The 72,089-nt window shown below is 31.1% G+C and overlaps 2 long non-coding RNA genes across 2 annotated transcripts; both read left to right on the top strand.

Annotated features, from left to right (window-relative positions):
* Nucleotides 1–38,230: 38,230 nt before the first annotated feature.
* On the top strand, nt 38,231–57,611 carry LOC134683960 (uncharacterized). The gene is made up of 3 exons (XR_010101125.1): nt 38,231–39,161; nt 56,119–56,168; nt 57,600–57,611. It is a non-coding gene; the product is annotated as an uncharacterized LOC134683960 (long non-coding RNA).
* A 4,095-nt stretch (nt 57,612–61,706) lies between these two features.
* LOC134683959 (uncharacterized) lies at nt 61,707–67,810 on the top strand. Its single transcript, XR_010101124.1, has 4 exons — nt 61,707–61,722; nt 64,572–64,601; nt 66,429–66,607; nt 67,625–67,810. It is a non-coding gene; the product is annotated as an uncharacterized LOC134683959 (long non-coding RNA).
* Nucleotides 67,811–72,089: the final 4,279 nt, after the last annotated feature.

Genomic DNA, 72,089 nt, shown 5'->3' with positions numbered 1-72,089 from the left:
ATCCCGCTTCGTGTCATACGGCAAATTAGGTGATACGTTCGTGATTCGTACGTGATTCGTGATCTCACCGGTTACCTCTATTACACCATAAACGTTACCCGTTTGCACCATACACCTTACACATTACACCATAATGCAATTTAATTTCAAAGAAAGCGTGTAACGGCAAAATTATTTATTTATTTAAAAAAACGAATGTTGATCACATTTTTCTATGTTTTATCTTTATGTTATTTTGTATTAAGAGAACTTTTAACCGGTGGCTTATCTTTCGTAGTTCTGGGACCCGTTTGTTTGTGTAATTATCTTGCAATTATTGCTGCTTCGTTTTCTTACTGAGGATGTTCGTTACTTATGTTGTTGTTGGGTTTTTTTTGTGTCATATATTCAGAATCTTCTAAAGTTCTGACTTTTCATAAAGGAAAGGGTCATGTATGAACTTGTGAATGTTCGCAACCCAATTCCATAATGAAATTGGATCTGTGTACTTCTGAATTAATCGTTGAATTGATTGGAATAGGGAGAAAGATGAGATAAAAGCTTTATCTCGTGTAAAGTGATGCACAGATAAAACAAATAATAGCTGTTTGATATTTCACCTAAAATAAAACGTGAAATCGACATCTTTTTTGCTCGCTGTGAATAAATGTGGGGGTTCACTTGACGAACTGCTATTTACAGTTGATATATGCATTGTTGCAATGAGAAAAACACTGAAATCTCCAATAAATATGAAAAGAAAATTTGGGAAAAGAGAATCCTCTAAGATTACACACTTTACAGGGAAAAAAGTAAAGCATCATCACCTGTATTACTGTTATTTGCCTCAAAGTCACAGTGAGGTCTTTTAACGCGTAATAGAAGCTTTAACTACACTGGAAGTTCAGTATATTTTTTGCGTAGGTTTTATTAGATATCTTTGATTCGCTACGCTGTATATTAACACATTTAAGACTATGATTGGCAAATAATTCTACAAATGCGGCTATAATGAACCAATAAAATTGAGAATGAAAATGGGGTGTGTGTCAAAGAGACAACAACCCGACCATAGAAAAAACAACAACAGAAGGTCACCAATAGGTCTTCAATGTAGCGAGAAATTCCCGCACCCGGAGGCGTCCTTCAGCTGGCCCCTAAACAAATATATAATAGTTCAGAGATAATGAACACCATACTAATTTATGAATTGTACACAAGAAACTGAAATTAAAATAATACAAGACTAACAAAGGCAAGAGGCTCCTGACTTGGGACAGGCGCAAAAAAGCGTCGGGGATTAACATGTTTATGAGATCTCAACCCTTCCCCTATATCTCTAGTCAATGTAGAAAAGTAAACGCATAACAATACGCACAAATTCAGTTCAAGAGAACCGTTTTAGAATTAGTACATGGATGTCTCACTCTCACTATATATCATTTTTTTTATGTTCAATGGACCGTTAAATTGGGATCAACGGTTATAACATAAGGAACATTTGCACTAAATGTCAAGTTGACTGGACTCGTCATTAAATACTACCTTCATCCAAAAACTTTAACCTGCAGCGGGACAGACAAACAAACGGAGGGACGCACAAACCGACAAACTTTATGTGGGCATAAAGACGACGTACTTGTTTTGAATAATAAAAATTAATAAACATATTTACAGATGTTGATTAGGTTTATTTTTAAAGCATCGCAACGGTTTTTAACATTCTAATAACAATTTAACTGTCTGCGGACAGTGGTCGCTTCCAGGTCTAATTTGCACAATCATATCTGAATCAATATTAGAAATAATTCCGATTCTACTCGCTCTTATTTTCAAAAGATGTAAACAAATGCCAAACCTTCCCTACTAAGATAAGATTCTGACGTCACCAATTCAATTTAAGTAATAAATGATCTATGCGAATCAATAGCGATTGAATGAAGATAAGTATAAATTATGTTTGTTTGAGTATAATTTGGATATTTTCTTCTATTTATCGTTCACAATCCGTCTTCCTTATTTCCATGTTAATTACTGCATTCTGCCTCTCAAAAGACTAATAACTAAAATTGTCACCGGTGAAATTCGATATTATAATAAATCAAGTCGATAACACGCTTATTAAATTTACATTTGGTTCTCGTGCTAATTTTGTATTGTTCTTGATGAAAACATTGAAATTATTTGATTTGTTCTCCTGGGACTATCCATCAATACAAGAATAGTCAAGACGTACTGTTAACCGTAATGGCGTAACATGCATATTAAGTTCCACTGCGGAACCCATATTTTATAATATATATGTTTTCGGCATCTTCTAAATCAAGGCATATTGAAAATGCATGAACAATTTTGTGAATTTCTAAAATGTCTTTTTCTTCTGCATTTTAAATATTGACTTTTTTTTCAGGTATTACATAAAAATACCTTGTTAAATTTAAGTGAATTTTTACAATGTCTTAAATTATTTGATATAATGAAATGCTTACAAAAACTAACCAATAGAAAATATTAAACAAAAAATCAGTTTTATAATAATTTTGATAATTATCCTCTTCATATTGATTTTATACGATCCTTCTGTTTCACAACTATCATAATTATCGGACATCAGATAATAACAACCAACGAATGCCCATGCGTCATTGCAGATGAAAATACTTAAATCTTTGCTTCTCAACCAACACGGCCTTGTTTGGTGAAACCTATGCTATATGGGCGAGCCTATTTAACAGTACAGGAGGTATGCATTCATTATCTCCGTACATATATAAAGATGTGGTATAAGTGCCAATGAGACAACTATCCATCCAAGAACTCTTTGTCTGTTCTGTAAATAGCCTATTGCATGAAATACAATATTAATGTTACTACATAATATACCTCTATTTTAAGAGGCAATCAAGATGTATTGGGATCAATACATGGCAGAACTAACCTTTTGATTTATTATCAAGTTGTTATCTTCCTACCTATGCAGAAACTATTTGTCGCTGAAAAAAAATGTTACGTTAAAGGGGCACCAGCTATCAAATTCATGTTCACTGATTTGACTCAAGTTCTCATACAAGATTAAAAACATTTATCCAAATTATAATAAGTCTGAAACTAACAATTTACAGGACATGGGCTCGATAATTTGTAGCTTCGTTTCGACCATAGTCTGGAACCTGTAATTCAGTGGCTGTCGTTTGTTGCTGTGTTACATATTTCTTATTTTAAATAGCCTAACACGCATCAAACCTGCATGATCCATCTTTACAGGTAGCTAAGGTGTTAAATAAAAGATTACATGAATTCGGATTCAATGACGTTGAAGTATTCACTTGCAAGTGAATAATTCATCATCGATGTTTCTTGGCTTATTTTAAAAAAAAAATTGACCCATATTGGCTGCTTATAACGAATTATTAGTTCACTATTTTACTTTCATTAATGATTGAACAATTTTTTTTTTTTGTAATATGTATCTTCTAGCTAGTGACCCTTTAAAACCTGAAACTAATCCGTCAACTATTAGAATTTCAGTCATTTTACAAAATTAGTCATATTCTATAATGCTTGTCAAGGTTACCATGGTCATTTTATCAATTTGCTAAAAATTCAGTTGAATTTTACAAAATGCCTAAATCTTGAAAATGCATGTAAATTTATATGTAATAGCAGCATGTTACAAAAAATTGTGCTAGATCGTACATTCTTTTTTATTTGTGCAACCATGGAAATATTATATTGAATATGCTACTTCAGTACAGTAGTGCAACAAAAGTCTGAAATTAATTAGCTTTTATTTATCCGTTGTAAGATTAGGAGTCAAGTGTTATAAAACCAGTGGTGTTGTCAAAACGCGCGTGCACATCGTCCAACAACACAAACAATCCTCAAAAATTAATAACAGTGTTGGTTTAACTGGATTTTTTAAAATTTGGTCATAATAAGATATCCCGTGACCTTTCACAGTTGTTAATTTCTGTGTCATTTGGTCTCTTGTTGAGAGCTGTCTCATTTGCAATCATAACACATAATTTTAAAATAAATTTCTTTTGTTAGTATTCTTGTGCTTTGCAATAATCTCACGAGTTAAACTTTTTTGTCTAATTTTTCTATTTATTTCTTATGCTTAACTGTTACACCACTTTATAAAAAAGAAGATGTGGTATGATTACCAATGAGACAACTATCCACAAAAGACCAAAATGACACAGACATTAACAACTATAGGTCACCGTACGGCCTTCAACAATGAGCAAAGTCCATACCGCATAGTCAGCTATAAAAGGCTGTTGTAAAACAATTCAAACGAGAAAACTAACTTATTTATGTAAAAAATGAACGAAAAACAAATATGTAACACATAAACAAACGACAACCACTGAATTACAGGCTCCTGACTTGGGACAGGCACATACATCAATAATGTGGCGGGGTTAAACATGTTAGCGGGATCCCAACCCTCCCCTAAACTGGCGCTATCAAACATAGTTTACCAAACCACAACCTTTATGTCCTGTGCATAAATCGAACAGTTAGTCTTCTCGTTTGAATTGTTTATTCATTTGTTATTTCAGAGCCGTTAACTATAATAGGTTATCATACATAATGGGGTTTTGTCATTGTTGAAGGCCGTATGTGGACCTTTAGTTGCTAACTTCTATGTCATTTTGTCTTTTTAGAAGAATTGACAATCATACCACAGTTTTCTTATTTCAGAATATTCTTAGAATTAGAATTCCCTCCAGATAATGACTGTTTTGTGCTTTTATAAATATATCAAGAATAAAATTGAGAATGGAAATGGGGAATGTGTCAAAGAGACAACAACCCGACCAAATAAAAAACAACAGCAGAAGGTCACCAACAGGTCTTCAATGTAGCGAGAAGTAATTTTTAAACATCATTGTCAGCTGCAATAGAAGCTTTGATTATGACATAATATGAAAAAATAAAATTAACTGTGGTTTTTATTGGAATATTGAGGTGTCAATTGATTTTTTAAGACTTTTTATGAATGGGATAACTGTTTAACTTGAAATACTATCACTACCGTGAATGGCTATGGATTTTTTTCCGTACAATCTATTTTTGGCGACAAGTCGAAAACATTTTTTTCTTTCAATTTAAACATAGCATATAGTGGCAGCTGAGGGTGAAACAAACAATTTTTTTCTCAGGTTCAAGAACAATTTATTTTTTTCTCCCAAAACTGGAAACAAATGTTTTTCCCCAGAAAATCTATAGCCCTCCCCCCCCCCCCAAAAAAAAAATAAATAAATAGTAGCTGTAGTATGACACACTTTGAATTAGGAAAAAAATGGAATTCTGTGGAACGCCACAGCTGTCTTATGTGGAACTCTGATATTACTTTATGTTGTTTTATTATTACTTAATGATATTTTGTCTTTACTTAATATGGTTTTGACATAACGTAATGATGTTTGAATATAACTCAATATGGAATAGTCATTACTTAATGATATTTCGATATTACACGATATGGTTTCGTATTGACTTGATATAGTTTTGTCATTACTCAATATGGTTTTGTCATTACTCGATGTGGTTTCACCATTATTTGATATGGTTTTGTCATAAGTCAATGTGGTTTTAACATTACTTGATGTGTATGTGACTTAACGTAATGTAGTTGTTTCATTACATGATGTGGTTTTGTTATTTCGTAATGATGATTTGTCTATTCTTTATATGGTTTTAACCTAACGTAATGATGTTTCAAAATTTGACGATTTTACACTCGATGTGTTTGTTTTATTATTTGATGTGGTCTTGTCATTCTTTGATGTGGTCCTGTCATTCTTTGAAATAAAGTTAGATGTGATGTGGTTATCCCATTAGTTGATGAGGTAAAACACAACGTGACCAATTCGGAAAAAAACTGTTCTATTTTTAGATAGAATTCCATGTTGTCTGTGTCTTGAATGCGTGTGGCCATCCATCTAATTAGTGTTCAAATTGAAGTTCGGGTTACTGTTTGAGTTAAACTTTGAGTTAGATTTCGAATTCAAGTCATGCTTAGAATTAAAGTTCTAGTTAGCAGTGAGTTTCGAGTTGGACTTCGAGTTTGAGTCACATTTCATGGAAGAGTTCTAGTTACAACTTTGAATTTGAGTCACTTCTTGAGGTAGAGTTTGAGTAAGATTCGAATTTAAGTCTCATTTAGATTAATTAATATTCCGAGTTAAAATTCGTGCTATTTTATATGTCTTTTTGAGTTCGTAATTAAATTTTCTATCGCGGAACAAGGGCTTTTGCTCGGGCTTCCGAAAAGAGGTCTCCGGGATATGCGTACTAAATAAACAATGTTGCAGTATACAAAACGCAACATAGGAGTTGAAATAAAGTTAGATGTGGTGTGGTTTTTATTGTTTTGAAAAACACTCTGCTTTATCACCCTCTCATCTATGTGTTATTTATGTAATAACACATAGCTGAGAGGGTGATAGAGCAGATTGTTACCCAAGGAAAACATTGTCAACCGCGGCGAAGCCAAGGTTGGCAATGCTTTTTCGAGGGGTACCAATCTGCTGCTCTATCACCTTCACAGCTAAGTGTTATTTAATTTATTATACTGAATGTCCTATCATTATTGTCTTTCATAGATTTATTTTATTTTAAAAGTATTTTCTATGACGTCACGTACATGTACATAACAACGTTACGGGTATTAGAAAAAACTCAATCAAACTATGGCATTTAACGTGAATTATAATAAAATGAAAAGGTGCATGTATGACCGTATACATATGTACATGTTCTTACAACCTAAATAAAAGAATAATTTAATACTGCATATACCGAAACGTTTTGAAGGATAGCAGGACCGATATCATGTAGATCAGTTTGATCTAGATATTCGTTTATTCATTTAAAAAGATCGAAAAAAGAGCCTCTTTCCAATCCTTACTTGCCTCTGCTGCTTATATTTATTATTCTAATATGACGTGCTTCTTTCGCTTTGTAAACAACACTGTGATAAAATTCTCGATATATCTATACTTAGCGCAGACTCCGTGGTGTACATAATAATGGCTGTTACAATATACTTCCCACGTAAATCCACATGTATTGAAACCTATTTGCAAACCCTTTGTCGATTTAATTGTTTTAAAAATTGCAATTCAGACAGACAAAATCATTTTTATTCTTATTCGGATGCATAATAAAAAGAAGTAATGCATAAGAGCTCGGAAAAACCAACAAAATAAAATTTAAATAAAATTCCGCGAAAGTCTATTAATGTTTTTGGCGCATTTAAGTCATTTCAAAACATGACGTCATACAAATGAAAACTCTAGAGTTGAACGTTTTCTGTTACGTTAACTATTGACATGTCGTTTACAATTGTATTAAAAATGATTATCAAGGTAGGTTATGTTTGATTTTATTCTATTGCATTATTCGCATATGTACTGATTTCAGCAAGTCAACATGGCGGCTCATTGGTTACGAAATGTCAACTTTGGATTTGACGGTAGCTCACGGGAAAAAACATATAAATCAACATGGTTTTGAGAATGAAACATTTTTTTTCAGCGGTTGTTCACGAAATAATCCGTGCAAGCTACGGATCTATTAAAATGATGAGCTTTATCTAACAGGGAGTAAAAAAGAACAGCCATACACACAGATTTACCCACCCTCGCTTCAGTTTTTTTAATGATCGTATTTGTCCTATTAGAATCGAAATAACTCATGGAAGCCATAGATTATTGGAAATTTACACATGGCCTGGGCCGTGATATTCGTTGATTTTATCCCTCGCTAACGCTCAGGATAAAATTCGAATATCACGGCCCAGGCCATGTGTAAATTACCAATAATCTATGGCTTCCATGAATTATTTCTTAAGTAAATGTGGTTCATAAGTGTTTATCGTACTTTTATATATATTAGACCGTTGGTTTCCTTTTTGAAGTGCTTTACACATGCTTTGTCATTTTAGGGGCCCTTTTTAGCTTGTTGGTTGCATGGTGTGATTCAAGGCTCCGCGGTGAAGATCGTACAGTCGGAAAGCAAGCCCTTAGAAACCACCGTTGTTGCTACTTTCTTAAGACAACAATGGGACTGATATCAAAACCCGCCATTCTGAAATTGCGTTAATTTCGCGGAATATTTTTGTGGCGCCAATTTGGAAGTTTATCTTTTTTCAGTTTCCTACTTGCCATTAGGGTCTGAAATAGATTTATTTCGATTTGTTAAGCATTGATTTTATTATCAAAAGCAAAACAATTTCTCAAACATGTCAAATTCATTATTGGCCGTCTTTTAACGATCCTGTGGTGCTGTTGATCGTCGTTTAAAATTATTTTCTTCTATTTGTCACAGATAAACAAAGACTACATGTACAAACAATTATAAATACGTATCTCAAAATTTAAAAAAAACATCAAGTGTAACGTTCTATCTGACACCCCTTTGGAAACCCCGTTTGAAATAAATTCCAAAAGAAAGACATTTTTTGACAATGTATTTCTTCGGTCTTACACATCGATGCCACCTTGCATCTGAACACAGTCAATGTACACACATGTTTGTTTGAAAAAGTAATGGCGAGATCAGCTGTGAATATTTGACTGGATTAATTATTCTCTTTATTTGAAGTCAGTGAAATGTACGACTTAACTAAAAACAAGGTAAGGAAATCTTATACTGTCTTTGCACAACCTTAACTGCTTTAGATGACTTACATAAAACTCATTCGTTGTTTATAATAATATATATATTTTTTTGTGATAAAGGAATCCTGCAAAACTGCCAAAAGTTAATGAATAAGTAGTGTCCTAAATTTGAACTTATTCAGCCATTAATCATTTGAGTGTCTGGTAGGGTTAGGGGTTGGTGGCTATTGATTGTTTTGGAAAAAATGTTTCCAATTTTTGGATAAAAAATTATTTGTTTTTGACCCTCAGCTGCTATTAAATGAAATACTAAAATTGAAAGAGAAGAATTGTTTTCAACTTGTCTGGGGAAAAAATCCATTGTTCCCCCCTCCCTGGTTGCTGCCTTAAACAATCACATTCAGAGTATCATTTTAATCAATCTTATTCAAAGCATTATCATACTGTCTGACAGTGACATGAAGTGTGACTTAATTTTGACTTATGATCTAAAACATAATTGTTGACATAGCCCCCCCCCCCCCCCCCCCCCCCCCCCCCCCCCGAGCTCTGGAATGAAATACTTTGGTCTTTTGTGGATAGTTGTCTCATTGGCAATCATACCACATCTTTTTTTTATATTTTATATAAAATATAAAAATGCATAGTTTTTTTAATGTTATTATTATTTCCAAAAAGATAAAGAAAAATATAACTGAGTCAATTTTGTCTAATTTATTTTCAAGTTTATGAAAAGCATCATTCATTTATTGGTTTAGTGTGTTATTTTTATAATTTGAGTCCATTCATTAGAACTATAAGTTGCATGAAATCAATGAGACAACATTTATTGTTATATTTAGTTTGTTCATACAAAAATTGTAAACTAATTTTCCTTTTATCTAAAATAATGAAGATTTTACATTCAGAATACTTTCATATAATATGATATATTTTAAGTTTAAATGAAAAAGGTAGGACCAGGTATCAGTAGCCTAATGAAAAGGAACTCCTGTATTATATCATCTTAATCCTGTCTTGTCAGATCAATTATTCATGAATATTTTGACTACTCCTTGTATTAATTGAGTAGAAATTTATTTCTGTGTAGAAATAATTTGGTTACAGCAGTTAAAATACTTACCAAAACATAAAAAATAAATTAACCCTTGGAATATTAAATTAATATTAAATTATTAAGGCACATAGACCACATAGGGCCTATTTCACTGGGACTGAGTTCTGAAAAGTGATAAAAAGTGTTTCTCTATTTTTTTACAGTATCAAAATATATTTGATAAGATAATTTTAATAATATCAACATGTAAATAACAGCATATGGTGCTTGATATAACAATAGTTTGTTCATGATAGTGTCAAACAAAGGGACGTAACTCGTGAATTACCGTCGGCCCCGCTTCGTCAGAAATATCGACACATCTAACTGGCACATTTGCGTATCTTAGCATATCAACTGGCACAAATTTGACATATCAAAGTCCAAGTTATGTTACATAACATAATTTAAATTCAGCATAGCTTCCCGAGAAGTTAAGAAAGAAAATTACGATTTTAATTTTCTGTGACCAATTTTTTTTGTCAACACCTTGACTTTGAAGACACATTTGAGAAAAAAAATGAGTGTAATCCATAAATGAGTTGATTTATATATTTCTTATATACTCAAGAATGTTCACTTTAAAGGAAATTAGTTTTAATTCATGCAAAGTACTACAAATTCCAAAAAACGGGCTTAACTTTTTTTGGTAAAAATATGCCCATATATGGTAATCACATGACGTCCATTGTTGCTTTAAGAAATGGGGTCAAACCGGGGTTAGCTTTCCGACTGCGTACTTTGACATATAATGGTTCACTTTTACAAATTGTGACTTGGATGAAGATTTGATTCATTGACACTCATACCACTTCTTCTTATATCTAGATACTACAATTCTTTTGTTCGTTACCAAGGACAGATGCCAGGGTTAATTGAAACGGGATGTTATAGTGCTGTTAATTTTTTAAATTGTATACCTACAGATGATAGTCCTCAACCACATATTTAAATAACACATCACATCTTCATACATTAATAATATTTTCAAAATTTCTTGGTTGTACTACACATCTATACAAATATAGCATAACCTTGAAATTATTTCAGAATTTACAGATTCATTTTCTTTTTCGTTGAATACAAAGGAAGTACTACCTGTAGTAAGAAAAGAAAAAAAAGAAAACATCTAAGATATTAAGTCGAAAACCAATTGATCGTTATACAAGTAATCGATTTATAAACTGATACACATCAAATAAATAAAAGATCATTAGAACTAAGATCTTTTTTGTTGTTTCATTTGTGATTAAGCGTATTAACTTACAATTCAATACAAATATTTGCGTTATTCTCCTGCCAAGACGAAGGTTTAACAGGGAAAATACAATCTGTATATTTTTTTTAATGAATAGAATATAAAAATCAAAATAAGGATAAAAGCTTCTATTCTCTTCCAATAAAATCTTAGGCTTTTTTAATTTTTTTTTTCAAAATGAATTTAAACGTCTACGCGATCAGAATAAATGGCAAATATCTTTTGAGCTTCCGCGAAGGTATTAGAACAAGTTGCTCTAATACCATTGAATAGATGTATACAATTATTGTTTATAACGGCTGCATTATGTTGCCAAGTTCGTCTCATTTAGATTATATTTGTATGATTTAGAGACCTTTTTTCAGTTTTTAATGTCTTTCTATCAGCATCAAATAGAAAATAAATAAATAGAAAAAACAAACTGATAAATTAATACAAAATACTTTTATAAATAATAATCGATACAAACTCGAAATTAAAAATGTAAAGGTACAGTATTTGCAAAAAAATATCAGGTACATTGTATCAACCTCCTGTAGGCATGCATGCGTAGCAATGTTGTACAGTTTGACATCTCATATCGAGAGAAAATGTTCTTAATAGATAACATGCCTTAGTCCTATCGAACGGCTAATCTACAGTCCGCTGTCTAACCATAACATGAGTACGGTTATTTCCAGACTGGCTTAGATGTAATATAAATCACCAGTCCTCTGCCTAACCAACCTTTGAGTACAGATATTTCATGACAAGCTCATGTGTCAAAGAAACAACCGGTGCGCTGTCTGACCACATAAAGAGAGAGAGACAACCTGTCCGTTGTCTATTGTTTGATATCATCAGGCACTGAAAACAATTCTGATTGGGAAATACCGTACTAGTTTTTGTAATAAACATACTTATCGGTCGTCCCACTGTCTATATCACTCTGTTCAGCTCTTAATATTATTCCGTATCATGTCCTTGTGACGTCAAATACGTTGACCCGGCCTTAATAACTTTAACCCGGACATATCAGCGACGTCATAATGTTTGAACCGACGTTAATAACTTTGACCCGAACTTATCAAGTCATCTTTTGTGTGCTGGTGAAACAAAGAAAACACTTCTGGAACACGCAAATATAGCTCGATAAATCGATTATCAGATTATCTGCATATTGATATTGTAAAATATCAGCTGCTTGACATTATATGAAGGCTTTTTGATCTCGTTCGCTACGCTCACTCGACAAAAAGCTTCATATTATGTCTCGCAGCTGATATTTTACGATATCAACATGCAGATAACCTGATAATCGGTACAAATTTACTGCTTATAATGTTTCATGTTTGATGCCAGAAGAACCATACACTGTACCTTCGAAGGAAATGATGGCAGAGCCAGTTTGGAACATTTTAGCATTAATTATGTATTTTTCGATCTGATATGTCAAAATAGTCAAGTTTTTAATGTTAGATTGTTAGTTCTTTTTATGTTTTGAAGTTTAGTATGACGTTCATTTTCACTGAACTAGTACACATTTTTATTTATGGGACATCTGAGGCCCACCTCTGGGTGCAGGATTTTTCTAGCTGCATGGAAGTCCCATTGATGGCCTTCGGCTGTTATATGCTCTTTGGTCAGGTTGATGTCTCTTTGGCATATTCCCCATTTCCATTTTTCAATTTTAAATGTTTTCAAACAGATTTATACAGCGTTGTTTTTGAGAGTTACTTTTAAAGTACTGTCCAGATTATAGAAAGAGTAATCCCTTATACAAATTGGATGATGATGTTAACTTCGTCGACTTTCTGTAATTCTGGAGAACAATATATATTATTATACTTCATGTCAAAATGCAAGATTTTGATTGGCTAATACGAGGGTGTCAATTTACTCTATTACCTTTCATGGAGACGCTTGATCAAGTGTGCGCTTTATTAAACACGACTCTATCCTAAGACAAATACTCTATCACCCTTCACAGAGACGCTTGATCAAATGTGCGCTTTATTAAATACGACTCTATCCTATAGCAAATACTCTATTACCCTTCACGGAGACGTTTGATCAAGTGTGCGCTTTATTAAATACGGATGGTTATGTACAAGATGTCATAGTTTATTACTTTGAATTTTAAATTTAATCGACAGTAATAACAAAACATTCAGTATAATAATTAATTAAATAACTCATAGCTGAGAGGGTGATAGAGCAGATTGTTACCCCTCGAAAAGACATTGTCAACCTCGGCTTCGCCTCAGTTGACAATGTTTTCTCGGGGTAACAATCTGCTCTATCACCCTCTCAGCTATGTGTTATTTATATAATATCAAACTGAATTAAATAGATTCTCGGGTACCAGACTTTGAAATGAGAAATATGTTATATCTTGGTTAACTGCCCTGAATATGATATAAGAACCAGTTTTGTTTATTTTATGTATACTGTTTTATAGTAATCTCAAATTATATGATATATTTTGTCCTACAGAGAGGATAACAGATACAAGGAGGGGATTTGGAAAAACTGTAACCGATTTAACTGCTTCTTTATTATGTTGCTTTAATTGTTGTTTGTGATAGGATTATTGTGGATAAATCCTATTTAATAATGGATTGCATGACTGTGTGTCTCTTTCGATAGCAAGTTTTGTTTGATATTGCTTACCATTGAAGCAGAATTCAAATTATAAAATAGTTTATAGTTTTACTCAGATTTATCTTCAATATGATTTTCTTGAAAAATAAATGTCTACAACAAAATAAAACTAAAATTGTTCATTTTTAACTGTCTTTTATATTGGATGTTTATATTCAATAGTATACAGTTATTGAATATGTAACTATGCAATAGATCAAAATATATTTCCCGAGGTATGAAGATCAGCTCATTGTTCTATTGCCCGAGGCCAACGGCTGAGGGCAATAGTATAATGAGCTGATCTTTATACCGAGGGAAATACATTTTGGTCTATTGCACTGTTACACATTCAATAACTGTTCTATTACCTAATACATACTGAGTCAGTTCTAACAAATTCTTAGAAATAAAACACATGAAAGTAACAACTGTATTAATTATAATGTGTAAGGAGCATACATGAATAACCAATACTTTAGAAATTCAATAAAACGGACATGTCTTGAAATCAGAGTAATTTAAATGACAAGAAATCATTAAAGTCAACATATCAAATATTCTTCAAAATGTAACGGCTATACACATTTAATGGTAATGAATGTGTAAATTATTCACATTATGAAACACCAAATTATTGGGAACATTGAGTCTCCTCTCAGTCAACACTCTTGAGGATCAAAACAATAAACCCAAGAACGTTTAAAAGACCCATGATTGGACAACATGAATTCCTTTCAACTAATCAGATTTCAGAATAAGAGGTCATAACAGGTCAGTGCAAAAGACTGCACACAGGTGCAAAAGAACGATAATTTCCAGTGCAATAGACCATGAAACAAAAAGTGGCAGAAAAATAGGAAATAATATAGAAATATTAATAAAACAGTAAAATACTCTTTATTAGGTAATAGTTTAGAATATTGAATATTGCCCTAAAATATGATAAAAAAAACGGGTTTTTTTTTCTTTTTTTTTTTGTTGTTGTTTTTTGTTTGTTTTTGTTTTTATCTAATAGATATAGGAAGATGTGGTGTGAGTGCCAATGAGACAATTCTCCATCCAAATAACAATTTAAAAAGTAAACCATTATAGGTTAAAGTACGGCCTTCAACACGGAGCCTTGGCTCACACCGAACAACAAGCTATAAAGGGCACCAAAATTACTAGTGTAAAACCATTCAAACGGGAAAACCAACGGTCTAATCTATATAAACAAAACGAGAAACGAGAAACACGTCGTATATATTACATAAACAAACGACAACTACTGTACATCAGATTCCTGACTTAGGACAGGTGCAAACATTTGCAGCGGGATTAAACGTTTTAATGGATCCAAACCTTCTCCCTTTTTCTGAAACAATAGCATAACATCACAACATAGAAAAACACACGATAAAATATTACTTTTATGTATACTGTTTTAAAGTAATCTCAAATTATATGATATATTTTTTCCTACAGAGAGGATAACAGATACATGTGGGGGATTTGGAAAAACTGTAACCGATTTAACTGCTTCTTTATTATGTTGCTTTAATTGTTGTTTGTGATAGGATTATTGTGGATAAATCCTATTTAATAATGGATTGCATGACTGTGTGTCTCTTTCGATAGCAAGTTTTGTTTGATATTGCTTACCATTGAAGCAGAATTCAAATTTTAAAATGGTTTATAGGTTTACTCAGATTTATCTTCAATATGATTTTCTTGAAAAATAAATGTCTACAACAAAATAAAACTAAAATTGTTCATTTTTAACTGTCTTTTATATTGGATGTTTATATTCAATAGTATACAGTTATTTAATATGTAACTATGCAATAGATCAAAATATATTTCCCGAGGTATGAAGATCAGCTCATTGTTCTATTGCCCGAGGCCAACGGCTGAGGGCAATAGTATAATGAGCTGATCTTTATACCGAGGGAAATACATTTTGGTCTATTGCACTGTTACACAATCAATAACTGTTCTATTACCTAATACATACTGAGTCAGTTCTAACAAATTCTTAGAAATAAAACACATGAAAGTAACAACTGTATTAATTATAATGTGTAAGGAGCATACATGAATAGCCAATACTTTAGAAATTCAATAAAACGGACATGTCTTGAAATCAGAGTAATTTAAATGACAAGAAATCATTCAAGTCAACATATCAAATATTCTTCAAAATGTAACGGCTATACACATTTAATGGTAATGAATGTGTAAATTATTCACATTATGAAACACCAAATTATTGGGAACATTGAGTCTCCTCTCAGTTAATACTCTTGAGGATCAAAACAATAAACCCAAGAACGTTTAAAAGACCCATGATTGGACAACATGAATACCTTTCAACTAATCAGATTTCAGAATAAGAGGTCATAACAGGTCAGTGCAATAGACTGCACACAGGTGCAAAAGAACGATAATTTCCAGTGCAATAGACCATGAAAAAAAAAGTGGCAGAAAAATAGCAAATAATATAGAAATATTAATAAAACAGTAAAATACTCTTTATTAGGTAATAGTTTAGAATATTGAATATTGCCCTGAAGATAATATAAGAACCGGGGTTTTTTTTCGTTTTTTTTTTTGTTGTTTTTTGTTTGCTTTTGTTTTTATCTAAGACTACTTTTACGTATACTGTTTTAAAGTAATCTCAAATTATATGATATATTTTTTCCTACAGAGAGGATAACAGATACATGTGGGGGATTTGGAAAAACTGTAACCGATTTAACTGCTTCTTTATTATGTTGCTTTAATTATTGTTTGTGATAGGATTATTGTGGATAAATCCTATTTAATAATGGATTGCATGACTGTGTGTCTCTTTCGATAGCAAGTTTTGTTTGATATTGCTTACCATTGAAGCAGAATTCAAATTTTAAAATGGTTTATAGGTTTACTCAGATTAATCTTCAATATGATTTTCTTGAAAAATAAATGTCTACAACAAAATAAAACCAAAATTGTTCATTTTTAACTGTCTTTTATATTGGATGTTTATATTCAATAGTTCATTTGTGACGTCAAGAGACACATTATCTATTCTACGTTTATAGTTAAGATAAAACTCCCCACGGTCAACGTAAAACGGTGCCAATCGTCGATTTAATGTTATGTAGGATCATTTTATGAATCAAATATGTGACAATCCTTTAAATTGAGATGTAAAATGTCTACTTTAAGAAAACCTTTTAATATAAACCATGTTACCATCCATTATAATATAGTCGGAATAACTTTTATACGGATTCCAAGCTGATATTATTGTGTTATGGGGCCTCATTATAAGGCCCCCTATGTCCTTTAAAAAGTATTGAACGGGAGTATAATTTTACTTGTAAAATATTCTTAAAATCGAACGAAAAAGGTTTTCAGCAGTATTAATATTAGCAATGGTCAAAAGTTCATGTCATAAATCTAACAAGCACGTAAACGTTCGTGTTTAAATGCAATGTTTGTCATTGCTAATATTGTCCTGTGGTTTCTGGTGGTAATGATCAAACTATTATTTCAATACAATAAGACTTATGAAGACCTTGGTGAGTATGCGCAGATCTGTTCTGTAAGTTTTAGACAATTTTTCTGTTTTCTTTGTTACAGATATCCCATTATACTCTATCCTTTATATTTTTGCACCCCATTAGTCTACATTCTTTTAATTATTTTTTGCCCTTTTTTTTGCTCTTTTTTAATTTATGTGATTGTCTATTTTTCTGTAGTAATGGCAAATTATTCTCTAAACCTCATCCAGAACCTAACTATTTCTGAAATTATATTATTTTGCCAAAATTTCCATTCAGAATATTGCTGAAATACAAATTGTGAACTTACTTGTATTATGGCTTCAACTGAAAAAAACTTGTTTTTGGACTTCAAACACGAATATATGGCAAGATCGGGCATTGCAATAAAAGAATAACAAATATTTAAGAAGTAAAATCAGTACATTAAAGTTTTTATGACTTTTAAACGTTTTCATCATTAAGTTGAAAATCTTTAATTTTCGATTTCATTGGTCGCGCAAAGTATGTAAATATGTCAACCCTCGACAAATAGCGATGAATTTGTTTTAGTATTCCAGCTTATCGAAGAGTGCACAAACGCGCGTCTGGCGTACTAAATTATAATCCTGGTATCTGATTACTATTAATTTCAAAAAATTAACCACTTGATTAACTCTTTTATAACATACATTAGTATATAAGAAAGGATATGAAGTCAGGTATCCATCATTCATGGCACAAAACCTGTCATCTTTCAAAACAAAGATACAAAAACGTATAAGAGTTTCCTCAAGATCTGTGTCTAAATATGATATATAAAAACCCGGTCACGGCCGGTCTATGTTTTTGTGCTATATTTAAGCCATTGTCAACTTATTTGTATAGTTTGTTTTTATGTTGTGTTGTTACACCACTGTCTCAGGCTGGAAGAGGGTTAAGCAACTTCAAACATGTTTAACCCCGCCTCATTCTGTATGAGCCTGTCCTTAATCGGTAGTCGGAGGTTCATGTTTGTCATTAATGGTTTTCGTATATGGTTTTGTAATAAATGTAAGTTCTTCAATTTTAATTGTTTCATATTGTTCATGTCGTTTTTTTAGACTCTATGAATGGATTTTTCTCAATGTTAAAGGCTGTAATACTTACATCCACTCCATTTGAATTTTGGAGGATATTTGTCTCATTTGCAATCTTATCGTATCAGTCTTATTTTCATATAGTAGTAGTTTCCAGCATTTTCCTTGAATACCTTTTAGGAATCTTTAACAAATTATATGGACCGTCAAAGGATCACATATTTTGACTCTCTACCTGATACATGTACAAGGTATTGCAAAATGATTTTTGCGAAATTGAGCTACCAAAAAATGAATATCTTAATCATATAAATGGCATATTCCAGTCCACTGGACTGGACCATTATATACATGGAAACGTTAATATAAAAACATTTTAATAAGTTTTTTGGTATTGATGCTTGTAATAAGCTGAAGTCCGAAATTTTAGAAAAACGAAGCCTAGTTGATTACCGTTTATTTTATGTCACACAAGCACGACAATCGTATTCAACAAATGTGGATGATTTGTGGGCCTCTCGTCTTGAATTTCTGGCTAGAACGAATGGTCTTCCATTGAATGCTGTTTTATTCCGCATGAAATTGCATGAAAGATATTAATGCATGTGAAACATGTTGTACAGAAGAATCGAGTTTACATGTACTATTAGAATGCAAAGCATATTCGAAACGTTTCCTTTCTGATTTGCACGATTTCCTTCTTAATGCCCCAACTGGCGTGTTTTTTTTCTCCAAAAAAAAAATTGGTTGATGAAATGGGAAAACAATATTTTTGACCTCACTCATTATAGCTCGCAATGAGTTGTTGCATGTTAAAATGTCTAAATTATTTAAAAGTAATAAAGTTTGAAATTGTGTCAATTTTATGTGAATATGCATGTATTTTTACAAAAAAATGTTCAGGATATCGCAACGTACTTGTTCACTTTCATAATTTTTATATTACCAAATGGTGGCTTTTATAAGAAATAGTTTTACGAATATATTGACATTTTTAATGATAGTGATGTTTTTATTTATGTGCACTGTATTTATTGTATTTATTGTATTTATAGTTTGTATGACGCAAACACGAATACCCTGTTGGTGTTTGCCCCCGATGTAAAGGGGTAGTTTCTCAATAAATATATTTATCGCTATTTTGTACATTTTTCCTTTGATTTTTTTTGTGATAATTTTTCATATCATGCTACTCGCTTGTGATGGAAAATTATCGCCAGAAACTAAAGAAGCACGTGGTGTTGCTAATGAAATTGACATGAAATTGACAAGGTAAAATAGAGATAAACAGATTATCATTGATCATCTCAACTCGATTGCTTTTCTCGCTTTCTCCGTCCCGGCTCAAGCGAGAAAATCGATCTCGTTGAGATGATCAACGATAATCTATAAATATATAATATATAAACTGTAACAATAATGGCAAATCTGAAGTCGGCTAAACAAATCCTTAGGACGTCGACAAAGCATTATTATTGTACTAACTGGTTCCCTTTTATTGTATGTCAATGAGTTTATTTTGTAAATAATTTATATTTCAAATTGTTTAAATTTATAAATTAAACTGTCACAGTAGTATTTTAAATATAGCTGGTTAAAGACTGATCTGCGAATGTCATAAAGATCGTTGTATTAAAAGGGTGTGTATCCATTGATCTTACTAGAAAACTGTTAAAGAGCATATATTTTACAAACGTGGATTTTTTTTAAATTAGAAAGAATAACACATGACTGTACACGTGTGCACTTGGTTATGAATATCATTTTACACATCACTTGTGTTGAAATGAAGTAAACGGCATAATGATTTCCACTTCAATTTCAGGAATTTCACACTAAACATCTAAATGAACACTGAATATTCTGTTCATACACGCTTATACCTGCATCATCATGGTTTACCTTACTTCACGTGTATATTCACGTGTATTTGTTTACCTGTTATTTTTTTAGATAAACGTTTACAGTGATGACATGCTAGATGAATTGTAGGTGTTGCATTCGTCATTATGATCTTGACAAGTATAATTTAGTGATATCATAGTAAAACAAATAGATCAGGATTGTGGCGACGATATACAGTTACAATGCATCAGGGGTGGGGAGAGAGGTCGGTTACCAAATGGTCTATTAAAGTAGTCGAACTTTTGTATATCTAGCCATTCATCACAGAGGTTGTGATTTCGAATCCCACACGGCACGTTGCATTCGACCACAATCTTATTTGACGTATATTTTTAGATTTCCTACTGCAGCCTGGAAATTAGATGCGATCCTGGTTAATTTACATGGTTTAACCCTTTAAATATACTTATTTTGAAATGTTATCAATTTCAACACTGTTACTTTAAATATCGTTTTAAATACGGTATGACTATTGATTTTGTTGTCAGAAATATAAAAACATACAAAATATAACAAATCCAAATTTCTTTCACGGTACTTCAATCTGTCGATACCTTTAATCTGGCCTTACACAGGGTCATGTTTTTCTCTGACTTTTAATGACGTCTTTATACTAAATCCGGTGGATGTAAGATATGCACTGATTGATATCTTAGTCTAAGATTCGTGTCCTTTAAATCAGCTGTTTTCAAATCTTAACTTACTGTTAGTAATTACGAATACTCTCAGATCTGTGCTAAGTGTCTTTTTGTTTTTTGTTTTTGGGGTGTATAAGTACACCTACACGTTATAAGCCTTTTTTCAACTGATGTTCGTACTTTGTTTTTATATTGAACTGTCAAACCGCTGTGTCAGGTTTGGAGAACTGAGCGCTCATAAGTTGTCCAACCCCGGTTAATCAACCCCTGTAATTGTCTCGTTGGCAATCATGCATACCACATCACCCTGTTTAGACACACATTGAAAACTAGATGTATATTGTCCATATACATTTATTTATGACTGGAAAGACTTTTTAAAGATTTAGTTACAGTGTTGAATTGGTAACTTTTAAGACTTGAATGCTTCCTTTTGTATCTTTATTGGGGTGTAAAAGCGCTGACCGAAGTACATTTTGTATGAAGCGCGGATCGAAGCGCTTCATTCTGAAAATGTGCGCACATTAATTACATTTTTAGCTACTAGGATCATGCATTTAACCCCGCCACATTATTTATGTATGTGACTGTCCCAAGTCAGGAGCCTGTAATTCAGTGATTGTCGTTTGTTTATGTGTGACATATTTGTTTTTCGTTCATTTTTTTTTGTACATAAATAAGGCCGTTTGTTTTCTCGCTTGAATTGTTTTACATTGTCTTATCGGGGCCTTTTATAGCTGACTATATGCGATATGGGCTTTGCTCATTGTTGTGACCTATAATTGTTAATGTTTGTGTCATTTTGGTCTTTTGTGGATAGTTGTCTCATTGGCAATCATACCACATCTTCTTTTTTTTTATATTAAATGATATTGCTAACTTCTTATCTTTCTTCCTAAGAAGTTCCTGCATGAAGTCATCCTCAAAATAATAAATAAATAAGCCGGCAAGTACATGAGCAAAGTTTGTTCCCATTGGAATGCCGCCAGTCTGTTGAAAACACGTCCTCCGAACGTAACAAATATGTTGTCAATCAAGAAATCAAGCATCTTGATAATATCAGTTTCAGAGAATTTTTTGTTTGAATCAGAGTGTTCCTTTACAAAGAAGAATTTATCCCTCCCTAACACAAGATACTTGTATCTACGTTGGCCATTCTTTTTATGAAGCACATCAAAACCAACTCTTTCAATTTGTCTTTTAGTTTGGAAGGTGGAATACTTGTGTAAAGAGTAGAACAGTCAAATGTTTTAATATTGTTACAAGATGAAAGAGATTTAAATTGTATGTACTCTAAAAGATCTTCGGAATTTTTAAGTATCCACATCTGATTCACGCCACCTCTTGAATAGGCATGTTCACAATAACTTTGAAGCCCGTCTTTGATTGCTGATAAAATAGATGCTTATAATTTAGAAAGAGGTTTCGTGAAGCACTTGAAAGACCCAGCAATATACCATTGTTTGTAAAGACACTTATGAAGTTTAGGTATCCAATACAGTGGTGGAAGATCAAGTTCTTCATCTTTGGATGAAATTGCAAAGGAACATAGAACAGACCTATGATTAACCAGTATTTCCTCTTTTGTAAGTGTCGTGAGGGTATATGTTGAGTTTCCAAGTGAATTGTCAATACCTAATTCGCTTATCAAGCACTTAATGTAATGACTTTTACACACACAAAAACGATGTTATTTGGAGCTTTATCTGCGGGGACAACAACATATTTGTCATGGAGGTCGGATAGGTGTTTTGCAACATTTGGGTCTTTAAAGATTGACGTAGCATGGGCATTGATGGGCCCATTCAGCTTCTTAATTATCAACGACCTCACTGCCGTAATCTATTCGGGAAGAGTGTCTACGTCTTCATTCGTGCGCTTAGCTCATTGCCTGGCATAATTCTCGACTGAATCAATCAAAATTTTAATGTAGTATTTCCAATTGATGGATTTAGGCTCACGATATTTTGAACCTTTCGATAACACATTTTGTAGAGAAGTGTTATTAACAATGTTGAGGTCACCGGTAATAACGTGGCCAGCTGGATTATATGTGAATTAAGAACTAGCACAAGTGCAATCAGGAGCTTTAGACTTGAAGTCGTCAATATCGAGATCCTGCAAAACGTGTTTGTAATTGAAAACTTTAGTTGCAATAGGTTTGGTATAGGTATAAGAAATGATTGGTACAGACTGGTCTTTGAAATAAGAAGGTATTTTCGATTGAACTAATTTATGATGAAGGATATTGCCTAAATTGACGCCATCCAGACCTTTGTTGGCAAAGGAAAGACTAAGGATACAGATTACAGTAATCGACATAGTTAAAACGCGGACCATGGAGGGGACCTTAAAATGAGATATTACGCTAAAATCAATATTCATACATGTACTACCGCTTGCTTAACATAGAAATACAGGAGAATTTTATTTTATAAGCACAAATAAAGCAAAAACATATTTGTATACCTACCATTTATATTAGTGGCTGATTACATGATAATTCGTTTTGTTCATATTGTTCATTTGGAAAAACTGCCAAAAACCTTGATTGCAGACATAATAAGTTTCATATCATACAAGTAATGTTTTAAGAAAATCAACTGCTCAAATGCTCTCAATTGACGTTAAAAATATCTCACAATCAATGAAATGTACTTGTTTTGTCATACCACACACTAGCTGTCTCTGTCTATCATATTCTATCACACTGTCCTCCACATTTACACAGAGTAGTACAACTTAACACTGCCTTTTGATGTTTGGTATGCATGCATGTCAATGTCGTGGTTTTTGTCTTTTTGGCATACGCTTCTTGAATTTAAATTCCGATCAATGTATTCAACTTATGTCGTACACCTGTGTCAAAAATATTTATCGTGCAGTAGTTTTAATACAAAATACAAAATGTCAAGAAATTATTGATATTAAGCAGTACTTTTCTTAACGTTATAAACATAACTCCCACAAATGAATTTAGATGTTTATTAACAATATGCAAATGGTTAACACTAACATTCAAACACATATCGAATAACCTTAATTAGTTTTGATATATATATGAATATACTCTTGAGCCATGTGCTTTTACAAGCATGTACAAACACGTTTTTTCTACAATGTGCATCTCAAATTTCCATCAGTGAGATTTCAACCCTCCCCATATACCTCTAGCTATATAACATATAGCATTACACACAGTAAAACTCAGATTAAAAAAGTCCGAGTCCAATGTCAGAAATTAATCACACATTAAAATTAGAATATCTGTCTCTTCACTGTTTCTGCTCAACATGGATGTTGTTTGGACTTTACAAATTGACATTGACATAGCCATGTGTTAACGTGTCAAAGGCATGAACATTGTCAGATGTCATGTTTTGAAATTTGTTGATGTTTCTGTCCTCTTAAATTGAATGTTGGTGGCATATCTTTGATTGTTTCTGTCAGATTTCCTCAAGATTTGTCTAGACTCGAAATGAATTAGAGATGACATACATACATGCATATAGATACCAGGATAACAAAAAATATATTTACGTTAGACGTGAGTTTCGTCTACAAAAGACTCAGTGACGCTCAAATAAAAAATAAAAATAAATGGCCAAAAAGAGTACGAAGTTTAAGAGCATTGCGGATCAAACATTCTTAAACGTTTTGCTAAATACAGCCAAGTGTATCTATTCTTTAGGTAGAAAAGCCTTTTTTTTAATTCAAAATTTACACGTTTCTTAAACACAATGAAGCGTACTAAACTGATTTATCACGTTATTTTCTTTGTTTACACTTTTTTATCTGTTCTTTTGTTTTTAGGGGGTATGTCTAATTGGTGTAGAATTAGGATATCACAAAAGGATTTTCATTTCAAAACTGAGTCAAATATTGAATCTTTACATGAACTGCATGATATAGGTTGCGAAACATAACAAGATAATATCAAGTGATTAAACTCAAAGTAACTGTGGATTGTAAGCATTTGTATTCTCATATGTTGTGCTTCGTGTACATCTGTCAACTAAATCTTTTTGACTTCAAATTCATAAATTTATGAACATAGCTCGCTATCAGTGTTTCAATTTCAGGTTTTGAAGGTACAGCTCGAAGGTAGATATTTTTAGGAAGATGTGGTGTGAGTGCCAATGAGACAACCCTCCATACTAATAACAATTTATAAAAGACTCTAGATGGTTTTTTTTTGTAAATTAAACATGTTAAAATATCATTTCGACTTTTTTTAAATTAAAGTTCCTCCAGATCTAATTTTCCCTTTTATTTTGATCCTTTAGGGGAAATGAAACAGGGAAAAAGTTACCAAACAACTTTCATCAGTTGGTATGGATTTCAGTAAGAGTTAAGAGTCGCGAATGTCTTAGAACTGTGTGAAAAAAATATCAGCAGTAAAATTAACTAAAATTACCATTGCAAGCAAAAGCGGATGTCACCTTGCTTCGTCAATTGTAACTAAACATCAGCAATAGTAACGGCAGCCATTTTGGAAATTCTAAAGTTGTATGCCGCATCTAGATTCACAAGTACACATTTCTGTAACGTTTCATACATTTTTGAAGAATTTTCAAAATTTGCTATTTTTGAAAAGTTTCCATGGCAACATTTGAAAATTCCAAAGTCATACTGCTGCTTCATATTGTGCTCGTCAAAATATTATACCATTATATAACATTTAATGACCGTAGAATTAATTTAAATCTAATGTTCTGGAATGTTCCATGAAATTTTCATATTTTTGCTGTTTCCATGACAATTGCAGCCATGTTTTTAAGTCCCAAGTCAGGTGCACAACTACACATGGTGATTAATATTATGTTATAGTTCCATAAACATTGGTCCATTTAGTTCTGAGAACTAAGCTGGACAAAAAGTGTGAAATAAGGATAATAAAAAAGAATCGAACAATAACAATATGTCACCCGACCTTCGTCAGGGTGACATAATTATAATAATTCTATGTGATTTTCAAAAATGATTCCATATTTTAATGATTTTATTGTAATGATTCGCATATATTAATATACATGTATTGAAAAATTATTGAAAATATATTCAATGGAAAATCATAACCAATTTGAGTTTTTTTCTGAATCAGGTATTTACAATCTGTGACAGCTTATTTTTGATTTTAAATTATTATTAAACTTGAAATGTGTAAATAAAATTTTTAACACATACCGAAGTTTCTACATGTACCCATTCGTATTAAGTAGATACATGAAGTGGCGAGAAAATGTCTAATCAAAATATTGATATTTGTACTTACTCGTCATGCTCTTGCATGTATCACTTTGGAGAAATTACAATGTATAAACGATTTGACATATAAAACTAGAAGCTTTAAAGAGCGTGTGTCGCTCACATATATGTATGTGCATAATAAAATTAACGGTACCAATTTTTTTGCACCAGATGCGCATTTCGACAAAACATGTCTCTTCAGTGATGCTCGTGGCCAAAATATTTCAAATCCAAAGCTTATATAAAAGATGAACTATGAACGTTATCGAATATTTAAGATTACAATAAAATTGATGACAACAAATCTATTTTGTTGATTTTTTATTGCAGATCATTTATGGTTTTTTTGCCAATATTATTTTTTGACATATAAGTGTAATAACACTTATTAAAAGACAACTGACAAATATCTCTGTGCTTACACATTTGCATATCTTGTCTTGCTGATCATTTAAGGTGTCTAGATAAAAAGAAAACACTTGCAAAAAATATATCTACATTTTATTTTTTTCAGGCTTTTAAGTAAATAAGCAACCCCTCCCCCCCCCCCCCCCCCCGAATCCCCTACAAAATATAGCTGAAATATGCCATTAAAGGGAGTTAACTCTAATAAGGAGTAGACTGTTGATTTTGGTCATTTGACTTATTTATAGATCTTGTTTTTCGAATCAGATTGAAATCATTTGAATAACAGAAAATAATAAAACGATTTAACACAGAATCGTGAATAAAATTCCTGAACAGTTGAACGTCATGAAAACAAAATTGTATTTAAAAATTCATCAAATATACAATAATTGATATGAAGGTAGTCCTAGAAAATAATAAAAAGAATCATTAGTAACATTAAAAATATAATTAAAATACTATTAACTATTCTGAACTAAATTTTAAATGGAAGCTGGATCAAACCAGAGATGATTTAAGGATTGTCATATACATGTGGATTAAATACCCTTTATTTGATATTATCTGTAAATGATCATTTGGTGTCATCAGGATGCTGCTGTTTATCCAGCACAATTAAAAAATGAGATATATGTTATTTAAAGAGCGAAAATTCTAAAACATTGTTTATCCTGCCACTTTCTTAATGTGCTTGTATCAGGTTTAGAGCCTGAAATTCATAAACAGCTCATGAACAACTTTACGTCATGAAAAGAAATTGTATTTTAAAATTCATCAAAGATACTTAAATTGATATAAATGTAGTCCTAGACAATAATAAAGGATTTATAAGTAGCATTAAACATATACTTAATCTACAATTAACCATTCTGAACTAAATTTTAAATGGAAGCTGGTTTAAACTAGAGTTGATTTCAGGATTGTCATATACATGTGAATTGAATACCCGTTATGTGATAATATATAAAAATCATCATTTCGTGTCATATCGCTATCACTGAGATAATAGTAACTGCAATTACGATTATCCCAATATGGCGACGGCAGATATAGGTAAAATCTTTACAGTCAGTTTACTCAAATGAAGCATGTTTTTGTCACTAGTTACTCAGCTGCAATGTTTTTCTATACCGTTACATCATATTTGAATCGTAACGGTGCCCTGGAATTGTCTTAGCGCTTTGAAAATTGCCGTTGAAAAATTCGGGATGATAATCGTAAATCGGATAAAAAGATAATCGTAATTATGGTATTGAAAAATGCGAAGATAATCGTAACTGGATAGTGTTTTATTGATATTGACACTAAAAACGTATATCTGATGAAATTATGGTGATGAATTAATCACGTTTCAACATCTTATGACATATCTTTTTGTGGATATATTATTAATGGTTCTAATGAAAACAGCTACATACTATTATATCATAAAATTGGAAGGGTGAACAAGCTTTAAGAAATTTTGATATGGGAAAAACCCGAACTATCTTAAAATACAGAAAACTCACAAGAACTAGGAATGTCGTGACAAAATATGGGAATGAGCGATGAGGCAATTTTATAGAAAGTTATGATATATGGCAATAATTGTCAGGGGAAACGCATGTGTCACCCTACAACAGATTTGTGATTAATAAGATTGAGAATGGAAATGGGGAATGTATCACAGTGACAACAACCTGACCATACAAAAAACAACAACAGAAGGTCACCAATAGGTCTTCAATGTCGCGAGAAATCCCCGCACCCGGAGGCGTCCTTCAGCTGGCCCTAAGACTGTTAAAGAACATTGATTTATCCTGAATAAAAACATAGTAAATATAATAATTATTGTTTTAAATCATTTAATGCAGGTGGCTATGTATACTATTTCTTCCCCCTGCTGCTGTTCAATTATAGTCCATACCCGTTATGCCATAATGAAGAAGGAAAAACATTTAGTATTCGCTAGAGACAGTTTGACGAGAAATTAGGAACAACAGTTTTGCACTTTTGGGATATGGGATATTGCTACCCCCTCCATTTTCTCCCAAAATAAACCACCTTAAACGCGCATTTAACATTGAAACTTTGAAAACAATTAGAATATCTACTTACCACAATACCTGTCTCGACAGCTGCTTCATTGTCAATATATATTGAACAGGTACATATATATATGAAGATGCGGTGTGAGTACTCATGATACAACTCTCCATCCAAATAACAATTTCAAAAAAGTAAACCATTATAGGTTAATGTACGACCTTAAACATGTATACATTAAAAGGTAATACATATTGTTGTCCGTTTTAAGGTCAATTTTCAATAAAAGTGTGAATTTCAGACCTAAAAAAATTTAAAATCAACTTGTCAAAATTATTATTTCTAGAGTTATTTTGAATACCTCTATTGCATGTAGACCTGTTTGTAAATAAAACTAGAGGCTCTAAAGAGCCTGTGTCGCTCACCTTGGTCTGTGTGAATATTAAGCAAAGGACGCAGATGGATTCATGACAAAATTGTGTTTTGATGATGGTGATGTGTTTGTACATCTTACTTTACTGAACATTTTTGCTGCTTACAATTATCTCTATCTATAATGAACTTAGCCCAGTAGTTTCAGTGGAAAATTGTTAAAAATTGACTGTAAAGGAAAATAACTCCTTAGGGGGTCCATTGACCATTTCAGTCTAGTTGACTTATTTGTAAATCTTTCTTTGCTGAACATTATTGCTATTTACTGTTTATCTCTATCTATAATAATATTCAAGATAATAACCAAAAACAGCAAAATTTCCTAAAATTTACCAATTCAGGTGCAGCAACCCAACATTGGGTTGTCCGATTCATCTTAAAATTTCAGGGCCCATAGATCTTGACCTGATAAACAATTTTACCCCTTGTTAGATTTGCTCTAAATGCTTTGGTTTTTGAGTTATAAGCCAAAAACTGCATTTTACCCCTGTGTTCTATTTTTAGCCATGGCGGCCATCTTGGTTGGTTGGCCGGGTCACCGGACACATTTTTTAAACTAGATACCCCAATGATGATTGTGGCCAAGTTTGGTTTAATTTGGCCCAGTAATTTCAGAGGAGAAGATTTTTGTAAAAGTTAACGACGACAGACGCTAAAAAAAGTGCAATCTTAAATACTCTTTAAAATGATATCATTTTCATAATGTGCGTACTGTTTCGCAGAGGACATTTGTCTACTACGAAACTGCTTTTAAACGCACATCTTATTGCATTTTAATGTCACAAAAAATTACTTGTAAAGATCAAAAACATTTTTTTTAAAGTGGCTGGGACAAGAAATCACGGTTTTGTAAAAAAAAAAACGCCAATAAATCGACAGATATATATTAAGTAAATTTGCCTTAACTATTAACCTGTAAGTTTCTTTATTTATTTTCCGTTAATGTCATCCATTAACTGTACATTTGCATTTTAATACACACAATACCATTATCATGCTGAAAGACACATTTAATTTTTCAGTTACTATTATCCGATAAAGAAATTACGATTATCAAACAAGAAAAAATCCATAGAGTTACGATTATCATCCCGAATTTTTCAACGGCAATTTTCAAAGCGCTAAGACAATTCCTGTGCACCGTTACGATTCAAATATGATGTAATGGTATAGGAAAACCTTGCAGCTGAGTAACTAGTGACAAAAACATGCTACACTTAAGTTAATTGACTGTAAAGATTTTACCTATATCTGCCGTCGCCATATTGGGATAATCGTAATTGCAGTTACTATTATCTCTTTAATACCAGTGGCTATGCTGCCGCTTATCCAGCACAGTAAAAAATGAGATCTATGTTATTTAAAGTGCAAAACAATCTCAAACATTGTTTACCCTGTCCCTTTCTTAATGTGCTTGTATCAGGTTTGGAACCTGAAACTCATGAACAGCTCATGAACAATTTTACGTCATGAAAAACAATTGTATTTTAAAATTCATCAAAGATACTTAAGTTGATATAAAGGTAGTCCTAGACAATAATAAAAGGATCTATAAGTAACATTTATTATATACTAAAACTACAGTTAACTTTTCTGAACTAACTTTTAAATGGAAGCTGGTTTAAACTAGAATTGATTTAAGGATTGTCATATACATGTTTATTGAGTACCCATTATTTGATATTACATGTATATAAATGATTGTGTGTTATGCTGCTGTTTATCCAGCTCAAATACAAATGATATATTTATAGATTATGGTTGTCATCTCAATGAGATTGATTTTTCTCGCTTGAGCCGGTACGTCGAAAGCGAGAAAAGCAATCGAGATGAGATGACCAATGATAATCTGTTTATCACTATTTAACATATGTAGACGTTGTCAATTTCATATCAATTAAAATGGCAACGCCACGTGCCTCCTAAGTTTTTAGCGATAATTTTCCATCTCGAGCGAGTAGCATGATATGAAAAATTATCACAAAAAAAGATCAAATGTAAAAATTGCTTATAATAGCGATAAATTTTATTTTAAGAAAAATCACAAACATTGTTTACCCCTCCACTTTCTTAATGGGCTTGTACCAATTTGGAGCCTGCAGGTAAGTGACCAGATGATGCAATACGCAGGAGAGAATTCACAGAAAAGACTACCCGCTTCCGCTGAAAACAACAAAATGAACATTGAAATAGGAAAAAATATATATGTGATTTCTTGAAAAGAATTATATCTTTTTATTTTGTCTCGTAAATCAGTGTTGTTGATCTTCTGATAAAGGGACTAAAGATACAAAAGTAACATTAAGTCACATAAATTGAATCTCAACTGATTAGATTGAAGGTTTTAATGTTTTCCTTGGGCATAAATTTGCACGTTTCGATAATAAAATATATCGATAGGTTGTAGATATTTCTATTGGCAACTATTGTGACATTTATATAGACTTGTTCTTATACTGTTATCAATTACAATTTTATGACAAAAACCCGTGAAGACCTTATAACTTTAAATTGATAAATCAATAACACTTACCTATCTTGATAATAGGTGGATAGAACATGCTGAATATGACGGAGATAGTGTTTACCGAACTCGGAGAATTTGAAACGATCGGGCAACCTTATTGATCCTTTTAATGAATTTATGATAAATATTACCCATTCAACACTGTAATTGGATCTTTAAATATTGTTTAATTGATAAAAGAATGATTTCTAATTCAGTCATTAAAATCAAACTAAATATAATTTTTATATACATACATGTATACTCATTCATGTTTCTACAATCTGTCGATACATGATGTATCTTCACATTCAATTTTGCATAATGTCATGTTTTTCTCTGAGCTATGATCCTTTTCTGAGACTGAGACAACAAGATGAGTGGTGATGCATTTGGAACAGGAACTGATAACCTTCCGGAGTACCTGTTGTTTTAGATGTGGTTTGTGTTTCTATGTGAACTTGTTTGTCTTTTTGTAGTTTTTTCACGTTTTTTTTTATCTAAGCCATTGTTCGCTTTCAAGTTTTTCTACAGCTTCTATGTTTTTGTACTTTCAAAACTTAGAGGGCTGTGTCTTTATAATTTCAAATTCGAATTAATGAAAAAGAAATATATAGTCAATCACTATAGTATCAAGGCAGATGGTAATCAAGCTGTAACGTTACTAATATGGTTTTAATTAGCATGGGGAATACTAACATTTGTGTAGCCAACTACCCACATTGTACATTAATCATGGCAAGAAGGTTAAAGGGATGTCTTATATAATTGATCAAATAAAAATATCAATTCTGTTAGAATTGCAATGCTAGATTTGAACCAAGTCTGATTTCTTTTTCTTAAAACATATACATTCCCAATGATACTATCTCTTTCATGTACGTAACGAAAGTGAATTGATTATCGTATTGTCTTTGATTTAATAGATGTGTTATTATTCCTTGGACTTCTATATGTACATGATGATACTATATGTTGGTCCTAGATAAAAATAGTGTTGCAATTAGAACAGGATATGCAAACCCTTGATAATAATGTTAGTGTTTTTATTTAACAAATTGATTGTTGGTACGTGTGCGTGTGTTTCCAATGCTCCATCTAGAATCAATATGATTATACCACATTCTGCTTCGTTATTCCTTCTACATTGAATCACACGAATGTATAGCAATTTGAACGGAATAACCTAGCTGAAAAATAATCTACCAAAAATTGACCTTAATATGAAGTATAGATTTAGGTAGATTTTAGATACTTTTTGGACCTTTTGGATTATAGCTCTTCATCTTTTATATGAGCTTTGGATTTCAAATATTTTGGCCACGATCATCACTGAAGAGACATGTATTGTCGAAATGCGCATCTGGTGTAAGAAAATTGGAAAGGTTAATTTTCTTTACGCTGTATGTGAATGTCCATTCTGTTTTGTTAATCACGAACGTTTGATATAAGGTTTCCAAATATATTGATATCAAGTGCAATTTTAAGCATTGGTATTAGACGTTAAAAAGGGCACAGTCAACTCCCTATCAATTAAATAATAACCCTAAAGCTGTTTTTAAAATGTCTATCAATCTTAACTCAAATTCACAGAATCATAGATTTATATATGTTCTTAAAGGGGCACTAGCTACGAGGCATATAAAAAGTCTCAAGTAAGATTTTTTGGTTCAATCAATAATGGAATTGAAATAGTGAAATAATAATTCGCTTTTAGCAGCCAAAATGGTTCAAATTTGTCAAATTAAGCTAAGAAACATTGAGAGTTAATTATTCACTTGCAAGTGAATAACTAGACCTCATTAAATCAGTATTCATGTGAACTTTAATTTAACCCCCTAGATAGAGATTGACAACGCATGCTTCGCACGAGTACTGGTTATTTAAAGGAAAAGGATGTCAAAAATTAAAGTCAAACAAGGGTAAATCATTTGATTACTGATTCGATCCACATAAAACCATTTTAAAACGGATAAAAACAATGAGAAACGTATGTTTTAATCTATAAAATCAAATCAAACAGACCTATAAAAATCGAATTGCACGTGTTGACTTAATCTATTTATATCTTTAATTTTATTTATGTTTACATCGCTAATATGGTTATCTGAGGTCAAATCGATAGTTAATTAGATGGCGTCTGGACTAAAATACACACAAAACGAACCTTCATATTATCGACCTCATGCTCTGTAAACTGATTATTTTAGACTTTAGATAGTTTGGATAAATGTTTTACATATAATATATCAAATATGAAAATTTGAGTCAGATCGGTGACCATGAATTTGACAGCTAGTGCCCTTTAAAGACAGTTAATTGATATAATGTTCATAATTATACATTAACTGTTAACAAAAGGAAAATAATTTTTGAAATTCTAAGGCTCAGGAATAGATTATCTTAACTGTATTTGGCAAAATTTTAGAAATTTTTGGTCCTCAGTACTCTTCAGCTTCGTACTTTATTTGCTCTTTTTAGCATTTTATTATTCGAGTGTCACTGATGAATCTATTGTAGAGGACACGCGCATCTGGTGCGAACATAATAATATTTCAATTCTGGTATCTATGATGAGTTTATTCATGAATAAAATTTTGATGCATTTCCAAACATGCATGCGTGACCAAGTTGTATGGAAATTAAATGAAAGCTCAAAAATGAAAAAGAAAAAGTATATAAAAAGTAATGAAGTATAAAACAATTCACAATTACAATCTTATTCAAAACCAAAGTTCTTTTGGAAGTCACTTTATTTGTTTTCTTTCAGACACAAATAAAATAATATCAATCGACTGAAAACTTTAAAACAAGTATATCGAAATAAGGCAACTGTAGTATACCGCTGTTCAAAACTCAAAAATCGATAAAAAAAAAACAAATCCGGGTTACAAACTAAAACTGAGGGAAACGCATTAAATATAAAAGAACAACGACACAACATTTAAATGTAACACACACAGAAACGAACTCAGCGTTAGACAAAATCCGAGGAGAAGAACAAATATTACATCAAAACAAAATACACGAGTTTGGGATAGAAAAATACCGTGACACGTCTTATAATAACGTGAATTCACATTCAAATATAAGAGGAAACAAACGACAAAAAAGAAACAAAACGTTAAAATGTAACACATACAGAAACAAACTGTAATATAACAATGGCCATATTCCTGACTTGGTACAGGACATCTTTAAAAAGAAAAAAAAGGTGGGTTGAACGTGGTATTGTGGCATGCCAAACCTTCTATTGTAATGGCAATGTAAAGATTTACCTGTTAATTTTAATAAAAAAAAATCTTTTGTTTCTTATTTAATTTATATCATTAATGTAGAAATATTGTAGATATTTGAATATCACACTTTTAAGGCAATCCAGTAAACACAGGTACAAAATCCCCTATTTCTAGGATAAAAAAATAAATTTTGTTTTGTTCTTTTTCGCTAGATTTCTCACTGACTGGTTGATACTCAAGTTTTAAATAAAGTCTTTTTGATAAGTTGTTATTAACTGTAAGTTTGAACTTAAAAGTAAAAAAAAAATCTTAACTCCGAGGATAATTCTTAAAGAAAAGTCCACAATCAAATGGTAAAAATCAAAAGGTCAAACACATCAAACGAATGGATAACAACTGTCATATTTCTGACATGGTGAAGACATTTGCTTATGTAGAAAATTGTTAATTGAAACCAGTTTTATAAATAGCTAAACCTCTCATTTGTATGAGAGTCGTATAAAATTCCATTATATTTACAACGATGCGTGAACAGAACAAACAGACACAATTGGTAAACATGTCAAAATAATGGGTACAGCATTCAACATTGTCTTATCATTTTAATCACTATAAAAACAAACAAATCTAACAAAGAAGCACATTTAAGCATACATCAAATTTAACAACCTCATTCATTGCTTTTTTATTATACGACTTTATTTATTTATGTAAAATTTACCCATAAAAGATTGAAAGATTGTAAGTACTAGGACCGAATCCTTACCCTGACAGACACATGGTTAGATTGACATTAACTCTGACGTAGAATAGCGCAGTTGACTTCACACAGGTAGATATAAGATCATTTTGTCGTACAAAGTATGAACATAATGTAGTCTGTAGTTCTGTAAGACATATGCTCTGCAGAATCTAAATGAGAAGTTTCCATTTTCTTTCTTGCCGCTCGTTATATGCTTATTGTGAATTTCTTGAAAAAAGTATGAAAGAAACACAAAAAGTCATGTAGACTAAAGACATAAGCAAAAATGAAAGATACAAAAAATATAAAACAATAATCTGATAGTGAAACCCTTTACAGCGGATTTTGGATAGTTGTTCTAGAATTGTGTTGTCACACCATTGTCACATCTTATTGTTTTTGGTTGGACGCCCAAAGACATTTTTACACCGCTTCATTCTACATGAGCCTGTCCCAAGTCAGAAGACTGTAATTGAGTATTTATTAGTGTGTATAGTTTGCTTTTATGTTGTTCTTTTGAACCAGATAAAGCAAGGGTGTTGGAGCTCACTAACATGTTTAACCAATCTCTATATTCCTGTCCATAAGTGTGTACAGTTTGCTTTTATGTTGTTCTTTTGAACCAGATAAAGCAAGGGTTTTGGAGCTCACTAACATGTTTAACCAATCTCTATATTCCTGTCCATAAGTGTGTACAGTTTGCTTTTATGTTGTTCAATTGTTCTTTTGAACCAGATAAAGCAAGGGTTTTGGAGCTCACTAACATGTTTAACCAATCTCTATACTCCTGTCCATAAGTGTGTACAGTTTGCTTTTATGTTGTTCTTTTGAACCAGATAAAGCAAGGGTTTTGGAGCTCACTAACATGTTTAACCAATCTCTATATTCCTGTCCATAAGTGTGTACAGTTTGCTTTTATGTTGTTCTTTTGAACCAGATAAAGCAAGGGTTTTGGAGCTCACTAACATGTTTAACCAATCTCTATATTCCTGTCCATAAGTGTGTACAGTTTGCTTTTATGTTGTTCTTTTGAACCAGATAAAGCAAGGGTTTTGGAGCTCCCTAACATGTTTAACCAATCTCTATATTCCTGTCCCAAGTCATGATACTGATATTTAATGGTTGTTGTTTGATGCTCTATATCATATGTGTTGTGCCCTTATTGTGTTATTCTTTAATCAGTTCGTTAATTTTCTCTCTTAGATTTATCATTTTAGAGCTTGATCTTTAGTATGGGTTTTGCTCATTGTTAAAGGCAGTACTTTTTCATATAGCTGCTTATTGCTTCATCATTTTGAATATTGAAGAGAGTTTTCTCATTGAAAACCATACAACGTCCTATAATTTTTATATTTAAGTATCTTTTTTCTTGACTCTCAATTCGTATATCTCTCAAGCCTAAAGAACGCGTAAGCCTACATTTCATCAAGCAATATCTGATATATACTTTTTCAATTCATTAGTATTGGTGTTGATGCACGTTTTGTGGTCAATTGTGTTGAATTTATAATTTATTTACATTTTTTTTAAACGTGCGATTGTACATATCTATTTTAGAATGTTGTTTGGTGACCTGTTGATGCTCTTAGTGATTATATTTTGTGGGTATATTGCTATCTCATTTTTTTCATTCAACGTCTCCGTTTTCATAGATGATTGAAATTAAAAGAGACAAACATGACAAAAAAAAATACTAATTTCAGATTTAACCGTTTCATTTTAGTCTCGCACTTATTGATTTACAGTAAATTGTTCTTTATACTTAAATACACAGTATTCATTGTACATGCACGCTAATATGTACTTTAAAGTGCACTCTAACAAATAAAATACAATAAATAATTGTTCGTATCGTAACATTTAAAAAGAATTAAAAAAACTAGTAGAAATTCATTTTATTTAAACTCCTCGAAATTAAGTTTTGTGACAATTTTATTACTTTATAGAAAAACGACTTGAAATTGTGTATTTATATTCAGTAACCTAATTTTGAAAAGAAATCTTGTGAGAATAAACACCAAAAAATAGTTCTTCTTTTGGTGTTAATCCATTCTTGTTTTTTTTTATAATTTCTGAAATAATAAAACAATGAAAAAGAAATTAAAGTCGGGACTTCAGTAGTTCTTATGAAATATATACATCGACTAACGATGTTAGCTGATTTAATCTCTCCAATTTACAAAGATCAAATTTATAAAAGTATTATGTTTACAATTTGCCATTTATACCAATTAATAATAACGCACACAGTTTCTTAAATCTACACTTGCACAGTTATAATGTTTCTTGTAGCTTTTTACAATTTTTCAGAGACAACAGCTATTTGACACTTATGTCTAGGTGGTTATTTTTTTATTGTAGGATCATTCTGTTGGATTATCAACACATATTGCCAGTAAAAACTTTTAAATTTATCCTTAACATTTCAGTAGCCTACTCGTACACTGACTTTTCCAACGTGTAACTTCATACGAAAGAAGGTCAAAGAACTGAATCGTCTAATAACCAAAACACCATTTGTTAATTATTCAAATCACTGTGGGTTTCATCAACTTCGTGATTTTTTACTCAATGAATGAAACTGATACAGGGAAAAATTGGCCAAACTTCTATACTTAACATTTATAGAATTACACATTTTAATTTCAATATAATAATAACAACAACGGCCACTAATTGCTATACTATGCTTTGCATAATTTGATACATTGTATATAGATTTTAATATTTGATGTATAGGGCATACATGTACGTTTCAATACTATGAAATTAATAGATAAAATGTTCTCTAAAGAATTAATCAGTTAATATCATTGTACGGTTAGACGAGTAATTAGTATATCTGATTTCCTGGTTGTCAATAAAGTAATTATCAAAATTTTCACATTCTCCGCTGCAGGCGTCGTGTTAAGTGTTCATGACAAGACCGTTATAGCTCTTACAAAACATTAAAATGGTAAAAGCCAGTCTATTAGAAACAAATCATTCTGAAGAATATACGACAAAATCAGAAGATCGCACCAAATACCAGATGCTTACTACTTGAAGAAACGTTCCTATTTACTGTAATGGATTGATTTCAATGGAAAATATGTTTTCGCTGAACAATTAACTAATCTAAATTAACCTGAAGGAGTTTAACCACCTTAAATAGCCAGCAACAAATTTATTACGTAAAATTATATATTACTTTGCTTAATTCAAATACAATATGTGAAGAAAAGAAAACCTTGATAAAAATTCATGAATTGACAACTCACGACGATAAAAGAGTTAATTATACTTATTTCAATATGAAAAATAATATTGATAATGTAAATAGATAGTCTGTGAAACAGATCTGTGATTTCACCTTACAGTAATATCTAATGAAATGAACAGTATCGTTAAATTGTTTAATCCACCTACCGTATTGAGCTGTGATAAGGCGTTCGCTGTGTATTTAAGTCCATACGATTAATTCTCTAGTTAGCGAGGTGTAAGAAAAACAAAAGGACATACACGAAGTTTGGCTCAACATTTTATATCAAACTTACAAAAAATATTATGAGTAAATTATTGCAACATGTTGGATAAACATTTATAAGAGATTGTACTTATAATTATACGTTACCGAAAATTTAAAAATTCTACAGGAACTTTAAAGATTTGTTTATCATCATTACAAATACGAAGGCCAAGCTTTACTCCTAAGATCACAGGAGTTTATTATTATACGTACCATATAAAGAAGGCAGAAAACAACTAACAGTGAATTTGACATGTGTACAGTGAATTTAAATAAAGTATTATTAGTTTCAACATTATCGTGCATCATACTGCTTTGTAATGGACGAGGTAAGATTTTGTTTATGTCGTCTGCTACGAATATATTTATTTTTAAAATGAAACATAAATATTCATTTATTAAGATTTATGTTTTTCAAACCACTACTTGTATATAAATGAATGTTTATTTAATGGAAACATAAAAAATAATAGTGATAAAAAAATAATGGACTTACATTTAGAATTCGTCATCTCATTATAATAGGTTCTGATTTATCACGAAATAGCTGAAATAAGGGGAGTCATTTGTTGGTGTTTAATTTGGTAGATGATATTATTTTATTTTGCTTTTTGTATAATTTTTTTTTTATTATATTGCCAAAGTTAAAATTAAGTCAAAACCCACATGTCCTGCATTCCGGTTGTACGGACCATCTTGAATTGATCTTGAGTTGAGAGCCTAATTTTCTCCATGTTGAAATCTTACATAGAAAATGTGACTTTATCAGAAAAACATTATAAAACGCTCTTTTTATTTCATGTTAGTTTTATTATCTTAAGAGGGTACTGAATAACTTTGCAATCATTTTTGCGTTGTGTTGGTTTTCCCTTTTCTTTTTATCTTTTTTCGTTTTTCTTTTCCATTGGCGTTTAATTTTTACATACGGTAGTTTATCACAATAACATAAGGTGCGATATCGTTTTGGAAAGAAATTCTAGTTACGTATGTTTATCTAGCCCATTTTCAACCATATTGACTAAAAGGATGTACTAATTATGTTTAATAGTAACGTACAAAATATGGACAAAACGATGTATCTTTGATACTGGGGTAGACGCGGAGAAGTAATTTTGAAATCTCGTCGTGATTTATCTCTTACCTACTATTAAGGTGGTAATTGACTGCTCCATAGGCTTACACGCAAAACAGCTTGTTTATGCAATTTAAAAAAAAAATGCTACAAAGACAAAAATTAAGTAAAATAGTAATTCCCCAAAAAAGGGTCTTGCCATGATGAATAATGAGTTATGTTACCCTGAAGTCAAAACTATTTTGACATGTACCGGAAACTCGAGTTGTAATACAGGACTGGTACATTAAAGAAAAAACTTAGTTTCTCAATATTCCAAATAAGTGTTTGTCAAAGTGCTATATATCCAATGACAATTTTCCGATTAAGTGTGGGGTGTACGTTTTTTTTAAATGTTCATATTTTTGACAAAAGGTAAAAGAATGTCAAGTTAATATTTGTCAAAATTCTATGAATTTTAAACAAGCAAAATTGATTTTAGTCAAAGTGTTTGGTACCACCTTAATTATGCTTATATAATTAGTGACCTTCTTCTGCAGTAGTTTTACAACAATCGCTGTCATGAAGTAGGAATGTCATTGACATTCTAAGAGAAAGAAATTGTCATATTTCAAAGGTTGACCTACATGACATGTGCAATTTGGAAGCTTAATATCGATCTTTAAATAGAAAAGCAAATTTTGTGAAATGATAGCTATTGACCACTTAAATATTATCCTATATCTCTACTATCTGCACCCAAGAAAAGAATTAAAGTTGTTAATTCGACAACAAATTTTGACTTTTCGAATTGCTTTAAGTGATACGTATCGAAACAGACATGTGTACTTCCAAAGTAGTATACTTTCAAACTGCTATAACTTATGATGATCATATTATTACATGTTAAACGGGAAGTTTAATGAGAATCAGCATTCATTCATTTTCTATGAACGCGTGTCCTTTGACTGTAAAGGTAATACATTGTATGGGGGTCTTTACCCATCTTGGATTATAAAAATTGCGAAAAGATTAATTTTGGAGAGGTTTCCGTCGATAAATATAAAATAGAAAAAGATTAAATGAGTCGACACTGTGGATTGTTGTGAACAACAATTTAGGTTAGCTGCTTTTGATATGTTAAGCCTCGGTCACACCTTACCGGATAGCTCGAACGGACGCCTAACGGCTAAAAAAAAGTTATCCGTTGACAATTTTTTTATCCGTTGGGAGTCCGTTGGTGTACTAACGGACATGTAACGAATGCCTAACGGACACACAACGGACATTGAACGTACGTGAAACGGATACGTATCGGACAGAACGGACGTCGAACGTACATCCAACGGACGAGTACCGGATAAAACGGACACCTAACGGAAGCGTAACGGATAAAACGGATGAACAAAATAATCTGAAAATTAAAGGCAATAAACCATCTAAAAATTAAATCAATAAACCATCTGAAAATTAAAAGCAATAAACCATGTGAAAATTAAAGGCAATAAAATAATCTGAAAATTAAAGGCAATAAACCATCTAAAAATTAAAGGCAATAAACCATCTGAAAATTAAAGGCAATAAACCAACCCGCTGCAATATCTCGTCGAACATCTCTGTGGGCATTCGAAGGAAGTGTACAAAGGACTGCCGATCCTCCCGCCTAAGTTCGATCATGAGTTGGTCATATAGACCAAAACTGCGTCGTCTTTCAGGACTAAGCCATGGTCGTGTCCACCATCTCCTTTGTCTTCGCCTTCTTCTCCTTTCGACAGCTATAATGTTTATATTTCCTACATTTAAGTTGAGTCTGGCCTGAATAAGAGCTGCTTGGTAGCGAAGACGTGATCTTACTCCAAGATCCATCACGGATAATAAATATTCATGACAATCAAGAAAATCTGACATACCAATTATTGGCATTTCTGACGCGAAATTTCAATTGGCATTTGTCCGTTTTACATCCGGTAGGCATCCGTTTTATCCGTTATCCTTCCGTTAATGTCCGTTTCACATCCGTTTTATCCGTTAGGCGTCCGTTAGGCGTCCGGTAGACGTCCGTTGGTGAATTGGTCTACCGGATCTCCAACGGATGAATAACGGACACGTAACGGATACAAAACGGACGAGTACCGTACAAAACGGACGCCTAACGGACGCCTAACGGACGTTCAACGGCCATTTTATCCGTTGGACGTCCGTTCAAAGTTTTGAACATGCTCAAAATTTTCCACCGGACAGAACGGACGTCAACGGATAAAACGGACGCTTAACGGACATGCAATGGATATGGACGGACGCCTAACGGATAAGAACGGACGTCTAACGGACATGAACGGATTGAAAAAAAGTTATCCGTTAGGCGTCCGTTCGAGCTATCCGGTAAGGTGTGACCGAGGCTTTAACAAAATATCTGCACGTGAAATATCCACTGTAATATATAGTAATTTTCATCAGGAGTTCAATAAGACAAGAAGTTAAAAATAAAATAAATAACAACCCCGAAAACTGTGAAAATTAACGCTCCTTACGGTAAAAACAAATGAGAAAAAAAAAACCATTTTGTATATACATATTAAAGAATAATTGGTAAATTGTAGCCTAGTACCGTGTTTTCAGTTGTACTATACATCGAAAATACATTTTGCCTTGTTGCATTACTTCTGTTGACTAGCATTACTATTTCCTTTACACCAGTTTACTTCCTGAAGAATAAATGTCTTTTATGTACTAATATGAATGAATTGTCTAGTACATAACAATAAAATGATTTTAAACTATCAAACAAATGGAATGAATAACCTAAGTAAATAAATGATTTTTTTGGTTTTTTTTCATTTCATATATAAATCATTTTTTTCTGACTTATTATTATTGATGACAAATAAACAGATGCTGAATTGCCATTTTTTATTAGAAATTAATCAGATTTAATATGACTTTAGTATTGTGTTAGAGAACAACACAAGATCAAGGTTATAGAAAGCTTATCAATATTTATTTTTTTTTGTCATTCTTGCTGTTTAGCCTGGTCCACAGAAATATACAAAATGATGTTGTTCTATAAAATCCACCTATTAAAAAAGCAAACTTGAAGATTAATGGAGATGAATAAAAAGTTATTGAAATAGATTAACGAGTGGGAAAAGTACTGAATGTCAGGGGTCCCTGAAGTCTCTTCATACTTAAATTTTATTTATTACATTCGATGCATTGAAATTTCACGACTCCCCACTCATACAAACACCATGGGTTTTACAAATGAAATAACTACTGCAATGTTATTCCTCTCATTTTTGTAGCAAAATGTGTTGTCAAGACGTCGTAAGTGACGTTGCATCGAGTACGCGTAGCAAGCATATTTTTTAAAGATCGTTCATTTTAAAATTTCTTTAACATAAAAATCAATTTATTGTAAAAAAAAAATCAATATTGAAAAATACATTTATCCAGCACGTGACTCACTCCTGCGCATTATCGAATTATCACACTCCGATTTTATTATCAGCTCAGAAGTCAGAACTTCGGTATAAGCATGACTTTATAACAAACATTTCTTTATCTTTCTGTTTATAAATAAATAAAAAAATATGTTGAAGCTGAGGTTCAACTCCCTCAGGCAATTCAAAGTTGACGTTAGAGGAAATTGGTTATTATATCAGGCATTTTTTGTTATAAAGCTCTCCAACCTTTCTGTTTTTATACATCCTTATCTTTTCAATATTTGGATTTGTGCGTTCCTGATGAAAGGAAATCCAAGAAAATTATACGCATGCCAATTATAAAGTGTCTTTTTCATTATTTTGGGGGGTTGTTTAGAAACCTTGTATGTTTTTTTCAATTTTTGAATCATAAATTATATAATGGTTCGATTTTGTTCTCGTTACCGATAATATTTGATTTGTCATCTGTTTTTCAAATTTTCATGTTGAAACATTTGTAGCGATCAGATATTTGCACATGTTTGCCGTATATTAGAATTATCAACTCTTTAGATATTCATTTTTGTCAAATGTAGGTGGTTTATTAGGTTTCTGGTTACTACAGGAGTTCAAAGACAGTTCTCCCTAGTGGAACCAGAACTGCTGATCTCTTATTTATACCGGAATTCAATCTCATTTTGTTTATGTAGTACTTGCTCACAATTTCTAGTATTTAATGTTTTTTTGTGGACTTTTTATCTTTTCGCTATATCATGTATTATGTACATTATGTACATTATGTATCCAATATTGTTTTCCATTGACTTTATATATCATAGAGTTGTCTTACTTTTTCTATTAGAATACGAAGATATTTTATGATCGCCAATAAGAAAACTATAGAATAAACTCACCAAAGCTAGCAGACTGATAAGTTTATATGTCAAACGAATGTTTCGTCTCATGTACACAATACTGATCAATCACGCTCGAATTAAATAAAAAATAAAAAGTCAAAATTAAATACGAAATTGAAGGGCATAAAGGACCAAAAGTAAGGACAACTTATTCAAAAGAAATATATTTCCCTGGATATTATATCATCAGCACTATAACACCAAATGGAATAGATATATTCAAAAATAAGTCACAGTACGATTATTGTAACTTTTGTGACTATTCTAAACATTTTTGAGGAATCAATCTTACTCTCCTTAACAATTTTTCATTTCTATATTTTGTCTTTAGCTTTGGTATGGTTAAAACATCTCTTCGTCATTGATGCTTCTTTAATTCATCAATAACTTATCCACTATAGACGTTTAATAGGTATTTCTGCAATACTCTACTTAATATCCAATAACCAAAATCGATTGGGCACTTTACTGAATGAATCGTTTCCAGAGGAAGTCTTCTGTACTTCTAAGACTCCATTTAATTCTATATATGCTATATTGAAGTGGATCCATGGAAATCATTAAGAAAGATGAAAATTTCGAAATACATATTATACAGTTATTTATTTTATCAAGAAAACTTTAAATCTTATGATAAGAGTGAGCTCTTTACACAAAGACTGCTCGAACAAAATGTTCAGCCGATACGATGTGTCTGTGTCTAACCAATTAGCGGCAAGTTTATCGTTCTTAGACCCGTTTAGAATTAACATAGTCGTTTGATGTGCAAATTCACAGATATTATTGTGACATGTTTACATGGTGTAATTTACATAAAGTATGATGCTTGCATAACTTGTAGATGCTACATTTATTTGACCATTTTACATTTGTGAAAGTATCACCTGTCTTTTTTAATGAATTGTGATACTTTTTTTCAATTATTTTGTTTCATTCCAAAACGTGATTCATGCTTCACACGTTTCAAATAACGGATAAGTTTGAAATTACCTTATTAATCTTTATAATTATAACAACAAGGATGTTATGTTGAATACGAATAAATGTTAGAGAAATATTATCTGGTTCTTACTGCTCTAATGACATTTGATCGTAATCTTATTCGATAACATCGGTTTCACTGTTGACTGTAGGACATATAAATAAAAAAACTAAAATATCCAAAATAATGTTGTATCACCATCATTTTCAATCTGTTAGGTTAAAACTTCAGATTGAATGAATGAAAAAGTAAGTGAAAAGTTGATCCCGGAACAGGAGAACATTCATGGCCATACACTTTATATGTTTTAAACCCCATGGTTATTAACATTCGACCTATACAATACAAAGTACATAAACCTTGTCCCACTGCCTATAATGGTATTTTTAGAAGTTATCTTCGTAAATGCCTTTTTTAATATTTATTGAAAAACTCCTGTTGACTTATGAGAGCGCGATATCTTTTTAGTTACTTCACTTAAATATATGAGTTTCCCCATACCTATCGATTTCGCCAAAAAAATCCTCTATTGTTTTTATAATATACTTTTGAGGTCAAATATATACCTGCATGATACCTTATTTATAATACCGTTAAGGCAAAAAAAATGTTCATGGCGTAACTATCAATATCATATAGCAAGCAATTTTCATATTTGTACCACTTGTCTTTTTACCCATGCAACTTTATATATAACATTGTAACACAAAACTGAATGATCTACATTTTCCCGCTTAAAGGGAAAATAACAGTACAGTGAGAAAACATTCAGCTTGACGTTTTATCATTGTCTATTGCTAAACTATTGCCAAATTCCGCATCAAATATTTAAATTGATTGAATACAAGCTTTATCTCAAAAGAAAAGACAAAAGTCGGTTTAGGATATTTTAGAATAATCTGCTGCTGACATAATATTCGACGTCATGTGTTTATTTCTGGTATTCACGAAATGTCTGCCGTTGACAAACAATCAGTATAGAAATGTATGAGAGCGAATGAAAAACGACAACCCATGCCATACTGTCAAAACAGTAATTATATCAGTTGGATCAAGACAATCTGCACCATTTATAATTGTTGGTTTCCGTGACATAAAACAAAAGACAGAACGACAAAATAATTAAATGGAAGGTAAACTTATGGTGACCTGTAGTTGCTAACATCTATATCATTTGGTTTCTGGTGGATACAATGTGTAGTTGTCTCGTTTTTAACCATACGTCGTCTTTGATACATTAATCATTCACTTGTATTTGTTTTTTGGGTGGGTTTTTTTTGTAATGTGTTTATTGGCAAAAAACTACATACATAATAATAATAGTAATAATAAAAATTAATAAAGCGCCCTTTATAAAAAATTAAAATTACTCTTAGGCGCTGTACATACACATGGTAATTAAAACAAATCAATGACAATAACATAAAACATAAAAAATTACATCGTGTCAGATTCAAATACTGAAATAAAAAAATGCCTACCATGAAATAAAAAGGTTTTTCTTTGTTTGCATTGCAGAAAAACGGAAATACAAAAATTATAACCTCATTGTTTTGAAATGGTATCGGTAGGCTTTTTGCTACTCACAAACATTGTTAATCACAGTTTAAAGGTTCATCATGGGCACTTGTTTATTAAAAACGAATGACAGATATGAAATTAAACAAAGATAATTGTTTCCATACATATTTTAATTTTTTATTGATAAAGATTAATGAGGTCATCTGAAAAGGATTAATGAATAAAAAATACATGATTTTTTTTATATAATGTAAAAAGTACTAAATTAAGAGGAATATAAAATCGGAAAGTCCTTAATCACATTGCAAAATCAAATGACAAAACACATCAAAAACGAATGAAACTGTGTACACCTGCAGTCTTATTCACGCAAGTTAACTCCATAAACTGATCTTGGAATTTCACCTTCAACACACAATCGCTGTCACATCGCACAATTGGTAAACATGATACGTCCATACCAATTTTAAATACGACGATTATAACAAAAAATAGGCAACCAATAAATCGTAAGAAAATACCAAATTTTGGACAGACATTCAATTTATATTTGGAATGTGACGCAAAAAGTCTGTTTGATAACATTGACGATATTATTTTACAGAACCAGAACTACATTTCAACAATATTGTCTCTTTTGCCATTCACAATTTTAAGGGGACACCTACAAGAGGGAGATAGAGTATTTTGCTTATAATAATTTTCAAAATTTCATTACAGTTTTTTTTAGATTAAAGACAAAATGCATCATTTGTTATGTCAGTATACCATTGAAAAGTGTATAGGATTATAAAACATTTCTAACTTGCGGGGGACGTCAATAGGTATTATGTAATAATTTCTAGAATAAATGTCCAAATACGAATTTTACCAGAGCGAATATTGTATTTTCGTGCAATAAACCTGACAAATGTAAGTTTTATGCACTGACAAAAAACCACAATTACAAAAATCTTTGGGTGTAGATACATAAATCTTGGAATTTCATTCAGCTTAGTAGGATAATCATGTTTATACTGCCTTTAAATTAGTATAGCAGCTGATCGAAAGTTTCCTAAAGCAAACACGTCTCAAGGGAATATTTCTAATTTTTGTGTTTCTAGATATCTTGAAGGAATATTTCTTGAAATTGTAATATGAAGTATATAATTTGCATAAGCATGATTTGAACATTTTTATTTAGTTTTTGTTTTTAAATATGTGAATTTTCAAATACTGATTTAAATTAACATAAATGATAAATCCAATCGTTTACATGATTGATAGTATTTAATATATTCGTACTTACTCATAGATTTTTGTTATGACAGTAAGTTACAGATAAAATATTATTATAGAGTTTAAGCAGTAATTGCATGTCAAAAAGAAATTAACTAATTACTAAGAAGTGCTCTTGTATTTATTCATTGGATTGACTCTGCAGCATAATGTGGTGTTTGTCTTTAAATGAAAGTTGATTATACCTGACATTACTTAAACAGAGGTACGAAAGATACCAGAGGGACGGTCAAATTTATAAATCGAAAATAAACTGACAACGCCATGGCTAAATATAAAAAAGACAAACAGATAAACAATAGGACACATGACACAACACGGCAAACTACGGGATAAGCAACACAATCCCCACAAAAAACATGGGGGATCTCAGGTGCTCTTGAAGGGTAAGCAGATCCTGCTCCACAAGTGGTACCCGTCGTGTAACACATAGAATCCAATTGTCAAGTTTTCATCTCTTCATCAGTAGTATACCATCTGCCTTAATGAATGGCGTTTTACATATCGCAAAAAATAAGTTGCATGTTCACACTAAGCGATCTTCGTTAACAATTATAAAAATGTTATGATAGTGTTATGAAGAAGAACAACTATAAAATCTAAAATTTCTACCGATACCAGAATAATTGTCTGCTTTGTAATTTTACGGTCTAATTCTACAGTATAGAATGTATATGCACTATATGAGAGAGGCAAGACCCTAAAAAGTAAATTTCATATAGCATTAGGAAGTTGTGGTATAAGTGCCAATGAGACATCTCTCCATACATGTCACAATTTATAAAAGTAAACCATTCCAGATCAAAGTATGATATAAAACACGGAGCATTGGCTTACACCGAACAGCAAGCTATGAAGGCCCCAAAAAAATACTAGTGTACTAAACCTTTCAAACGGGAAAAAACAAACGGTCGAATCTATATTAAAAAAAATACAGAAAAACTTTTGAACCACATCAACAAGCGATAACTACTGAACATCAGATTCCTGACATAGGACGGGTACAAACAATTGCAGCGGGTTTAAACGTTTTTATTATACCAAACCGTCACCCTTATCTGAAACTATAGTGTAACATCACAACATAAAAAGACCCACTATAAAATATCAATTGGAATGGGTTAACTCAATCATATGTTTATTTTTATTAAGATCTGTCAATGACAACAAACAAATCAATCTTTAATGGAAGATTGCAACTGTTGGTTTACTATGGGCAGGTGTATTAGCAAGGTATAATAGGCAAATGTGATAGAATCAGAATAATAAACAGATTAGAACGATTTGAAAGCACACTTGAGATTAACGAACTTATTGACCATCCGATCATTTTATATTGCGTTCATAGTTAAACGCCTTAATGTTTAAACTCAATAACAATGAATTCAATGTGCGCACGTGGGATTTGAATAATTTTATTGACTACATAAATGATTATACCAGTGCTATCTCATTTATAAATACAACTAAATCTTAAACTTGTCTAAAATGATACTACATGAACTTTTAAGGAAATAATTTAACAAGAAAACACTGATCCGGAGCTTCTGTGCAATATACACTCGGGGAAATCCTTGTCGTGTTTTGGTATTGATAATAATTTTATTCGTGGATAGACGTTTAAGTAATGATTATTGTGGATGTAAAAGTACTATTGACATTTTGTTTACTTTTGATACAGTTTATTGGTAAGTTGAATAGCAAATTATCAAATTTTTTGACAAATATGAGAAAACTATGCAGAAGTTTTAATTTTTTTGAACAAATAAAAAATAATGTGCTTTATGACAGAAACTATTTCCCTCACACATTTTAATATCATGCTTATACACTATTCAAATGCATTGTTTTATTGGCTTTTTGTGCTAATATGCATACACTTTGTTCCAATGAATGGTAAGCAATCATAAACTAATTAAGCACTGATTTAATATGATTTTTCCTTTCCAATCAAAAAACTAATCATTGAAAAGGTAATACATTTTCAAAACAATATTTCTGCACTCATTTATTGGATTGTTCGTTATAAGTGTCATGTTCAAATTTTATAAAATAAAACAATTGTAAATTTGATAGCATGAGTATTCCAAATTGGTTTCTCTGCTTAACCTGTTCAGCTTAAAAAGGTGTCAAAATTCTGGTGTACTAAATTATAATCCTGGTACCTTTGTAACTATTATTCTATGTGTCACTACTATAAAAATTCAAAGACATATATAGTGTTACGAAGATCAAATCAAATTGAACGAGACACACTAATTATCTAAAATAACACTTAATCGCCATAGTTTGTTATTCCCTAGACATTAAAATTTGTTTTAACCATATTGAGATCTCAAATTAATTAAGTGATTTCATTTATGTCGTCATCATCATTATTCGACAATTTGTTCTATCACTAGGTGGTCGCATCAGATAACATTTGGTTCATTTGTTTTGCTATGTTGAATTCAAGATTTAGATAAAATCAATTTCAAAGAACTTTTCATTCGTCATTACAGTAACTGTTAGTTTAGCTGACATGCTTTTGTCAATTGTATAAGCAGTACCACGTCGTGCATTTATAGGAAAATTGATAGATATCAATGTGTTTATTACTGACAGACGCGTCTGGTTAATTACTAACTAAGGTACCAATATTTAAAACAAAACTAACTCATTGAGACAGCAATGCAAATATATTCACACCTACAGAATAAAGTTTGTCCAGTACATGAAAACAATATTCAGTAGTAATCATGCCTTAAATCCAACAGATGTATACTTATACTTTGTAGTATCAAATAGACGTTTTATGTTTGTTTCCTTTCTATAAATAAGCTATAGATAAAAACATGTATATACAATAACTATATATATATAAAGATGATCCTACCTTTGGAGTAAAGTTGATACCGTTCAATCTGTTTTTTATTATCAGATTGTCATTACATATGCTTGTGTACTGTAGGTTCCCAAGAGTACTTGCCGATTCAATAGCCCGGTTCTTTAGTACTGTTAAATATATTATAATATTGCTTAATTTTACTTCAAATCTACTGTGATGAAAGTATTTTAATCAAGGAATGTATTTCTACACTGGACAAATGTAATTCATTGTCCGGATTTGAAACGCGGGTCTGGCGTACTAGATTATAATCCGGGTACCTTTGATAACTATTTACAACACTAGGTCGATGCCACAGCTGGTGAACGGTTAGTCCCCGAGGGAATCACCAGCCCAGTAGTCAGCACTTCGGTGTTGACATGAATATCAATTATGTGGTCATTTTTATAAATTTCCTCTTTACAAAAATTTGAATTTATCGAAAAACCAACGATTTTCTTATCCCAGGAATAGATTACCTATAGCCGTATTTGATACAACTTTTTGGAATTTTGGATCCTCAATGATATTCAATCGCGTACTTGTTTGGCTTTAAAAAAAAATTTGATATTAGTATTTGACTAAACAATGAGTTTTTTATGTTATTTCTTATATATAATGTTTGTTTCAAATTTTGTATTAGCAATTTTGTTAGTCATGTAATCACCAACATTCTCTGTTGAAATATACGAACTCGTTGCTGTTATATAGGTACAATTTAATGTAGTCTTGACAAGTACATTGTATTGTCAATCACTGGAAGAAGAAAAATGTAATTAAACAATACTATGACGCCTCCCCCTGCAACCTATTCCACCTCCAAAAAAGGCACATTTTAAATAATAAAATAGTAATTGGAAATGGGGAATGTTTCCAAGAGACAAAAACCCGACCAAACAGCAGAAAACAGTCGAAGGCAACAAATTGGTCTTCAACACAGCGAAAACAATCCCGCACCTGGAGATGTGCTTTAGCTGGTTCCTAAACAAAAATGTGTACTAGTTCAGAGAAATTGGACGCAATATTTAACTCCGAAATAACTAAATAAACCAAATTTAAATCATACAAGACTAACAATGGTCTGATAATGTTGATCAAACGTCCAGCTAGATATCAAGTTGTCATTTACGATGTCAAATAGATTAATTTGATGTCTAGCTATCATTTTGAAAATCTACAGTTTTTTTTTCACTCTAATGAATTAAGCTTACTTTTGTAATTTAAAACAAAGCAAATTCCGAAAAGATCATTTCTATTTCATTTGTGTAAAATATCATCATATGATACATACACATCTGTGACAATACTTTCTATTCTGATCATAAAAAGAAGTTTTTGCTGATAAAACCAGAACTTTTATATCATCAAATCGTTAAAGGTAGTTACGTTGACGTTTAAAAAAAATCATATTCTATTTTAAAGAAAATCACTCCAATCTTCATAATGATATCTGAAATGTATTGTATTAATTCACGCAACTGTATAAAAAATAGTTAAATAACAAATATAAAATCTTAAATCCTAAATCCTAAAAAGAAGCATTTATACTGATATGTGTTATTCCTGCTGAATGCACATGATTTTGATGATAATCATTGTATTCTAACAGAATCAATAGGATATTCAGTGCATATGACAGATAATGTTTATTCACTACTTTCTTATTAACTCGTGCATTTACAATCAGCGTCATATTAAGCATCGTAACGTAAAAATGTAAATAAAGGAAACAGGAGTATACCGCTGTTCAAAATTCATAAATCGATAGAGAATAAACAAATCCGAGTTACAAAATAAAACTGAGGGAAACATATCAAATGTTAGCTACGACACAACAGAGACACAACACCGATATGTAAACCACACAGAAACGAACTATAATGTAGCAATGGCCATTTTCCTGAGTTTGTACTTTATTGAAAACATTATTTTCATCGAATACATTTTATCAATAAAGTTTGAATTATAAAATGTGTTGCCCGTATAATGTTAGTTTAAACCATAAATCTATTAGTCAAAATTTCGTTCGCTTCATTTTCAGATGAATACAGTCTTTCTACTAATACATTATGTTTTGAACTGTTAATAACAGTACTTCCACCAAAGTTGAATATGTGCTAATCTATGTAGGTCTATCAATGTTTGGGTGCTAGCAAAGTGTATATGCTTGTCTTCGCAATCAATATTAATGAAAATAAAACAAAAAACACATGAAAACAGGAAAATTGCATTCGCTTTCAATAAGATAATTATAAGATTCTAAAAAACTAAGTTAAAAATGCATTTTTGAATTAAGTCCTCCGTCTGCAGGTTCATTCTATAACATCCGTATTTTTGGTTTGTACTTTTTTTTTATGAGGACAAGAATATGTCCGTCCGGAAATGTTTTAAACCCGTTATGAATAAAAACATAGACATACATATATATATATCAATTTTTCAGAAATATTTTTTAGATTGGTGTCAGGTTATGATTTATTATAAAATGTTTTTGCAATGTTATTATTTGTGAATTAACTAAATCAGCTCAAACTTTATAATAATTTTAAAGTATCATAAATATTAACTCAAATATTTTGACCTTGAGCATTATTGAAGAGTAATTTATTGTCGAAATGCACTTCTGGTGCAGTTAAATAGATGTTGATAATGTAAATATGCATTTTATACAGTAATGAAACTTTAAAACAGTTAATACAGTGCAATGACAAACAACCAGGACGTAATATATCTTCTAAAAATAACATCTATTCTGAAGTTCCATTGGTTTAGTATGTTGAACTTTCAGTTTTGATTTCGATAAATTATTCCAAGGTTGAAGAATTGTACGTGATGTTTTGCAAATGAACTCGCGTCAAATATAGAACAACTCTCCATGTAAGCTGTTAATTACCAAACACGCTATCTTATTTTCATTGAGAGAAACAATCACAGTTTGTGTTTGAAGAAAATCGTTCAAATTTCATCAAAATCTTAAAATGAACTTGAATTTGAGGATTTTTTTTCATAGAGACTAATGACAAAACAGAGAAACGAACTAAACCCAAAAGCAATTTACATATCATTTCTAAGCTCAAAAACGTAATCAAATGAGTAAAATATAAAACATTGCAAGTATTCAGAAGAATGAGCGATACAAGAAATAATGGTCAAACTTATATCAAATAAGTCCACAATCTCATCTGTGAAGAAATTGGCAAAAGTATAAACTGACAAACTGAAAAATCAAGCAAGTATATACATTAATGATAGCCATCTCCGATTTTTAAGATATATGGGCCTAAACATACCATATGGAATAAATGTACGACACATTAAAAAGACATTAAGACTTTAATTCCTGTAGTTTTTTAAACGTCTGGATGTGATGCTTTTCGTGGTTTTAGTTCAACCATCAAATGTTTCCTATCTATTTGATTGCTTTTTCTCATTATTGGATTGCAATTGAAGTCTATCCCTCTCTAAAATTTGGTCAATATACATATATATACTTTTCTTAAATCTCTGTTTGGCAATTGTTTACAATTATTAGCCATATGAAGAACAAGTTCTAAGTTTTTCATGGGGCTTGTGATGCTCAGTCATTAGTTTTCTATGTTGTGTTTTGTGTACTAATTGTCTGTTGGTTTTTTTTCATTTTTAGTCCGTTCGACTTATGAGTATGAATGCCCTTCTGGCATCTTTCGTCTCACTTTTATTTGCCTACAGAGACTCTCAATGTTAGTTTTTTTTAATTATCGTATTTTTTGTGTAATCGCCTAATAGCTTTAGCTACTCTCCTTTTTTGTCAAAAACTATGACCATTTATGTTTCAATCTTAATTATATTTGTTATTATTTAATTTGAATAATGTTTTACCATATTTAACACAAAAATTGGCTACGTTTAGATTTGACGAAAAAATCCTAATTTGGTCATTTTGCAGTTCCTTATAAATAATTTATACATTACCTCAATTAGTATGAAGAAAATACATTCGATAACTGATTTTAATTTGTAATATATGCTAATCAAACGTGATTATCGACAATACGTGCATTGAGAATTGAAGTGATTGATTATGTTTACATGCTCTTTTCGTTCTAATCCTATTCAAAGCAAGACATTATATTTAAACATTTGTTCCAGGAAACTGCATACCAGCTTTACTTGTTTGCAGTATATTAATTAACATATATTCCGGTATGGTTAATCATTATAATTGACTTAAGTAAAACGTTAGATCCTAAAACGGATATTCCTATTTCTAACTTAAATGTCGGATTAATGGGCCTATTTCAAATGTTATAAAAGTTATAGAGTAATTGAACGAATCGTTTAAAACGAAAACATGTGATTGAAGATGAATAGATATACTAGACAGGTCGTTAGAAGTTTTAATTTGTTTACGAATAAGTTGTTTTGGGCGTTATCCATTTGAATAAACATGATAAAATTGAGAAAGCGGAAGACATAAAATCAGTGAAGTAGGAGTAACAGGATCGGGAAAAAATTATAATAAATTAAGAAAGATAAACCAAATTTAGACAAGAATCGTTATAAAACACATTGTTTATTTATGAAAAAAAACAATTAGCGGATGTTAATATTGTATAAGACAACTAGAAGTCGGGTTCATTTATTATAGATATCAAACAGTCACAAGGCTGTCTAGAATTTGTTGTTTTTATCCAATCATTTTTTTGCTTAAGGCATTATGTAGAAATGCACTATGAAGTAGGATCAATTATCTGTATTGGCACACAATATATGAGTTGAATACTTTTTTTAATCGTTAAAAAAGTTCCCAAAATTGCAGCTCTGTGAGTATTCTAGCAGCTTCCGTCACAAATATGATATCATTCATCTTTACAAAGCTGTTGTTTGATTATTAAATATTTTCCAACACCAACCATTATTGTTTCTGCTGTTAAAAGCTCACAAGTGCATATTATTAATGTTTTCTTTGGAGTAGGTTTTTGCAACCGTTTTAGTTATATTGTTGCATTTAATGTTGCACTATGTTATCAAGCCTTCATCTGTTTGGTTGGGAGGGACGTCATTCTTTAACCAAAAAAATCTTTATCCAGGAGAAAAGTGAAAAAATAGTATGTTTCCATTAATAGTTAGAACAACATAAATACAACTTGATTATCAAAATAGTTTCGAATATTTTACTTTTTTTTGTATAAAGCAAAAAAAAACAAAACTAAAAGATCATCATATATTTCAACTTATAATCTATTTATATGTATGTTTTATATCCACAGGTTATAGTAATAGTATGACAGGTTATCCATTAAGAATATTTAAAAAAGGAGTAAGTATTAACCATATATGTTAAGACGTTTTACCTATATATGTTAGGAAAGTTTAACCAAAACTGAATCACGACCTCTCGAATGACTCACATAGATTATTTCGAGTTCACTGACAACTTTTCCTTCTTTTAAAATCGGTATAATGCATAACCTTTTTATCGAGACTACTAGATTCAATGTAGTTTAATACCTTAATTAATTTTTGATGCATCCTTTCTTTCTTATTTGTGTGTGTTGTGCGACGAACTCAGGACGACAATTTTTTTTTAACTTAAGAAGTATACTTACGCATCTGTTTTTTCATTCAAATTAGGGGTTTCAGCTATAGCATATTTGCAGCATCTAGAAAGACAAAATATTATTATGTTATACAGATCAGTGTCTTATACATGTTACATCTGACATATGCAACTGAAAACAAACTACATCTTTTATGAAGCATCTAATGCTACGTAAATTAAGGAATAAATATTGGAAATTAACTGAATTTAAAAATGTTTTGGATTTGAACCTCAATAAAATGACTATCTCTAAATGGTATTTTTTTTGTTCGTGTCATAATACTTAAATGCCTTTCAATATTGCTTACAATATCAACAATATATATAAAAAAAAACGTTCAAAATCTTGCAATGTAATAAATCCCACTTCAGTATGAAACTATGAAACCAAACGTTTGCTTTTTAATAGACGTGGGCATATTGCGTGTTCCTTTTATGAAAAAAATGGGAAGTTTTCTTCGTGTATATATGTGCTGACATAAGCAAATATTGATGAATTATTTCCATAGATTCAAAAGTTCAAATTTTTATGTTTTAGCCAAGAAAGTTCAAAATACTAGATCTAAATTTGAATGGACTGTACATATATATATTTACTTTTGTGACTTGTCTCAGAGTACGTATTCCTGTTTTGTCTTTAAATCTAAGGAATTCAAAAAAAAAATATCTTGTTATTATTTGTTTTAAAGTTCCATAATTTAGTTCACTTGCATGTAAGTGCACTAAGAAATTATTGATTGCCTTTTTTTTTGTCAATGCTAATAAATTCACTGGGTGATCATCGCAATAAAGTAACTCGTATAAAGGCTACTGAATATTTAGTCTTTGACACTGCATTTTCCGGGAATAATTTTACAAAATGTGAAAAGTTTGCACTATCTGTAAATTGATGCGTCTGATAGTTTACAATAACGATCATGAACTTGGATTTGATCTTGAAAAACTAATTATAATTTTGAAAGCATCACAATATGAATATTTTTTTTTCCGCAATCGTGTGTTGTGCAATTATAATAAATAACCTGCAGGGTACGAATAACGACACGTCAAGTACAGTGATACAATTATAGCACACATCTTTTTTTTAATAAGAATACAGTAATCACCACAGTATGACATTTATTAATGATTTTGTTTTTGTCGTTTCAGAAAGGATTAGTGGTGAGTAAATGTTAACTTGTAAATAATCGTTCTAGATAATACTACAAAGTGTTCAATGTATTCAAGAAAACGTGAGAAAGTGTTTGAAAGGTACAATGTACATTCGTACCATGTGTAGGATACCTGCATTTGTTTTTAATTCAGGGACATAAAAGTGTTTTTACTTTCAATCTCCAACTTTAAAATGCTGTCACTTTCTTCAATCTGCATATAAATTAATAAAAGATTAATCTTTTAAATGAATGCATTTTTTTTGCTATGCAATCATTATGTAATCAATTATTATGCAATTAATGGCAAAATCTTGACTAGTTTACTTGAAGGAATTTAGCTCTTTCATCTCTGTAACTATACAGAACTTTTAACGAAATCTTAATCAACACAACAGGAGCTTCAAAAGATTGTCTCAAATTATCCCTATCGTGTTCCATTCTCTCATAAATCTCTAATTAGTGATAACATCATTACCACATAAAAGTAGATAATATTTTATTCGGTCTAAATGTTATCTATACATTCTATCCAAAATCTGAGACCCCCCTTTTATAGATAATGGGTCCAGGAACAACATATGATTAAATCAACCCTCTCGGGATATCAATGAAGAGGCTAATTTCAATTGAAAGTGGAAATTTCTTGTAAAATTTTGTAGACACAGTCAACATTATAATTGATTTCATAATTGTTGGAAAATACTTACATTGCGTTAATTTGAATGAGCAATCTGTTAGCTATCGATAAATACCACATTTATTACTTGTCAAGCATTATAAAAAAGTAACAGTATTTTAAAACTGGGGAATTGGAGGTATACAATCTTTGTATTGCGCTAACTTTATATCTTTGTATTCAGTTGAAACATTTTATTGAATTTAATAAAGTGCTATCCTTTTCCTGTGTGTGTGTGTGTGTTGTTTTTTTCAAATACATGATAATTGGCTATATTAGTATTAGCAATTCTAGATCAAATTACGTCAAAGACTGACTTAACATTTCCGACTCCAACCTTATTGCATTCGGAATATGTTTACCATCTTCTGTTTTTGCAACTTCTATTGGTCTTGTTGAAGATATCAAACTATTCAGTACAGACAAAATGGCCGAATTGGAGATGAACTTGCTATTAATGCAAATGACACAATAAGACAATATAATTATATATTTATATCTATACCTTAATCATAATCACGTTGAAATGAGATTTAATCTAAATAAAATATTTCAACTTTAGTTTAGCTTAACTAGCGATTGGTATTGCTGAAATAAAGAGAGACGGCTTTAATCATACATCTTGTTGATAGTTCATTTACCAAAACAAAAACATTATTTTGATGAGCAGCTATAATCAATATGTATAACGGTTATATAGCAAGACATTTTATGTATAAAATGTTTTACTATATTACTATTATTGTACTTTTCATACTCGATGATATGTCCTTATGGTGTTTCCTTCATGCAAGATGATATATTTATGTTTCATAATATGTTATAATAATATTTTCTTTCATGCTAGATACATGTAATATATTTATGTGTTTTTTCTCATTATGCTAACAGGGATTACGGGTATGTAAAACTTTGCATAATTAAAAAAAATTTAAAATGTAATTACCAAATTTGGCGTTTTTTACGATGTTTTAATATTACTTTTCTCAAATTTTCACATTCAAAACTTATATTTAACAATTGTTTCTAAACGAAACCTTTCTGCACAGTGATGGTCATCATGTACTATACGAAAATCAACCTTGATTGTATGCATATTAATCGATAACACGTTAACAATATTGTAATTTAAAAGTACAATTATTTTCAGGACAAAAAGTTATATGCTATAAATATTTGTGTGTTTAATACGAAAAGGTTAAAGATAATCTTTGACATCTTTTAATTGTAAATCTTATACTAAACAATATGTTGTTTCCATTTTAATTGCTCTCTGAAGGTGGTAAGTTTGTTTTATTATCTCATTAAAATATAAGTTACAACATTGTATACAGAGACAGAAAGCTAAAAAAAAACCACATTTTTTAAGACAATCAACCGCAAACAGCAATGAATGAAATCTTTTTTCGAAGTTCATTGACATTCTTTGTATTGCTGCAGTTGATATAATGTGGATTCATTTATTTTCATGGTATCAATTTTCATAATGAACTTGCATATTCGTAGATATTTCATTTCGTGGATTTGGCAAAGTCTAACATACATTCATTTATATATTCGTTGAATATTAAAATTCGTGGTTCCTCTGTACCTACGAAAGTCTCGAAAATTGTTATCAAACGAATATTCATGAATCCAAAATATTTGATTGAAACATGTACCCCTTGATTGTTTTATACTTTTAAAAGAAATTTTCTTCGTGTACACTACTTTCTACTTTTGAATACTTTTAGATGTTTTTTTGGCCCAATGTACATTTTAAGCATAGCAAGCAATAAAGGAACAAAACAGACAAAGTTTAACAATTCACACGTGAAAATTGACAGCCTGATTTATGTGCAAAATAACAGATGTAAACTAACTGTGATGTACATCAACAAAGGACAATCACTGAACTAACTAAACTCAGCTATTTTGTTTTGTTTAAGTTAACATTTGGTAAAAAGCTACCACCGACGCTCGAATACTTTTCATATGTATTATTTTATATCATATTTCTAAACATTTTGAAATTAACAAATGTTTTCTTTTCTTTTTATTGCTGCGTATTACAGATGTGTGTGGTAAGTATCAATTGCTTTTTATTTCATTTATATAAAAATTTTGTTAACCTAATGAAAACTATCAGATTTTCTGATTAATTAGTTATACCGATTTTCACTTTATCTATCCTTTATTTAATACGTTTCGAATAAATGCTTAAAGGTAACCAATAAGATATTTATGATATCATATAGTTAGATTTGACAATAAAGATATCAGCTTCAATTCCAAAAATAGTGTACAAACTTCTATATTTAGGCAATTAATATAATACCTGTAAATCTATAATCTGTCGACATATCATATATATTGCAAATGACCAAATATGAGATCTAGGTCTTACAAAATTTATCTTCAGTTGATTTATAACATCATTTCCTGTAGATTTTATAAAATATCTGTCATCTGTCTACATGTTTGCTTAAAGACTATTTTTTTTTCATCTATTACAGATACATCCACGGGTAAGTCAAATTCACATATAGAAATAAAACATATATATTGTATGACTGAAAAATTTGGTACTGTTAGTCATCGATGCACATGAAAGTAAACATTATAAATGACTGCATCAAATACACTGGTCACTAGGCGAATGCAACAATTTTCATATAAGCAGTACAATGTGTATTTTGCAATTTGCTATTCATTCCTTGTTTTTTTGTTAGTCTAAATTTTAAATGAAAATCGAACACATTGTAATTATAAACTTCATAATAAATTATTTAAGTTATATATTGATACCAGTTTAGAACAATTACGATAAACTGCGAGACTGTCGTTACATTTATAAATTATTTCCATTCTCATGAACCTTTGACTTTAAAATATATCGAGTTTGGTGTTCCTGTTAGAAGTAAATCCAAGTAAACGATTTGTGTGCAAACGATATACAAAGTTTTTGAATTAGAAAAAATGTGAAACTTTACTGCTAACAAAGAGAAGAAGTTGTAAGTTTTAAATTTATTTTATTCAAAAGCTTCATGCAAAATAGTTTTGAATTGTTGTTTTGAGTATAAAATACATCAATGAGTAAGTATGTGTATGAGAAATTAGCATCCTTAGTTTATGGGTACTAAAAAAGTACTAGATAGTCCTTAAGTTCTATTTTTTTTACCATTTTCCATGAGTGCTAATCTATCTAAAAAAAGACAACAGTAATATACCGCTATTCAAATGATACAATAAAGAGTACGTCAATGTATGGTTATTACGTTGGGATTGTGACGGATTTTTCTTTATTATTTGAACTTCCAAAGGAGATATCAAACTTTTCCCATATATCTAATTTGTGATAATGATTGTAAAATCGTAGTCATTGGGTTTTTTTTTTAAACAATTGTATATAATATCTTTTTTTATTATATGTATTTTATTGTTTCAGAATTGTCCTGGTGGAGTAAGTATTTCTTATTTGTTTTTGAGATCTGACAGACATTTTTAAGTCAACCCATTTATTAAGCCAAGTTAAACAAATCTTACATCCATAATGTTCAACCTAAACGGTGACTTATATAAGACAAAGATTACATAATTAGGCGATATTTGAACTTTGATGACACTTTGTATGCATTGAACGAAATCTGAATATAAATCAAATGATATATGTAGCATTTAAAGGTTGAAATATACAATCGATTATATATTTGTAAAATAGGTTTAATATATATACCGTATAGCGGGTTATTTTCGCGGGGTGTTAATTTTCGCTTATTTTCACGGATAGAACAAAATCGCCAAATTAAAATCCGCCAATTTAAAAGTGCACATGCAAAGGTATTGATAAAAGTTTAGAATCCGCCAAAATAATAACCGCCAAAATATTTCGTATACCTTTATCAATGAAAATCGCGAAATTTTACACCCGCGAAAATAACCCGCTATACGGTATATGGCGAACGTTAAACGCATCGAAAACATATATTTTATTTTCACTTTGAATTCTCTATGGGGTTTCTTGATGCTTTGACTAGTCTTAATCTAATCAAATTACCAATTGCACAGAGCTGTAAACTTTAAATAAATTTATCGAAAGTCTGTGTATATAAGTTTAATGTTATGCTATTGCTATACTCATCTTATTTAATCATAGGGTGAAAATGGCAACAAAACAAATTTACTTTTTATGTTGTGACGATGTCAAATTGCATGCAACTTCGTTTGTTTTCGTGTATTTTTTTATTTATCACTCATTCTTAAATAATAAAAACAACAAAAAATGGACCAGATGATCCCCTATTAGTTTCATATAGTTAAATTGAGACAACAGTAGTTTACCTATGATCAAATCGCATAAATTCAAGGTAACAAACAAAAACTAAAATAATCAGAGTAACTCTCAAAAGCAAAAAGACATGGTGCGTCGACGTCCGTTTATTTGACCATGATGTACACATTTTTTTCTCGTTTTAAATATGCATTACAAATAGGGTTTGATTTTTAAAAAAAAGTTAATTTAATGTTTTTACATTTACCGTCTACTTACCAAAAATAACGTTAACGTCCATATTTTGGCATAAAAATGAAAAATAAAATTAATCATAACAAGTACACTTAGTGTTTTTCTTTAAAGGATTGAGGTACGGTAATGGACATATTTCTCTTAGTTTATTAGAGTTTGTCTGTGTTTATGCGTTTTTGCGTTTTATATTTTATAGAATCAATGACGTCATAATACTCCATTTGATGATTCTTAATTTGAAAATGAATGGCTTAAGATTTCATCAAGTTCACAACATTATTTGAGATATTGTATTTACTTAAGATCTGATTACACGATAATCATAGGATAGTGTTGCTATATTTGCTTGAGATGCTATAAATTATATATATTGCAAAAATCAGTAAAATGTATTCTGATTTGTAGATGTTACGAACACATTTGGTCTATGAAATGTTGTTTCTGACAAGGGTTATGATGTAAATCCGGGAATTTCTCGTTACATTGAAGACCTGTTGGTGACCTTCTGCTGTTGTTTTTTCTATGGTCGGGTTGTTGTCTCTTTGATACATTCCCCATTTCCATTCTCAATTTTATATTTTATGACTCTGTATAATAATACACAAAGTCATTTAATTCTTTCTTAAAAAATAAATGAAAACATTGGTATACAATCATACATACATGATATGGCTTTGTCAGTTTGCCTTTGACTTTGCAGTTTTAATATCCTTTTGTTATCACCCGCTTCTCTTTTGCTTGTGACAGAGTAGACATAATTCATTGATTAACTTTGACTGTTTAAAAGCATAAGACACAATCAGATTGGAGGTAGCTATAGTGTTATTGCTAACGATAATGCTATTTTTCGAGACGTCAAACTGTGACATATCAAGAAAAGAAGCATTTTCACCCATTTGTTTTTTTATCAAGTATCACATTAAGCTTTCGGATGTAAGTTCCTTTTTCTGATCGAACATTGTCGCACATTTTTACACCTTTACCAGTACAACAAATACATATCTTTTGCTGTCGATACGGAGAAGGCAAGGGTTGACAATATTCTATTTAGCAGTAAATCCTTCGGGTGGTGAAATTTTGGAATAGAAAAGGAAAAAAATTGATACAAAATACAACGTCGATCAGTACATTAATTAATGAACTTAACAATATAAAAAAGAAAATGTGGTATGATTGCCAATGAGACAACTATCCACAAAAGACCAAAATGACACAAACATTAACAATTATAGGTCACCGTACGACCTTCAACAATGAGATACCAAGTTTGTTTAAATAACATTTAAATATTTTACTGCACAAAATGCATATTCCTACAATACAAGTCTCATCGGTGATTCATGAAGCCAATTTAGTTTTCAGTCCCAGACCTATATCAAACTCTGACGAAATAAAATAGAACTAATATAAAAGTCACTTTCGTACAAGGGATCATATCTGTGAATGACGATATTGATGATTATCAGCAACTCTCTGTTGATGCCACCGAATTCTTCTTTTTCTGTCATAAACGACAAACAACAAATTCAGAATTTAGATGAGCTTGAATAATTTAATAACTGTAGTATATGTACCCAAAAAAGTAAATTAACGATATGTCATTTGATTTACATTGATGAGTTATTACGTTTCTAACCATTCACAACAGTTTGATGAAGGCTTTTGAATGTATAACCAAGATTATGTAAATGATGATTAAAAGCGAGTAAAAGGAATATACATGTTTGACAGTAGATGAAACGTTCCCTCGTATGATATTAAGACTAACTGTATTCTTTCTTTTTTAGATGAGGAAAAGAAATAGTGATACAATATCGGTAGGTTATAATTGTTGGAATATTTTTTTTTCTAATAGTTTTTGTACAAATATAGTAATGTTAGACAACAAAAGTATTTGACATCATATACATCAATACCAACCTGTAGCTGTAGCACAGCCTTTGGTTAATGTATCTATATTTAGCATTCATTTGGAAGTCCATTGAATATATGCTTGAGTATCGTCCACATTCGGAGTTGCCATCATATTAGGAGATAATATTTTATTTCATCTGTGAATGTGTGCAAACATTTGTTGTTTAATCATGACTTTTACCATAACGTATCTTCATATATTCAAGCATATTATTTATTAATATTTAAACCATAGATCAAATGCACTGACCTTCTACTCTATTACCAATCACCTTATCAAAGGTATAATCGAGAATCAAATTGAAGATTCGATTTCTAAAGATAAAATGAAACATCTAAATCATAGACTTTGTACTGAAGAATAACATTTGATTTAAAATAAAGCCATGGGGATTGGCAAAATATGGCACATTGATGTCTTTGTGATTTATAAAGTATGCTTTAGGATACAGATAAACCTCAAAATGATTAAATATACATGATGTACATGTAATTATTGTATCAATGACGTCAAATTATATTTCATGACGCTGAATAACATTACTCAAGGGGTACAATCAAAATCACGTGATGGATATACACACACCGGATGTAACAGTCGAACTCGCCGCATGAAAGGTTAGTAGTTGCATTTTCTTGTTTATATCAATTAAATTTTGATTAATAAGTTGGCACATCGAATGTCGGATAGTATGTAGTTTTAAAATACACAATTGTTTTTGCTAGAAAGCGTGCAGTTATGCAAACACTTCGACACAGTTCAATTTTCGAAATTTATCTATGTCGAAGTGTTAGCATTAACTGCACGCTTTCCATCAAGGAAAATTGTGTATTTCAAAACTAAATAGTATCCGACATTCGGTGCACTACCTTATTTATTAAATGTTATTGATATAAACAAGTAAATACGACTACTTACCTTTCAAGCGGTCTGCTCGACTGTTACTTCCGGTGTGTGTATATCCATCACGTGATTTTGATTGTACACCTTGTTACTGATGAAGGTCAAACCAGAAAAGCAATTCATATATATTAGTAAATATATATTTAGCCTATTATTTCAATATATTTATTTCAAGAACCAATTAGGTATTTTAATGCGAAACAATAAAATCATATACCAATAGTTCTTTAAGAATCAAAAATTAAAATCATAAAAACACTGAACTCCGAGAAAAATTCAAAACGGAAAGTCCCAAATCAAATGGCAAAATCAAAAATTCAAACACATTAAATGAATGGACAACAACTGTCATATGTTTAGCAAGCAATCAATGGCATTGAAAATACAAAAATGTAAAACAAGTCAAACAAGAATTAAATACCTCATTAAACAAAATAATTATTAACGAAAGATAAATATTATATACAACAGTAACCAATAACTTAAATTAAATTTCCTAACTTGGGACAAGTACATACAGAAGTAGCGGATGTGTGTATGTTCATTTTCCTCGACAAAGACTTGATATGCACGTAACTATTTGTTATAGTTCCTGACTTTTCTACATGATTTTATTTTAAACAATGAAATAAGATGAATAATTTTACAAAAATTCAGAAATACGAGCACGCGTGAATGAATTTGATATTCGCCATTTGTTTAAACATTTTGTACAACAAAAATAGTAAATAAACTAACTAAACACCAATCCGTTATCTTTTTGATAGTCTTTAGTTTTTCTTATTATTAGATTCAAAACATTTAAAATTTTGTTTTCTGTTTTCAGAATTTCCGAGACACAGACACAGCATCTATAACAGAAGTATACCTACAAAATAAACAGTTATCTTTAGGGTCTTTATATAACCTAATAAATGATTATTTAGATGTAAAAGGACAACGGTCTACAAATACATATGAGGATATTCTTTATGATCAAGATTACAATTATGATGGCAATTGAGGGTGAGTTTTTGTACCATGATAATTCTCAAAAGAAACATACACGTTGCTGTACCAAGTCTGGATGATAAAAGTGTTTTCAATAAGTTAGATGTGGTACAGCTTTTGAGTTTACAATTTTTTTAGTTTTAAAGAACTTTCTATTTTCAATTCACTTGGAGTTCGGTATTTTACTTTTTTCCCTAAATAATTTAGTTTTTTTATTCAATTGTTGGTTGTTTTTGCCGTGTTAGTCTCACGTATTTGGACATTTTATTTCAAATGCTCTTCATATTTGATATCTCCTTTTAACTATGAAGTTTGATTTCAACACCACTGATAATAAATAATGAAAACACCACATTATTTGGTGAGTTTTATACAGACAAAACGTGAGTCTGGTCAATACAATTGTAAGTCAACGTTGTGTTTATTTGGAGTGTCTAAAGTTTGCGTAGCAATACAATTAGTGAATGACGATTTGAAAATACTGACTGTGTGAAAAAGATTTCTGTGTGAATACTAGAATTTGGGATTGTCTCATTATAAAATTGAAAATGGAAATGGGGAATGTCAAAGAGACAACAAACCGACCAAAGAGCGAAGTCCAACAATGGGTCTTCAATGTAACGAGAACATCTCGCAGCCGGAGGTGGTTGTCAGCTTGCCCTTAAATACAAATGTCTACTTGTTCAGTAAAAATTGACGACATACTAAACTCCTAAGTATTTAAATGAACTACAATTTAAAAAAAACATGTCAGACAAGCAAAGGTCAGAGGCTCCTTACATTGGACAGGCACATCTAATCAGGGGGGTTAAACATGTTTTGTGAGATGTCAACCATCGCCCTATACTTCTAAACAAAGTAAAATAAAGAAACACACATCAATAAGCACAGTTAATATAAATGTATGGCATACTTTACACATATAAGTAAGACATATTCTGCTTCATAAATATTTATCGTAAATTAAGCATTACTTACCATTTTAAAATTTTAATAGTTATGAATTTATTCTTTATATTTTCTATATTTCAGATATGGAAAAATGGCGCTTGAGTAAATGGTGTTCAGAAGATGAAAAATTGGTTTATTCATGAAATTAATTAAACAATTAGACTCCATGAACTTCTTTCATTATTGTACAATAAATCTTTAACACTATAACTACGACTGTAATACAGTTGTTGTAAACAATAAATAATATGAAATATCTTGTTATAATAACACGAATGTATAATATGTTTGAATAAATCAGTTTTTTCAACAGCTTATTTAACGAGTATAATTAATGTCGCAATCATATTTAGCATTTTTATGTCATATACATGTATGTGTTTCTCTCTATTTAAAAAAACCAGGAAATTTTGAAAAATCTAGGGACTGGGTTCTTTTTATAATACAATTTGTGTTATTAAAAAAATAGAACAAATGTCAACAAAACATAGAAAACACAATGGTCATGATTGGTTGTCACTTACAGAAAATCTGTATCATTGGCTGTGAGACAATCGTATATGTTACATTTGTCGTAGTTCCATGCTCCTTAGTCACTTTGTACATGTATTTATAATATATCATAGAAAACTCTACATCATCTGATTTTACTTGTCTTTTGGTGACATAATGAAGCAGGAACTGCATCTTCTTCTAGATTAACTAAAAGTCCTTCTGTTCGCGTAATCGTGCTAAAAATATCAATTTCACTATTTTTTACACAAATATTTTCGTTCTTCAACAGAGAAAAGACGACTTGGTCGATATAAAATGGAATGTTCAATGTAGATAGTGTTATCTTTTTTAAGTAAAAGATAAAGGGATAACTCATGTAACAAATATTCTTGATCAGACAAATTGTTCTTTGAACTTGAACATGAACATAACGAATGGAAATAACTAAGTTATCTTTTTGTTTTACATTTCGCGTTAAAAAAAATAGAGAAAAGATATAAATAAACTCATCATAGATACCAGGACTAAATTTTGTATATACGCCAGATGCGCGTTTCGTCTACAAAAGACTCATCAGTGACGCTCGAATCTAATAAATGTTTAAAAGGCCAAACAAATTACGAAGTTACAGAGCATTGAGGACAAAAGTTTTCTCAAAATTTTGCAAAATACAGCTAGGGTAATCTATGCCTGAGGTAGAAAAGCATTAGTATTTCAAAAAATTCAAAATTTTGTAAACAGTTAATTTATTAATATAGCCATATCAATGATAATTCATGTCTGCACAAAACGTGCTGATTATTGAGCTTGTGATACCCTCGGGGAAATAAATCTTCACCAGCAGTGGCATCGACCCCGTGGTTGTAAATAAACTCATAATAGATACCAGGCTTAAAATTTACGCCAGACGCGCGTTTCGTCTAAAAAAAAAAGACTCATCAGTGACGCTCGCATCCAAATCCAAAAACGTTTAAAAGGTCAAACAAAGTACGAATTTGAAGAGCATTGAGGACCAAAATTCCTAAAAGTTTTGCCAAATAAAGGAATCATAAAATTCGCAGTCAAACTAAAAACAAATATTCCCGATGCGAAATAAGACGAAACGACGAAAATAAAATAAAAATCCCCACAAGTCACTAAACAGGAAACTAAACATTTAAGAAAAGATAATACTTAAGATTGAAAAAGGATCAACAGTTCTTGAACTTCTGTTGCCGTATGCTCGAGTCATTTCAATGATTATTAAGCGTACAAACAAACAATATCAGAAGGATAAATGTCTAATAGATATAAGAATGTATGGTATGAACGCCATGAGATATAAGAATATGTGGTATGAACGCCAATGAGACAACTCTCCATTCAAGTCACAATTTGTGAAGGTAAACCGTTATTGGTGCGGTATTCAACATGGAGCATTGGCTCACACCAAACAGCCAATTTTATAGGGTCCCAAAACTACTAGTGTAAAACAACTCAAACTGGAAAACCAATTATTTAATCTATATAAAAAACGAGAAACACGTACGAACCCCATCACCAAACGGCAATTACTAAACATAAGATAATTAAGGTTCTTGAATAAGAACAGGTCCAAACAGATACAGCGGATTTCAACGTGTAAAAGGTATGAACCTTCAACCTTACCTGAAACAATATTGTACCATCACAACAAGAAAGACACACTATAAAATATTAATTGAAATAGCTTAACTCAATCAAAAGTATGGACTAAGTCTAGCAAATGAATTTTAATCTCAGACAATCACTATGCACTTTCTCTTTCTGAACAATTAAATCTTATTTAAAAAAATCATAATTTAAATTTTTCAGTCAACTTCAATACGTTTTGGCTGCTGTAAATTCAGCTCTGTTTATACAATTTGCTGGCAGTCAAATCTGTTCTGTTCATAGACTTTTTAATTCATAATGTTGTTTCTGTGTACGGGTAAACAACAACTACTAAAACGTTTGAACATAAATTAAAACAGAACGTAATAGATTACAACCACATTGGCAAAAAACTATAAACGTCACCGCAGTGGATAAGTATAAAATTGGAATCAAAGACGGAAAAAGACTTCATTGTTTGTCATTCAGTCTTCGTGGTCTTCTCAGAACTATCATATCACCGCGATATAGCCTTTTTGTGATAATGCGCCGTAAAGCAACCAACAATCAATCAATTAGAACTTTTATGATTGAAATGGCCATTTCAGATGAAAAAGTGTAATACAAAGACATCGCAAATCTATAAAAAAAAAACACATCACAGCATGTAAATTATCTAATTCTGAAATACACACTTTATACATACAGACTTGATTTCAGTGCGAGTTTGACTCATCTGTGAAATTCAAAAAGTCTTTTGAAAGAATATTTATAAAAAGTCAAATATGAAAAGTTGAAGAGCATTGATGACCCATATTCTGAAATACCAAAACAGCTTAGAAAATGAGATCCTCGGGAAGCACATCTTTAGTATTTCGAAAAGAATCCAAGATTTGTATTAGTTAAATTATCAATATGACTGTACCAATGATAATGCATGCCAACAGAGAAGTGCTTACGTCTAAGTGTTACTACTGAAAATTAACCGGGGTTGAAATTTAGTAATGATTATCGTACGACAGAACGGTGGAATGTTAGGAAATTATAAAGACAGAAGACCGCATTTGAATTAGTCAATTGCAAACATCCTTCATAATACGAGCTCACTAGCGCCTGTTTAGTGAGAAAGCATTGCAAAGTTGATACTATACAACAGGGTTAAATAAAGGCAGCAGTATTAAACCTGTGTTCAAAAGTCATAAATCGATTGAGAACAAACAAATTCGGGATACAAACCAAAACCGAGGGAAACAAATCAACTTTAAGAGGAGAAAAATTGAACAACATGAACACCAAAATGCAACTAATACAAACACAAACACCTATAGAAACCAACTATTTAATAACAACTATCATATTCTTGACTTGGTACAGGACATTTAAAAAAAAACAAATGGTGGCTTGAACCTGGTTTAATTACGAAGTCATTCATGGAAGACAAAGATGTGTTGGAAATTTTCACATGGCCTGAGCCGTGATATTCGAATTTTATCCTGATCGTTAGCCAGGGATAAAACTAACAGAATCAACAAATCAATGGCTCTCATACATTATTTCGATTATAATAGGACAAATACGGTCATTACAAAACTGTTTTTTCTTCCTCACTGTAAGATGAAGCTAAAACCTACTAATAAATATGTAGCTTGAATGTGTTGTTTCGAGAATAACCGCTAGTAGACAAATCTGTTTGATTGTTTTAATTCTAAAATCAAACATTTGCTATTTTTAAATTACACGTTTTTCTCGTAAGCTCTCATCAGATCCAAAGTTGACAATTCGTAACTAGGAAACGGCTGTGTTGACTTGCTGAAATCAGTATATGCGAATATTGCAATAGATTAGAAAAAAAATCTACCTCAAACATTCATTTTCATAATATTGTGCGAATTTCAATGATTCACGTTACGGAAAAACCTTCAGCTCTAGCAATTTAATTTTAAATGACGTCATGTTTTGAAATGACTTAAATGCGCCAAAACATCAATGGACTTTCGCGGAATTTTATTTTATTTTTAATTTGTTGATTTTTCCGAGCTCTTCTTTTTGTTATATATCCGAATAAGAATAAAAGTTCTGTAGTCTTTTTAATTACATTTTCTAAAACAATAAAATCGTCAAAGCGTTTGCAAATAGGTTCCAATACATGTGGATCTAAGTGGAAGACATGTATTGCAGCATCCATTATTATGTAAATATCTGAGTCTACGCTAAACATAAATATATCGAAAATGTTATCAAGGTGTTGTTTACAAAGTAAAAGAAGCACGTCATATAAGAATGGTTAATTAAACCTCCCGCTTTATGACAATGTTAAAAATATCACTAAAATGACAGGAAACGTCGTGGTAGAAATACAACACAACAGAACATCCAAAAAGAGAAACGCACAAACTAATAATATATTAGTCAACACAACATGGAAACCACAGAACAACAT

This window comes from Mytilus trossulus, chromosome 9 (assembly GCF_036588685.1).
Source record: "Mytilus trossulus isolate FHL-02 chromosome 9, PNRI_Mtr1.1.1.hap1, whole genome shotgun sequence".
Lineage (NCBI taxonomy): Eukaryota > Metazoa > Mollusca > Bivalvia > Mytilida > Mytilidae > Mytilus > Mytilus trossulus.
The sequence above is the reverse complement of the archived record's forward strand: the minus strand, read 5'-3'. Positions and strand labels throughout refer to the sequence as shown.